The following is a 72,089-nucleotide window of genomic DNA, read 5'->3' on the forward strand; positions in this document are numbered from 1 at the left end:
TGTAGGATTAAGGATATCTTTTAAAATCGATTATCTCTCCCCTGCTCCGCTCGTGTTGTTCTCCTTGCCAGCCAAATTTGGTTCTAAAAAAAAGATTTAAAAGATTCTACTAGAACAGCTTTGGATACTCAGTCTAATACAGAACTTGAACTTGCAGTTCTAGTAAGGCCTATATTTTTATATATAAGAAACCAGCCAAGTGCGTGTTAAGTCACGCGCAGTGTATCAATCAATCAATTAATCAATTAATTTTTATTAATTAATTAATCAATAAATCAATTAATTTTTATTTTGCCAGAATATACATTTACATAAGTCTTTTATATTATATTTAAACACATATCCTGCCATTGTTGGCGTGCAAAACAGTAAACAAATATAACAAATGACAAATTTACAAATAATAAAAATAAAACAAAGTTCGAATTAATTAATGTTAATATAAATGTCAATATAAGTGTAGGGTACCGTAGATTAATTTAATTAAGTATAAATAATATTAATTGTCAACGGAAAGCTGCGTTATCAGCGGATAACATATACTATATTCCCGTTATTCCTACGGGTATGGAACTATGCAGCTGTGTACGAAGGCGAGACGTCCGCTAGTAACGCTATGAAGACGCAGGACTTGCATGTATAATATACCATTCTCCTTATGATAGCGGCAGCACGACGCTTGAACTCATACTATATTTGTTATGATGTAAGTTATTTATAACATAGCGCAATGAGCCTGCACCGGCCGCGTGTGCGTTATGTTGGTTAAATGAAAAGCACAATACATTAGCGTGATTGCGCCAATATTTGAGCCACCGAGAGAACGTCAACATGCGACAGCGGCTCGTGGGCGCTCGTGGGCGCTGGTGGGCGGGCGGCGTGGGCGCGTGGTCGCCTGGGCGGCGTAGCACTGATGTGATGTTTCATTTATGAGCAAACAACGTGGACAACATACGTATTGGATAAATCGAGTTGATTTGATGACTCTTTGCATTACGTACACCTACAACGGAATTTTTACAATTAAATAAAATAATAATTAAAATCTCTTTTTATCATTTATTAGCAGAACCTCGCTGTTTCATCCGCGTATAATTTTCATTCCTGTGGAATAAAGTACATCAAATGAGTTATGTTACTCTCTGATAATGAAGCTTTTTATTATAGAATCTATTTCAAATCAGTCTAGTAGTTTCAGAGCCCATTCAATTCAAACAAACAAACAATCTAATCGTTCGTCTTTATAATATTAGTATAAGATTTATTATTTGCTTACATCTCAGCGAGGAAGTATCACCTCTCTACGATTAAAATTAGAATTAGCAAATAATGGTGAATTATGAAGTACTTAATACACTAAAACGTAAATAAATGTAATTAAATTAAATTGGAATCAATACCACTCCAGCTCAGCACGCCTCGTGGATTGTATCAACACTTGGCGTCCGATAACATCACAGCTAAGCGCTAACTTGATTTGCTAATCGATATCTGAATTAGCTCCGTATAATGACGTGATTATGTTGTGTTTGCCGCCCGCGATGCGATTGGCTCGCGTTGAGCAAACAGCAGTATCACACCTGACGAGAATTTCTTTTCGGAGCATAAATTTCACGTTTCCGATCAAAAAAGGAAATACTGCAGTTTGCGTAAATCGGAAAGGCCTGTAAGTTATGACTTGTAATTTATTTATTTGGCCATTACTGAAAAATATTTTTGTGCTCGGCGCTATAAAAATAAGTTTAATATAAACTCATTTCTGTGTTTTAATGATTGATTGTAGGTATTGATGGTGATATATTTATTATCATCAACTGATGGACGTCTACCGCTGGACCTATGCCTTCCGTAAGGACTTCTAAAATAGTACGAGCTGCCAGCATCCAGCACTGTAACCGCTTGATGTCGTCAGTCAACCTTATGGGAGTCGACCAACACAGCGTTTTCTGATGCAGGGTCGCCATTCCAACACTTTGAGACTTTAACGTCCGTCGGCTCATTGTCACTTCAGCTGCGCGACTCGCTGAACTATGTCGCTGACCGTGTTTTAATGAAATATTACTCACTTGTTTCCTGTGTAACATCTTTCACATTGGTATTATTCGAATATACAATAAGTTTTACAAGCAATTTCGCGCTTAAATGAAAGATTTGGGTTTGTTTACATCTGACATCAATTCAGATCTGTTGAGATTTATCGGAGATACAACGTGGCTAACATTAGCTCGTAATATCAATAGTAAGGAAAAATACTGTCGTGATGAAAGTAGTGTAATTAATGTGTGGGGGAGATATCAATCACGTCGCCATTATGAGCTGGTCGCCGGCGGGCACGTCGATGAGCGAACCGATTCATTATGAAGGAAGCCAGAACTCGTTGAAAACATCATTTCTATGTATCCTTTTGATTTTCTACTGATTTATCGCTGTCAGAATGAATATGTTTATGTATGTCGACCCAGGACATAGCGATCCGTGACTATTTAATTATGATGAGACTTCATGATTCAAAGCCACGTAAGTTAACGAAGCAGTTAGTTAACTGCCTCGTTGGACCAAGGGTTAGTCTGGCCTAAGATTATATCAAATTAAGTTTGAAAGTGATATAAAATGAATTAATGTCCGCAGCTCTGCAGCGCACAATATCAGTCACAACAAATGAACACCGTCCGTCGAGCGCACTCGGCGTCCACTCGGCGCGTTTGTTGACTCATTGTCTCGATGGCGCCCGCACTTTGATGACGAAAATCATGAAATTCATATAAAATCGCGATGAATTTGACCGCGCAGACTGATTGCCGGCTCGCTGGTCGCGTTACACAGTACTTGAAGCATCAGAGAGCGCACTGGTTACTGCAGGTTTACCTATGAACATTATTCATGACTGACATATAATTTTGTGTATGTTTTTTAATAACTCAGCGTTCAATATAGCTGAAAACTTACTATTTTTAGACTTGAAATTATAGTATTGTTAAAGATTTCTTAAAAAAATTAAATAAATGTATGCATTTAGAGACAAAATGGTAATAGAGCCTAAGATTTTATACTATTAGATTTATTATGTACGTAAAAAATCACCGCAAAACGTGATCCGAATTTAGCTACACCACACGACGCACACATGCACTATTTTGTGTTTACTTACATTATATATTTATGTGTATATGGTTTTTACACTTCCTGAACGCAACTCGATATTGCAAACCATATTTAGGTATTATTTGTTTAAATAACTTTCGTTGTTTACTACGCCTGCAATTAGTAAGCAATTAGTCATATTTGTTTTGATACGCTAGTGACATAACTATAGTATCAAAACTTTGGGTACAGCTGTTAGAAGTGTTTTTATCATTGTATTCAATAGCACCGAAGCTTTTACAATTAAAATCCGCATAGACTGAGCAAATATGACTTAAGTCAGCTTTGCCATCTTGCCATCAACATTACATACTGGGGTATTTAAACTGCTCATTTATACTCAAAAATCAAAAGAGGTCGAAATTCTAGTTCGCCTAAAACATTGGAAAGTTTCCCTGACCGTATCTTCCATCGGAACAATAAAAGAACCCTTGAACTGTAGGGATCATTATTCAACGGCCTCCGGATAAGCCGGCGCAGGGGGGGGAGGAAATAAAAGAGTTCTCGACATGTGTTCCTGATGGCTTCTCAATTGGAATATTCCGGATTTAGCAGTTCGGCTTCGGCCGGCCGTAATAAGATAACATATTTCTGCAAGCTTTTGTCTTTTGATTCCGATTAGAGGTGATCACCACCGGGACGCGCCCGATCTTCATATGGAACATTCCCTTAATGGATTTGTATTCTAGAATATATTATATGCCCTTTAGATTTATTAATTTCTGAATATTATAAACTAGCGGACGCCCGCGACTTCATACGCGTGGAATTCAGTTTTTCACAAATACCGCGGGAATCATGGATCTTTCCGGGATGAAAAGTAAATGAAAAGTTAATCCAGGGTATTTATTATCTATCATTTCAGGCAAATCGGTTTAGTAGTTGCGGCGTTAAAGTGTAACAACCAAACAAACATCCATACATTCGCGTTATAATATTAGTAGGATATAGCTATTGAGAAGTCTTATCAAAAGCGTGACGTTAAAAGGAAACTACAATATATCAAGCATTAGTAATATTTGGAGGATTCCATCGGTTAAAGGTTTCATAAAATTCATCTCTCTCTTATCATTACACTACGATAACGGGATTATGTGCAAGTAATAGTCAATACATTTGTATTGACTATTTGGCTAATCAATACATAGCCTTTGTCTTCTAATCATGAACGTCCTATCACATCATTGCTCTTCAGAAGGCACGAATGTGACAGAGCAACAAAACTTTTGTAATAATCGCAGTTGACTGCGAGGTTTTCAAATTTAAATGAAGTCATAACTTTTCGCTTTCTACTTTTTATTGCCCTGATACACCTTACTCCTGTGACTGCACCGGGTAATGGCTATGCTCTCTACCCACCCCTACCCTCGCAGCCGAAGCTCCCGCATCGCCTGCATGAGCTGCAGCAGTGACGGGTGGGAGCCTCCTCGGCCGTGACCTGCGCATGATGGATGTGTGCGCCGCGCGATGCATGCCGTGCTCGATCCAGAATTGACGGCTGTGATTCTTGAAATACGTCGGATTTTGACAATGCTTTATTCTCTCCGTGTTAAGTCTCTCATTTTTTCTCCGCGTTGAAAATGCCCGGAAAGGTTTTAAGTTTGTTTTTAATAAGTTTATCCAATAAATATATGCCTACTCTATGCATATAAATAAAATTGAAGTGTCTGTCTTAGATGTCGAAATAACTATGTTTTTTCAAACGATACTGAAACACAATTTATCTTTTTAATGTTGCCTGTGTTTGGTTTTAATAGAATTTTCAGAGGAGATAAAGAAGGTAACTGAACAATACAATACAATATAGTATACAATCTAACTTTATCATGACACATTCGCTTAAAGAAAAAAGAATCATTTTCTTTTTTAAAAATATTGAAATGAATGTTCAAACAGATCAAATTAAGAATTTCACTCGTATTATTATTTTTTGTGAATGATTTTACAAACAAAGCCTCAGCTGGTTATTCAAAGCAAGCAATTACGGTAAAGTGACATATTATTCACCAAATCCCCGGGGCACTATTATAAAACCATTTAATAAATCCCGTTTTGATAAATTCAAAATCAGGAAGAAGTCCCTTCGATCGCGCGGCTTACAGCAAATCCACTTACACAGAGTAGCTTGTTTATAGCAACAGAGGCCGCACAACTTCAAAGGGCCTTCGTTACTCTGTAAGCCGATTTGAAGCAATATAATCAGACGCCTACTTGATTACTCCCCATTCTTCGTAGCTATAGATGAATGAGTGGAGCGGAGTGGTGGGTGTAAACCCTAAATCCTCTTCTGTGAGATAGGTTCTTTAATTTGGATCAAGTTCATTAATACGATGTGTCAACCTCGGCTTTGTCCAAGGAAATTTTGTCGGATTGTAAAAATAAATTTAACCATAAGCTTTCTCGTAGCAGAATTATGTTAATTGATTGTTTTTGTTTCATACAAGTCTAGATTATAACTGTAAATGAACTCAAAAAGTCTTCCCAGCCCGTATTAAATAATACTCGTATATTTTATTGTACTCGTACTTCTATTTTCGGAAACCAAGTACTCGTAAGGTGTGACAGGTGTAGGGGTGTGAAACTAACGGAGCGTTAGCAAAACAGAAAATGTTTTGTTTTTTTAAATACGATATTTCCAGGCTAATAGATAAATAAAAGGAACAAAAATTACTTTCTCAACAGATTTTAAAACGTACCACCTCACGTCCGATGTAGTCGCGTAAAGGTGGCAAAAGCTCGCTAATTGAAGGTAGCAGTAGAAACGTGCAATACCAACGTTTTGTTGGTCCGAGTTAATACTACGTAGTATGTTCCGCGCTGCGTGTAGCGCTTTTACAGCAATTAGTGTGGAATGAGTACAGTGTAGCGCGGTCTGCGCCGGATATTGCACGCCTCGCCTCCTCGCCTGGTAAACGACTAACTGACGCTGAGAAAAACTAGACAGTGTTTCATTTAGTACTCTACTTCATACCAGTCGGTAACGTAGGCGCTTCCTTCGTAGAATGTTCGTAGAACGCTAACACAAACGCTACGTAACCACAGACGGTTACGTAGAACCGATGGACGTTGGGGTCCCAAGGTGCTGGAATGATGACCCCGCTGGAAAGCGCAGTGTTGATCGACCAGGTGGACTGACGACATCAAGCGAGTCGCAGGGATTCGCTGGATGCAGGTGGCTCAGTATCGTGATGTTTGGAAGTCCTTACAAAAGGCCTGTCCTGCAATGGACGTTCTTTGGCTGATATGATGATGATGATAACATTGGATACGATTTATTAAAAGATAGCGTCATTGAAAAGAAAGCAGTTTATTTCAGATAGCAGTTAATAAGGATACGAATACATTTATGTTTTAATTGTACATAACTTAAACTGTAAACTGTGAAATACTTGGTAGCAATAAAGCCTGTTTACATTTATAAAAGACAAACAAACAAACAAACAAACAAACAGACTCTTCAGCTTTATAATAAATATTAGTATAGATATGTATTTAGGACAGATTACGAGTTCCCATATCGATAGTCATACATTATATTAGACTTTATTTTACAGCCAGTGAAAAATTTAAATAAAAAATCTGAAATATTATAGTTTATTAATAAGATCCACTTTACATTGAAGCTAGTTACTATTGATAAAGATGTACCGATAAAAATCAGTGTCCAATGTTGTACCCGTAGACTTAGCATAGGTTTTACTCCGATTTTTTATAGTTTAGAATATATCGTCTCTAAACACCACTTCAGAGGACAATTATTTAGCGATTGAAAAAAATCGATCCTTAATTATAAATACACGCGGTGAACCCGAGAAATCGAACCCGAGATCTCGTCAGCCAAGACAAGAAGTCATTATACCCGTTGTCCCATGCTCAGGCACTTTAGCAACACTAAACGTACAGCGTTTCCTGTAGACACCACACCCCGGGCCCTAGCGCTAAATAAACGACATTGTTCACATCGCACACTCGGCACAGTCGGCACACTCGGGCACAGTCGGCACACTCGGCACAGTCGGCACACTCGGCACACTCGGCACACTCGGCACAGCAAACAGAGGGCGCAGTGAACGCCGGCGCCGCGGGCTACACTTCGCTATTCATTGTGATACTCGACCAAACACTGCTCGCGCTACATTGTGTCTTTTTGTCATTCTACGACAAATTAGTTAATGACAGCGATCCACCTGACGATGCTGACAACTTCACACTATGTGATCTTGGAAACTTGTAGTTACTCGCAATTCTACCTCTGATTAGCTTCTACATACTCATTTTATTTTATTATATAATAGTAAGCCCAACTTATTACGTGAAAAATCATCACATAGAGAACACTTTGCGATAAGGAGGTGGTACTAATACGTGCTATTTTACGCCCGTCGACTTGAGTCGTCGGTGTTAAGTTACGTCTCACGTGCGTGTAATCGTATATCTTTTAAGCCGAAATGTAAAATAAGTATAACAACTGTAGCACTTTCACGAGCGAGTTCTGCCACAAAAAGCCACTGCCCCTCTACCACTACTACTCGCAGATAATCGTAGGAATTTAACAACCTTAATAGAAAATAACTCAAACAGTCTTCGTAGCTTACTATAAACGCACGTTTTTATAGTATTAGTCAAGAAGTTCTTATTTTTTGAAAGATTCCACTGAACCGTTAAGGTAATCGCTCCAGTCGAGCGTCAGTACGTCGCTCTCAAAGACGTACGATCCGGAGCTCAATTTATATTTCCTTACTTGTAAGTCGTACTCGTATTATGCTAAAGAACTTTATAGATTTGCAAAAAATCTTTAGTGAATTTTCATTTAAAATTAACCTTTAACCGATCTATTGCATAACAACAAAATACCATAAGTTTGTTTTATTTTCTTTTACTTGGAGCAGAAAGAAATAAGCGTTCATAATGAGCCACAGTTCTATGATTTATTACGCGTTGTCACGTTGAGTGACTCCTACTGGAGCCCGCTACAGAGTACAGACTACCGACGCACCGGCACTCTACATCTGGATACTACATATGGATGCGTCATTGTTGGTGTTTTGTAGACAATAAAATATAACAAGAATGATAACCTATTTGGGCCTTGATTTTGACATGTCCAAGAAGGACACAAACACAATTCTAAGTTGACAATATATTAATTTGTGGTGTAGTGCACAAATTTATTCAGATATTAAATATGAACGATGTAGTTACATAAAAAATGTATAATATGTTGTTTACAGTACTTGATAGCATTGCATTAACTTTTGAAACATATATATATACGAGTGATAGAGACTATTTTCCTTAGCTGCGCTGAGACGACGTTTTTCCATACACATCTTATCGTTGTATCATTGTCTGTTATGCGTTTTGTTACGTTCGAATGGAGTGGTGATATGATAAAGGAACTGTTCGCCCTTTCATCTTGTATGGCTTTTGATCGGATTACATCACCATACAGACTGTTATTGATTGTTACTTTGCAAGAATCTTGGCTAGGTGAATGCAATTCTTCTATTTATTAATCTAAGTCAACCACTATTAATTTGCAAAGACTGACTAACCTGAAACTCTGAAGATGCTTCGTAGCTGTTGATGTAAGATGTGTTACATATTTAAAATTTCATGTTGTTACTTATAAAAAAGTTAAATATTATACTTATATTTATCTCGTATTATATTAAAAATATTTAATATAATACTAGTAATTATACCTATTTAAATGGAACAATGAAGTCGTATTGTCTTTTACTGAAATCCAAAAGTAAATTTGTATTTATAATGTTTGCCTCGCAAAAATTACAAAAAGGAATTTCATAAATACTTTATTCACATATTCTAGAACACAATTAGATATAATTATACCTAATTAAAATATATTTTTATTATTTTATTATTATACCAGAACAGTTGCTTGGAATGGAATGAAAGCGTAAATGGGGAGGTCCCATGAAATGACATGTGACAGATAATGAAAAAGGCTGGCGTGGGAAACGTCGGGGAGGCGAGAAAATCGTCTGCGATAAGATCGGGTTACACGGACTACAGCTGAGATGAAATTAGATGTTGGATAACATGTCCAGTGTAATGGATAGTTTCACTTTTATTTAGTGGGTAGTTCCCCGTACTGACGGGAGGGGGTGTAATTAGATTACATCCCGGGCTCGTGATCGGCCGGGGCCGGCCCGGGCCGGGACTCGTAACTTACAAATTAATTCCGCAAGCTCCGTTATGAATTTGTAATGTTACCTGCCCCTGGCTGCTGAAGTCGCCGTAAGCTTTCTTCAAGTGTATGTGAAATGTCAAGGGTCATGACTTGTAAGGACGGTGCAAATTTATCTTAATATAGTTCTTATATATCTGAAATAGACTTCAAAATCGTTTGAATCATAGAAATTCACTTGTAAAGTATGTTTTAAATAAGTTTTCTAAAATAATTTAAATTTTCAAAGTAGTTTAGTAGTTAAGTAACTAACGATGTTTTATATAACTCACAAGTGCGAATTTGAGAATTCACTGCTATCTTTCTCATTCTTTAGTATCGTGATGGACAGAGAGAGATAGAGGTTATTTTGAAACTCGCACATACGAGTTATAAAAATATCGTTACAGAATAGCCTAGTGTTACTAAAACCCGAATAGGTACATAAAACACGCTACAAATCTTCTTACGAGTAGCATTCACTTGGTTTCACTGCTATTCTTAGTTTAGATCAATAACAACTGATTTCGATTCAGAACAGAATGAAAATTTTTTTTTCCACTGCTGATAATGAGAATATATTTACATTACAGTCAAAGACCACGAAGCTCACAAAACACAGTCATGTAATATAGAGAAGGATGCCTAAAAAACAAATTGAATTAATTAAGCGAAAAGTGGAACAAACTTTTATTGGATTTCATACCTTTTTTTAATTAACGTCTGTTATCTGCGATCTAAATGATGATGGATGGCATCTCGCGCGGCGAGTTATTGTTACATTTGTGCGAAGCTCTGCTCGCGGTCGGACGCTATCTTGTTGTTTGCGGAATTACGCAGACTTATGTGCTGCAGCTCCTAGCGCCCGCCGCGTCGTTTTATGTCCTTTTTAGCATAACTGGACTATTTGTAACTGACTCCCATAAAACAGAGATTCTTTATGTTCAAAGTATTGGTAGATTTATCTATCGTGCTATTTGCTAACTTTTGATTGGTAAATATAAACTTTAACATTTATTTATACATATCTAGCGCCAAATTAATTTCTGCTCTTATGTAATAAATCTTATGTAAAAAAAAATTGGAGCAGTTTTATAAACGACAACAATTATTTCGTATAATTGTTTGAAAGAGGTGATATTACTATTTCCCATAGATTTATAGATACAAGTAGTGTGTAGTCGCAGGATTCGTAAGCTGTTCTATGTGCCCCGAAATGGGAGCCCTTGACGCATCGCTACGCTACGCTAAACGCTTGTGTGCGTGTCGGCGAGTGTAATTAGCTTAGCTCTTACGCTCATAGTAACAGAAGTGACTTACGTTTGGAGTGAAAAACTGTTAGGTGCTGCGAGTCTATAGGTTATTAGTCCAAGCCGTTTCCATTGTTTTAATTTAGCAGGATTTAGCCCGTACTTGCAATGATGTACATCGCTGAGGTACGTACAGAAGATTTCGAAATGTATGTAGAGGCACTTTTCCTGTAGCGCGTAATACAATGGTAATGTGTATATAGATTGTCAAAAGGTGGTACAAGCAGCATCATGCTCAGCCTTTGATCATCAGCAGTCACACCCGAGACTCGAACCCAGAACCTCATAGACTAACCACTAGACCTACGAGGCAGTTATTAATAGTAAAGTTGATTTTGTCGATGTGTACGCATTGTCGGCGCGTCGCAAATTGTCTTCCGACACATAAGAACTTATGAGAAAAATGAAATGACGCTTAACATTAGGCATTAAGGTTCACAATCCCGTGGCCGAGGAGTTAATAACGAAAAGATTGGCGAAGTTTGTTGACACGCCCGACTTGACGCCTTATCCATTCCTCAAATATATATTTTATCGTTTCCCGATCAAACGCGGAATTATTGTCTCCTCTCTTTAATCTGCGGGTCCTGCGGAGTGGGGATGGCGCGCTGCGATTTGTTATTTCTTATCCCTCGCACATCGTGGAAATTCTCGCTAGTTTCCATTTATATTGCGGGAAAATACAAAACACACTTGTAATGTTTATTTTTCACAAATTAATGGTTTTTGTGTACAAGGATACCTATTACCTACCTTCCATTTTGGGTAGGTACATTAATAATGTTAAAGTAAAGCTGAAGAGTTTCAATAGTGTCCGTTGTTATTTTGAGATTATATTTTAACATTCTCGAATAATTTGCGAATGCTTCAGTTTGAAGTGAAAGTCTCTTTATGTTCGTTGTGCCATAAATGATCACTGTTCCGTCAACCCATGAGCAACAATCATTAAACAGATCTAAGAGCTTCAAACAAACTTTTATTTATACCCAAGTATTTCACAAACAAAATGAGTTTAAATAGCTTAGAAATAGGAGAGAAAAGTTCCAAGTTCCGAGATCTAATCGGATATCTCTCAAGAAGTCCTCCGCACACAATAGGCGCTCCGTCCAGGCCGGCGAGTACCTTATTCACGGAGAACTATCGGTAGCGACACTACCGGCAGATAAACACTTCGTCATGGGAACTGGATGTTGCGGACTCGACAGATTCCGCGGACAGATTTAGCTGATAGGTTTTTGATACGTTCTATTTTTATTACTTTTGGGTGTTAATTGCGAGCGCTGGGTTGAGTTATGAAAGTTTTGAATTTTCTAATTCTTATAGTATAAGCATAGTGTTGGGAAGTTGATAGATAAAATAGAAACTTGGGGTCAAGAGAGTAACTATCGGCCTCGAGTAAAGTCATTATCATCTGAATCATTACCCAAGCAGGATGGTAAGTCTGAGTGCATTAAATTACTTATAATTGGTGATAGGATATAAGCCTCTATAAATAGACTAACAATGAGAACGAGATTATGTAACCAATTTGATGGCATAATCCGTATGTCGGTGAATCACGGTGGAATATCTAACTATCTACGTAGATTAGAAGATGTAATAAGCAATTTGCGCGTTGTATATTTAAAAGTCGAGTCTCACAACACAACAGAGTCAACACTCGACGACGAGCGGCGAGGCTACGGCTACGGCTGCGGCTGCGGCTGCGGCTGCGGCTGCGGCTGCGGCTGCGGCTGCGGCTGCGGCTGCGGCTGCGGCTGCAACGGCGCTCCCCAGGCAGTGACAAATGCTCCACTCATGTGCTGGGGCACAGCTCGGTGCTCGCGTGTTCACGAACTGATCCGTCTTCGTTGAAACGACTGCAAGCTGTAACAGAGAAATAGAGCCATCAATCAATGTCGGATTTTTATTAAAATGTTAAAACCTAAATTATTCTTTTATATTTTTAAGCAATTAATGAAGAGAAGAAGGATATAATACATTTAATTAAATACATCCGGGGAAGTACTACCACCATGCTGATTTCTGCCGCCAAGCAGCACACCTCTGCCTCAGGTTGAGGGACACTTGCCAGCACATTGTGAGACGGCTTCAGGTCTGGGGATAGCAATAGTTTCTTTTTTATTAAACTATTAGAAAAATTATATCAAAAATTGTCTTGTTACAGGGGATACTACTAATTAATATATTGTAGGAAATAGTAATCTGAGACGGATATGACTTCGCTCGATCTCCTGTTGGCTTGTGCCGACGCTAGAGTAAAGAGTAGGGAGTTAGAGAGGGGTAGCGATGGATTGGCGTGGCGGGATCGACTTGCTATATAAAGCGCTCGTCGTACGGCTGGCTTTAGTATGCTCGTGGCGTTCGAGCCCTCTACATTTTTGGTTGTGTAATTCTTTATGGATTCCACTCAAGGTCATCCTCTGCCATTCTAGGGTCTTATTTTGGTTACAGTTTGATTATTGTCCTATTTTTTTACTACGATTTACAGAAAAAGTATGCGCAGCCCGGAAACAGAAAAGGTGCGAAAAGGTAATATTTGCAGCCTGGCGTGTGACGACAACTTGCTACGAGTTTAACGCACATAGTTAATCTGACGATAAACAGAGTAATACAATCAGATTTTATAATAATTTGAACATAAAACAAACCTTTTTTAACTAAAAAAACAGCTCAATTATGACCCACCGGGAGGGGGAGGGGCAGATACAACCAATTTTCAAGTAAAATAAGCCGTGTTGATCTTCCGTAGATTACTTTGTTATAAAATTTAAATGAGGCGTGTTCATTTTTATGCTTTTCTCATTTTCCGGGCGGCGCGGGTTTTTGTTGGAGTTTTCCCGACAGTGCTGCTCTCTTGTGTTGTAATTTCTTCATATTTTTCACTTCATTAATGGAGTAGCTGTGATAACACCACCGAAGACTCCCGACGCTGAAGTACGTACTGTCTACGTACGTCTGTTTTGAATAACCGATATTGTTGTTATTAGTAGAAAACAAGACTAATTAGTTATACTTGTGAAAAAGTCGCTAAGTATCTTACCGACAGACCAATCATCATCATCATCATTATCAGCCGATGGACGTCCACTGCAGCTGGACATAGGCCTCTTGCATGGACCTCCAAACACAAAGGTCTCGACTTCGAGCCGCCAGCAGCAAGAAGAGGATAGCAGTTTCTAAGATTTTCAAAAACTTTTAGAAGTAATTTAATAAAATTTTATAACAATAATATTTGGTATCATTATCATCAGCACCATTAACAACCCATATTCGGCTCACATTTGAGCACGAGTCTCCTTTAAGATTGAGAGGGGTTAGGCTAATAGTTCGCCACGCTGGCCCAATGCGGATTGGCAGACTTCACATACGCAGAGAGTTAAAAACATTCTCAGGTATGTAGATTATCTCACGACGTTTTTCCTTCACCGTTTGAGACACGTGAGAGAATCCAGTGGATATGACCTCTGCCTTCGATTCGAAAGGCGTAGGTTCGAATTCGGTCCGGGGCATGCACCTCCAATTATTTAGTTACAATTGGTATAATTTTATCTATATTTTTACAAATCTAATAATAGATGGTGCAACATCGAGGTGGATCTTTTATCTATACTAATATTATAATCTATACTAATATTATAAAGAGGTAAAGTTTGTAAGTTTGTAAGTTTGTCACATTTTTTAAATGGGGTAATCTTCGGAACTACTGGTCCGATTTCAAAAATTCTTTCACCAGTAGAATGCTACATTATCGGGGAGTGCTATAGGCTATATTTTATATTGGTATCATATATATTAGCCGAGTTATCACAGTTTTTGTCATACAGGTCGGACTAAAAACCTTTTAAACAGACTTACTCGCATGCGCTGCCTCAACCATTGTGTAAAATTGAAATTAATGTATGGAGGCTTTTTGTATCTTTAAAAGTTCTACAAAAAAGTCCGCGACGCCATATATCTATCTTCTATATATTAGCAGATATAGTACCTTTTGTGTTTTAAAAATTATTAATTTTATATACTTAGGTTTACGTCATTATTTATACAACTAAACTTTAATCCTTATTAAAATAAATTATTTAATAATCACAAGGATATTATGGAGATAAGATTTGCCCTTTACAGTATGTTAATTACTTAAATAGTTTCGGAGATAATACAAAATTTCTAAAAGACGCAGAAATTCCGCTATATGACGTCGGGCGCTTTCATTTACGTAGTTCCCGTTCCCGTGTGAATATGGGGATCAAACATAGCCTATGACACTCGCAAATAACGTAGCTTTCTATTGGTAAAACAATTTTCCAAATCGGTCCAGTAGATCCAGAGATTACCTACTACAACCACACGAACTTTACCTCTTTATATTATTAGCATAGAAGTCTCTATTTCTCTTGGTCATACCACCACTCTCGAAGGACTGGACCGATTTTGCTAAGGATAGGAGTAAGATAGAGTAGTTACAGGGTAGGGTAGGGTATGGGTAGGGAAGCGTAGGGGTAGGGAAGGTTTAGGGCCGGGTTTAGGGTAGTGGTAGGATAGAGGTAGAGGTAGGGTAGTGGTAGGGTAGAGGTACGGATAGGATAGGGAAGTGGTAGGGTAGGGGTAGGATAGACGTGAGATAGGGGTACGGGTGGGATAGGGGTAGGAAAGGGATAGGGTACGGGGAGGGTAGGGGTAGGATGGGGGTAGGGTGTAGGTAAGATATGGGTATGGTAGGGGTAGGTTTGGGGTAGGGTAGGGGTAGGGTGGGGGTAGGGGTAGGGTAGGGTAGGGTAGGGGTAGGGTAGATGTAGGGGTTGGGTAGGGTAGGGTTGGGGTAGTGGTAGGGTAGGGGTAGGGTAGGGGTAGTAGTAAAGTTGACATCGAAATTTACGCGGACGAAGTCGCGGGCGTCCGCTAGTATTAAGTAAGTGGCAAACCATCGTTCATACTTATGAGGGCACAGGCTCACTAGGAACTGCTGCTGTGCGCCTGTCAATCTGAGGTGTTCATTTTATGAGCCTGTAATATTGTCACCGGCAACCGTACCCTCAGAACGAAACTACAGTGCTACTTGGCGAGAAAAACAGTACTTCCTCTTGAGGAGCGTACCAATTAAAGAACTTTAACTTAAATTACATAATAATTCATTATCATGTATCCTATCAAAACTGTGTCTGAAACAATAAATATTTCAATTCTCAGTTATATTCAAAAGCAACAAGAAAAGAAAGATAATAATTATTATCAAATTGTTCATTACAATTCAAAAATTTCTATTCAATTCTATTCGCACGAATCGGTATTATCTTAAAGATGTTTTACGTTGAAATTTAATTCAGAATTAATCAGCGAATTCACATTAACGGAACACAAATTTGGCTGTCAAAATATGAAAGAGATGAATCCGAGCCATTAGAGATAAAAGCAACAATGCTGAGCGCGAGATTGATTACGACTGCTGATTACAACTGTAGCAGCAGCTGAGCTGCGGCGGCGGCGGCGGCGGCACAGTCGCAGCTAGAGACGCCAACTCGTGGCGGCCTTGCTGGTTGCGCGACCAAAGTTATTCTGAATTTTGTTATGAAGATCTTTTTACGTAATTCAACCTTTTGATAGGTGTCGGATCAGTTTTGTTTTACTTTATGCCAAGTAACAAAGACAAAACTTCCATCCGACACTCAGAAGGTAATGTAACCGGCACAATATGTTTCCAAAATATTCAAATCATAAAATGAAAACTGACGGTCGAGTGACATAATTTACGTATTACAGAATATAGAAATTTCTGAAGCAAATAAGCTGAAGTTTTATTAAGTTTACTATTTTTGGAAGTTTCAACTTAACGTTGAATTGTAGCAAGATATATTAAGCAATGTGTCAAGAACCATTTATTTAGTCGAGGTTACTACACCAATGATGAGTCAGTGGAAGCTGAGCCATTGGATCAGCTTCCACTTTCACACAGGAACTAAAACTATAAGAGATTGTAATGTTGTCATCAAATGTATGATTTTTTTAAAACAGCAACTGTTGAGTTTCTTGCCGGTATCTTTTCAGCAGAACCGGTGGTAGAATCTTTACAAACAGTCACTGACGTATCAAAAGTGCTTGTAAACTGAGCCTACTTGAAATAAAAGTTTTTTTTTTTTTTTTGCAAAAGAAATATTTGTAAGTATTTTTTCAGTAAAACATTGATAAAACTTACACTAGTGAATCAAACAAGATACAAATGTTTAAACAAATTACCCGTGAATACAAATGTTTAAGTTGTATTATAAGTTGTAGTAATATACAATGGACATAGAGTGCAAATGGCGGAAGAACAACTTAGAAATACAAATGGGCGTCTCAGTGTGCAGCGGAATTGTTGTAGCGACGACACCTGCGACGCGACAAATTAAACCCGGCCCGCGGCGTGGCAGTGGGACTCCGATAGATCAATATATTCAGAAGCAGTTCATCTTTAGCCACGAACTTTATTGAATAAGTAATTTATTTTTCTTTAAAAAAGCTGAAAAAAGTTATGGTTATTGAGTAATTTCATAATATTTTGTCTAACTGTGACAAACCGATGAACGGTTCTAGTCTCTTTCTATCTAGTGGCTGTGCTAAAGCCGATAATAATAAACTTAAACTACTTAAGCCGATAATAAATACTAAACTTTAATAATACACTTCCAAAAGAATGTAGCCAACAACATGATAACAACATTTTGAATCCTTCCGCTATTTCTAAACAAAACCTTCTCAGTTTGAAAATATTGCCTCAATCAGAAATATACAGAACAGCCATTTTTACTTGTTAAAACTACTAAAAATTGAAAAAAATACGCATCAAAGTGAAAACTGCTCCCTCATTTATTTAAATCACTTTAAATGGATTTCGCGAGGTATTTCAAAATCGCTGTGTCATGGTAAATTCTTCAGTTGATTTATTTAGACCGGGTTCCTCGCTCCCTCCTCGGTAAATAGCTGCACTACCTATCGTACCCCCTGAAACTATTACTTTATCGACTCCATAAACTTCACCCGATAGGGCCCGGCCCGACGCAAATCCTACTTAAGTCAAGCTTTTCATTCTGTGTCTAAATAAAGGTACGTGCGGCTGGTGCTGCTCGCACACCGGGCACTATGCACCGCACGCACCGCACTTCTGAAATGACTTTTATCCTAGTTAAAATATACAAAGAAGAGAAACTTATAGTTCTGAAAAATATACAAAGAAGAGAAACTTATAATTTTGATAGGTTAGACAGAAAATCATTCATGGACAGATAATAATTATTTACTTTTAGACCTTTCAAAGTGATAAGTCATTATATTTTAAATATAGATATAGATTATTGGTACAATTACATCTTATTCAAACTCTTAAACGCAATGCAAATACGATAGACAACGCTTGCTTAGAATATCTACTCATATTCCAGAGGATCCATGAATTAAAGATATATAAGTGGTGATAAAAAGGTGAAGCTTTTCGTATATTATGTATATATATGTGATAATAATTTACTATACACAAACTAAATACAATGGTTCGGTGTATACGTCGTCGTAAGCGATACGGACGGGTACACTGTGGGATATATCTCACTTATGTGCGGTCAGCTGAAGTGTGTAAGTATCTTAGGATCCTTCAAAAACGAATCCCCAAAGTTTAGGGGCACGCGGGGGCTTCTTCCTATAACGTTCACGTTTCGATTTACCTTTAACACAGTTTACGAAAGTCACTTGAGAATTCTCATGGAGAGGAGCAGCGGCACAAAGTTCGCTGTGTGAGCGAAGTTAGGCTGTGGAGGTACTTCGGGCACGCTCAGACAAGAATCATTTTGGGCAGTCGATATGTCGGTGGCCTTTAAGACAGTTTGATTAGTTGAAAAGTCCTCCCTTCAGGAATGCGGGAGGGTTGTGGGGGAGAGGGATAAATCTCGACAGGAGATATTGGGATAAAGCGCAGGGAGCGGCTGCAGCGAGGTGGCGAAGCATTTCTTTAATGTCACCGCGGCGATTCTCTTTGTACCTACTTGATTAAATTGCTCGCTCCAATATGGGATACAATACGGGAATTAATGCCTTCGCAGGCGCGATATTTCTTCCCGGACACGTACCGGTGATATCCTGGATCTCTTTGATATCTTTATTTGCGGTGAATGCACTTTTGCAATATTTCAATGATAAAGAATACACACTACTAACGTCGACTTCATCAAATGCAATGAAAGTTCTCGTAATATCGTCTACAAATCGTCTTTTTGTTGTGGGCTATTCTTTGAAACCCTCGTAACTTTAATGTTAAGTTTTGACTAATTATTATCGACATTATCTAAAATCTGACGTTTCAAGCCTAACTGAAATAAATGAATTTAGATTTTATTTGTTTTAAAAGCAGTTCCATACAAAATATACGAGGAATAATTTTTAACAGTTAATAATAATATTTTTAACAGTTATTCTACATTTTGGGGCAACGGCGAATCTAACAAATCAAAAATTATAAAAGTCGGTTCTCGAGTTGTAGGTAAATGGTGTAATCCCTTTGTTCTTATAGATGTGGAATTATTAACTTTAAGTTTATTTCTACTTAAAAAAAATTAAGCATGTTTTATGAAGCTACCACTGATGGAATACATACTCGTAGTAGGCTCGGAGCGGAAGTGAGTAGTCCCGAGCGCCTGACCCTAGGGAGTACCGGGTATTTAGTACCCGGAAGTGTTTCAGCAGTGCGTTGTGTGATATAGACCAACGTGCTGAGTAAAAGCCTAGAAATATATAAGTATTGTATACTTATAATACAATTATGAAATCTGAGTGAGTTAATATTATAATTGCAAATATGAATTTGTTTGTTCGTTACGCTTACAAGCTCAAAGCATTTAACCGAATCTGATTTTTTTAACAATAGTATTTTTTTAAGAAAAGAAAGTTATTTAACATAGACATTACATATTTGCCATATTAGAAGCCATTACTTACATTTACATTAATGTCTACCTATTTCTTTTAGTCATTGAAAAAAATCTTATTCACAGACGAAGTCTTAACTTTATTGGTGCTAGAATATCAAACTTGTATTTTGGAGTTATAATATATAGTCTAACTTCTTTTTAAGAAGAAGAAGAAGAAGAAGAAGACCATAGTTTATTTTTAAAATAAAGTTTAAACCTTTAAATCACCAATATTATACATACGAGTACATAAGTTAATAAGTATGTTTTTCTAACAACGGAAAACATAACAATTGTACTTACTAACGATTTAAACTTTAACTCGACATTTCTTAATAAAATAAATAACTTACTTAACTTTTTCCTTAGACTTTGCCTCATAAAGCCGAGCGCACACCACCGCGGCCGGAGCCAGCGCTCGCTCCGATGGACTCCGCGCGTCCGGCGACCGCTCCTCGTGACAGTTAGATTGCTCGTGTGTTCCTCCGCCGGACAGCCGGACACCTATTATTACCTATTCCAGAACGTATTTCAGTTAGCTTTAGTGCACTGGGGTGTTTAGTCCGGGTACTGGAAATGAAATGAAATTTCTTTAGTGAGAAATTGAATGTGTAACCGCGAGACTAAAGACAACACTTTAATGTGAGTTGTGCAAGTCCTACGGCTTAGAATGTGGTCCCTAGAATGTAGTCTCCAATTAAGATATTTGTAATTTTCCCAATAATATCAGGCATTTTCCTATATAAGGCATCACTATATACAATAAATAAATACTTTTATTACCTAGATATTCAGAGGCACAAATATCTACCCACTTTAATATACTCGCGTTATATTAAAGTGGGCGGATAATTGTGCCTCTGAGTATAAAACTTAAAGTTAATTTTAATTCTTATTCTTCATTTAATTTTAAAACATAATATATTTTTTGTAACTTGATAAATTTATTGCAAGTGAGACAATCACTGTCTTATCTATCTGTTTTATAAGTACGGCTTTAATTATTTTGATATGTAAATGTAAGCATTGAGGGTTTCACACAGTATCGGTTATTATCATTAATATTCTGTCAGTGAACGTCACTGTCATCCTAAGCCCGTCAACTCACGTTGAAGTAGCGTGGTGAGTTTTAGCTTCAAATTTCTTCTTCAAGAAAAGTTCAGTCGTGCATGCATTTAAAATAGGATGTTAGGAGAAATGGGCGAACTCAGGGTAAGAAATATTTTAAACTAGGGGACGCCCGTCCTAGACCTCCTTAATCCGGCCCTCTCGTACAACCTGTTCATATCGGACGTCTATTAACTATGAACTATGTCCCCGCCAACTTTCAACTTTGTGTGTACATCAAGCGGTTTTTTATTAGATTAATCATTAAAGAACTTAAAATCGAATAAATCGCTAAACAAAATATAAGCAGTTATATGATATCATATGAGTTATATGAGATGATAGTTAGGGCTTTATTCAATTCAATTTATTTTCAGTCATGAAACAAGTCGTCGGATAAATCTGCTAGTGTAGTACAAGATCCGGCATCAGAAATATATACCCTCCTCTGTTATTTCATTGGGATAACAATTAAATGATAGACAATATTCACAATGCCACATTGCCACATAGGTTAAATGCAGATAGTATTAAATTATATATATTTTTTTAATTTATTCAATCCCCTTCCCTTATTGGGTAATTAAGAAAAATGTAACACTAATTTATAGAATATACCCAAAATAATTGAAAAAAAAGTAAAGATTGTCTGCTTTCACACTGCAACTTTGGGGCTGCCAGATCTAAACAGTTAAGTAATGTTATTTATGGAACCTTATCAGTTATTTAATTTGTCAAATGAAAGCTTATTTAATGCTTAACTTAACTGAATTAGGTTGCCTTTTATCCAGTTCGTGGTTTCATAGATTTTGTATGAAAAGTGTGTTTGGTCGCAATTTAAGTAGGCAACGTATTTGCAATGTGTCACTATAATCATTATCTAAACCTATTCCTACCCGATTCATTGCTAATGTATAACAGATGAGGATATAACTTTCTAATCCGGATCTTAGACCATACTGGATGGTTATAGTCATACGTGTACGAGTAGAGAACCGCAGAGAGTCAAAACTATAACTCCACTCACCGCGCACCCACCGTATGGGCTGAGTTTAACTCCAACAAAACACAGAGTAACTTTACACAAAGAGCGAAGTTTGCGCACTGCTCTTCTTGATGAGAATTCGCAATAAACTTTCCTAAACTGTGTTCAAGGTAAACCGAAACATCGGACGCGGCGAACAACTGCGCGCCGGACGGTTTACTTTGGAAGTCATGCGTCTTACTGCGGTGAAGTTTATTTGTGGGTTCGATTCCCGCTTGAGTTTGACTGTATACCGATATACGGGTGTGTTTAACTTCGCGCTGTCTGTTCGCACCGGGCTTACTGCAGGGCGTTTTTAGTATTACAAGTTTCGTGTTCGATACTTAGAAGTTGAAACTTTTTCCCATCATTGTTCACACTTTAATTTTAATCTTTTTTTTTATTTAGGTACATTCATAGTTTTGAAGCCTTGCTTCCTGTGGCAGTACTGATCTTGTTACAGAACACTTTTACGTACAAGACACAACATTACACACACACACACATTACACAACACTATACAACAATGTCAATGTCAAAACCGCAGTCATCTGAAATCTACAATAAAACCGCTGATGGGCCGCGCCGTGACGCGCTTCGTCGGCCGTACGCACTGGCTGTACAAAACGCACGGTTAACAAGCCATTTTCACAAACAAGCAAGTTCACAAGGTAAGGCCGAATGTTGTATACCTACTATGCTGACAGAAATTAAACTTCATACATTTTAGTAACTGTATCAGTCAGCATTGCAGTAATATTTTATAATTTAATTAATTATTTGAAATTTTCTCTATTTATTATATAGATTCTTTAAATATTTTGGCTGTTTGTTTGGATTCTCTCCATATTTTTTTCTTAAAACAATTCTAATTATCTATTAGGGCTAACAAACAAAAATATATTGAAATTGGTCAAGCAAACAAAAGAAAAAATATATCTCAAGTCATGTTTTAGTTTCAATTGAACTTTTCTTTTAATACTCACTAAACAACAGTTTAATGTCATAGTTATGTGATGCGCTGTAACAAGCCAGTGCGTGAGCCGCATGGATGTACACGCGAGCGAACCGCGCGGCTGCAACAACACGATAGCCGCTCAGCGCATTAGCATGGCGGCGCGGCGCGGCGGCGGTCACGGTATGTTTTTTGCTGTTATCTGAATATAATTCCATTGAAAGTCCATATTTTTAACCCCCGATGCAAAAAGAGGGGTGTTGTCGGTTTGACGTGTCTGTCTGTGGCACTATAGCTCCCGAACGGATAAAGCGATTTCAATTTAGTTTATTTTTTATGAAAGTTGACGTATTTGCGAGTGTTCTTAGACATAATTGATAAAAATCGGTTGAGCCATTTAAAAGTTCTGAGGGGTAAAAGTGAGAAAGAATAACCGAATGTCTGCAAATATACTCGAGTGCTGTCTCAAATGAAAGCCCACTGAAAGAGAATATTGAGGAGTTGATCGAGAGTGTAATTAATAATTTCATGACCTTCGGGGGTTTTTCAAAATTTTCAACTATATTTGGGTACATGAAACCTCTTCAAAACTACATTTGGTTATAGTTATTCCGTTACAATATTACTTACTATCAGTGTTTGACCTTATACGAGGAAATATAGTCACATACAAAAATATGACTGCGGTTAGGTATCTATTATTACCAAAAAATTGAAAAGCATTTCAATTTCAAATAGGTCTTCTTTGTTATACGAACTTCCTTGACTATACTTATTTATTACTTCGCCTTTATAACTTAATTAAAAAACTATATTTACTCCGTTTGTGCGTCAGTGTGTCAGCACACAACGCGCGTACCTAAAGTCCGCCGCACACAGGCGCGCAGCGACAACAAACCTAATTAAGATCGTCTCGCTTATCCCCAAATACCTGCAGAACGCGCTCCATCAAAACGGAATTATGCGCAAGCTCTCCGCAATGATTTAATTGCGTCCCCCCGCCCCCCGCCGGTACAACCCCTCTCATTATCTCGCGGATCACTTAGCCGGGATTTTTCGGATGTCTTCCGCTCACCCACTTGATAAATCTTTAACTTTTAATTAAGAAAAATGAGTGTTTTACCGTTGACAGTTTTTTGTATTTTTATCGCTGTTTGCGCTGTTGCTTGGTGAACTGTTTTGACGTCATCTTGTCTTTGAGCGAGGATGAATCAAAATTAACCTGCAGGTAAATAAGGTATAATACTCTAAATATAACTAAATAGTACCTAATGGATGAAGGTGATTCATGTGAAAATCTGTTTGTTTCAGAAAACTGTTTTTCTTATATATCAATGAAAGAAAATCTGAAAAGTTTGTAAAGTTGTTTGTTTGAAAGATGAAAAGTGAAACAGTTTAAATTTATTAAGAGAACATTGAAATATGAGTACGAGTAGGTTCAGAAGAAATGTGATGTGATGTAATGATATTTATGTTTGTGTTTTTTCGTGAAGACAAGTAAGTTATTTAACTTTATGAACAACATGGCAACGCTCCGCGGTTTCAACCGCGTAGTTTTCTTTCCCTTAAAAATACAGGGATAAAATATAGCCTACGACACTTACAAATAACGTGGCTTTATAGTGGTAAAAGATTTTTTAAAATCAGTAGATCCAGACATTACCCCCTACAATACCACAAACTTTATTTACCTCTTTTAAATATATAGACTACTAAATTTAGTTAGTACATATCTTCCTTCGAAGACCTACTTTATAAAAAATATTTACATATCATAAAACAGTACGTGCGATATGTTCTGTTATGGCAATATACATTAATAATAAAAAGTATAGCATTATCATAATTACGACGCCAGTAAATCAGCTCTCATTCCCGTGTAATGTCCTTGTTCGCGCGACGCGGCGCCGCCTGTAGCGAGGCGAATCTATAAGACGTTTGTCGGCGCTAAGTGTAATATTATTGCTAGTAATAAATAGTTTGCCGGAAAAAATGGCGCCGCGCCAGACTCTCTCACGTCGCATAAATACGTAACATAATACTTGCGATACGGTACAACATTTGTACTGAGAATTTGACTGTAGTCATTGCAGATTGCACTTTGTCATCAATCATCATCATCATTATCAGCCAATAGATTTCCACTGCTTCTTGTATAGTTTTCTAAAGTCACTGTACTAACGAGTACAGGTACCTACCGTGGGAAGTTGTGGATATATTATAATTAACCTGCATTAACAATCGATTGTAGGATTTATTACCTATTTTATAAATAGCTGTAGCTGTATTTCGAAATATTTAACATTAAAAATAAGCTGATGATGAGTTCATAATATTTTCCTGTCATGTACTGTGCACAGCCTGCGTACCGCGGCGCACGAAAGATGACAAATAGTCCTTCCAAGGAATTAAATGAAATATTGCGCTTTTATAAAACATTCCGGTGCCTTTGTTTCCGTCGCCTGCGAATGGTGAATATGTATGGCTTGCAGTACCCGCGCCCGCCGCCTCGGCCTCGCCGGCGTCTCCGAGATGCATCATTTCGCCGTTAAATTTGTTGTACCGCTTTGATATTATGAATTTTCATAACCGTTAGGTTCGGTGCACACCGCCAGATTAATGCCAATTTTTATCCTAGGAAGTAACTTGTGACTTTTGATTATTGGTTTGGTTGCGAGTTTTGTTGCCGATAATTCAACAATAACCATACCATTTGTTCATCTGATCAAAGTAGTACTGAAGTCACAATATTATCAGTGAAATTAATAATCTGGCATTTAAAGTTATGTGCTTGAATACTGGTATAAACGATTGGTAAAATATAAAACAAAAATTTCAAAGATTTTAACCCTCTGGGATTAAATAGGGGTTGATGTTTTTAATGAAAATCTGTCATATTTCAAGTTATGCTCACGGTAATAGAAAAGGTCATTGACTATCGTTAGAAACTGAAATGCAATGGGGATACAAAATTTAACCCCAAAGGTTAATTTGTGTTAACATTAGGCAATTTTCAAGTTATGTTTTTGACAAACGTTTTATAAAAATGGAATATATCTTTTGGTTAAATATAGATCGATAATTTCGAAAATTTCACGAGTTTTCGAATCTTTTTTTTGTGAATATTTATCGATTACTCGACCTCGAAAATTTTTTGCATACAACCAAAGTTTGACAGCAGTAACACAAGTGTCTAGCTGAGTCTTACAACGTGTGAGTTTTTTGACTATAGAAGTTTTCTTTAATCAATCGCATTTCCTTGTGCAAATTCTGTTAAGTAACTTGGTAAATTTTTTTATCAAATTTTACACAATAAAAGCGGGCAGATATAAAGTCGTGCAGCCAACCCCGCGGTGTGCGGCGACGCTAAGGCAAATTTGTTGTAGCGCTCCGATATTATGAATTTTCATAAGTCGGTGATTCGAGGAAACTTTAAAATATTATTAATGGACGGCATTTTTAGCGCGGCTCTATTTTGCGATTTTTCCTTTACCTAGTTCCGCGGGGGATTTCTCTTTGAGAACTCTGTATAAAGTGCGAAAGGAAATTTTAAGTCTATTTCGTAATTGGTCAAAGTGTTTGGAGCATTGCTGGAGGGGCGCGTTTGAAACGTTCGGAAAGTTTTAGTTAAATATCGGCTTTGTATCACGCAATATTGGTTGTTACTTTTATTAAGCCTGTGATGTATATAATTTATACTAACAGACGCGACTTCGCCCACAGCTAACTCATATATAAAAGCGCAATATACCACAGTGTATTGTTTTGCTATTATATATCTACATTACAAAGAGCTTTATCCATTAAATCACGCGTTAGTATAATAAATCTTATATTATTACAAAAATAATAAAATTCGCTGGTAACATTGCAAACGTAGAGAATGCAATCCATGCAAGAGATCAACATTGGACGAGCATATACCTCGTACGAGTAAAACAAGCTGACCGTAGACACGTCACCCGTTGTGGCGCGGAAATTACATTAAATGTATTAAATAGTGTAAGTTATTGAATAATGCGTAATGAGTGACTGCAGCGCCGCTAACGATGTTATTGCGCCGGTATACGCTGGTCTGCGTCGGTCTGCGTCGGTCTGCGCTGGTCTGCGCTCGGCAGCGCAAATGGCGCGGAAATTCGCCAACCCGCGGTAATTACGAATGCAAATATGTTAACGAGTGCAAGATATATTATTGGCCGCGCTCACCGATACAACACGTTCAATAATTAGCAACAAATAAACTCATTCATTGTGTGACGTAATTATATATTTAAACGGACGTACGTACCATGGCAAACAATAAAATATTATATTATGTGTTTCTATGTAGGTAGGTGGTGCAATGTTTCTAATATAATCTGTTTTTAATTTATATTGTTTAGAATTTTCCTGTTATTTATTATAGGTTTTAGAAATAAAATAACAAACCTAGAGCTAGATCTAACCCAACACGTCATGTTGGGACTATTATAATAAAGACAAACAATTATAAAAATTAACCTAGTAGAAAGAGTTACATACGAACAGATTTATAAAATAAAGATTATTTGCAAAATGCCTGTATATTTGCCTAGGTAGGTAGGTGGCCTAACCCCATAATGTACCTACTTGGGTACTTAAACCAAACCAATAGTTAACTAGAGGTTTTATTTATATCTGTTTCCATTTTATCAGTTCTTTAATGGACAAAGAGTGCCGGTTAAAGTGTGAATGAAATATAATAATTATTGGTATCGACCTACAGATCCATTAAAATATTATGTAAATCATCACTTACCAGCAGGTGAGATTGTAGTCAAGGTTGCTTGACTAATTAAAATAATATCACCGGAAATTACGTAATTACGATAGAGAAGAAACAATTGATAAACTTGGATAATTAATTGAAAGTTGGATAACTGACATCTATTCATGATCTTCTGTGCAAATAGATCGTATAATTACAGTCTAAAAATGGCTTTCAGAAAAAGAGAAATGAACATTAATCATTGTAATGAAACGAGGATAACATATAATAGTCATTTCGTTATTGAATAAGCGCCGAATGAGATATAAAAGCTCGGAGTAAGTCGGTATAATTTCACAAATCTAATAATACAGCCGCCGAGAGCTGCGTAGGCGGTTATGCGACATCCAGGCCGCTACTACCGGTTTCCGAAATAAAAAAAACAAATATTTATAGTAGTTTTTTCTAATTTCTAAACTATTTCTAATAGTATTTTATTTCTTATTGTTTAACTGAAAGTAGATGTTAGTAAAACACTTAATAAGTACTTACATCTACTTTTAGTTGAAAAATAAGAAATACTACTACTACGATCTCTTTAAAGGTTAAAATACTTTTTATATGTTTTTAGATTTTGATTATATTTATGATTTTCGGATATCTTAAGGAGACAGTTGAGACTGAGTGATTAATAATTATGATCTACTTTCACATGTAAACTTTTGGTTTTGGTTTATTTTACTAAATTCTAACTTCTGTATTAATTTAATAATTTATATTATAATTATGAAATCATACTAATTATTTATTTTTAATGGAAATCTATCTAAATTATAGAATTTGAACCGAGCAACACTTGTGTCCATCGTAGAGCTTAGAACAAAGACAGCTAGCACTAATATTTAAACAATCTATAGCAGCCAATAAAATGCTGTTAAAATTGTTTTTTCTTAAAAGGACATTTTTTTAGTTATAAATAAAAATGCAGTTATTAAATGATTTTCGAGTTATCTCTAGAGAGAGTACTCGTAGTAGGCACCCCTTGCTACGAAGCAACTCATTCCCAGGAATATGTGACTCAACATCTTATACACCTTTGAAAACCTACATTTCATATAAATGACTCCTTGCATTACTCTTCGCGTTTATATCAATTGCATAAAGTCGAGTTTTGCGCCGCATAACAGCAATATTACTGTTGTAATGCTATATGACCCACTTTAAAACGAAGCGAGTCGAAAACATGCAAAGTCGAGCTGTTCGCAAATAAAACACAAATACACGAAGCGACGAGATCACTAATCTCTCTCGGGGATATTTGCTTTGAAATTATCTATGAGCGCCTACTCTCGCTAACTTCTAAGCTGAATTATATGATGTATTCGTAATTTGTACCTACTGTGTTAAACATTAACATTTCCGTAGTATATTATTATTTTTGCCCCTTTATTGGGCTTGAGCTTATATCGAAGTTTTGAGGGTAGAATGCAAAACAAGCAGCTGCATCGCAGTGTGTATAAAAGGTGTAAACAACATGCTAATTGAAATTGTGTCTGTGTACTGGGTTCAAGTCTTGGGTTGAGTGTGTAATATGAGATTTTTCATTATTCATCGAAATGCGTGTTGGTATTGCCATATCCGCTTGTCTCAATGAAGACGTAAAGGCGCCAGTTCTCGTCGGGATCATTAACAACTGATAGTGATAGTACAAAATCAAATATTATCATCGAAACCCCACCAATCAACACTGGAACAGTGTGTTGGATCTAAGCTTTCCCTTAGCTTTAAGGAACGAGTTTTGCGTCCTGCAGGAGAAGGACATTGAAATAGTGAGGATTTTCCATGACAAATTATATTTATACCTAAGTTAGTAAAACAGAAAAACGTTTAATCGTAACAAACATCATACAAATTCATAAATGTATAAAAGGAAACACTTTTCTCCTTAATTCCTATAATCGAGTAATATCGTATTCATTAAGCTATCCAGCCCAAGTTGCCACAACCGCTAAATGATTTAGCACCGCACGGCGACTGCCAAGTTTTCACTTCATTTTCCGCAAACTTTTGCGGTAAAAAATATGAGATCAATCGTTTACGGCGATCGGAATAATTGGAGTAAGTTCCCCATTAGTGGCCGGCGGCCGGCGCACGGGAGTAAGCTTTATGCTCGGTAATGTGATTTTAAAAGCGCTCTGTGTGAGTCTATCGGAAGTTGCTCAATTGATTTGGTTCGACCTCGCGCCGGTGCTGCAGTTATGTTAGCAACTGTAGCTCCGATTTATTATACTAAACTCTAGTCTGATATTATAAATTAAGTTTTAGTTTGCTTGTTAAGATTTCACTCAAAACTACTAGACCAATTAAAAAAATCATAATTACAAATATCCGAGTAACAAAGGCTAACACTTGATCCCCGTATTCCCACAGGACTAGGAGTTTTGTGGATGAAACCGCAGGAATCAAGAAAGTAATTAATTAATAGTAAATCTAACCATTGCAAAATCTTTATTTTTAAAAGGTTATGCGACAGGTATTTGATATCACAAAACGTTCCTATATTTTCGACGCGGCAGTAAGGTTAGCAATTCTCAAAATATGTGCACAACGTAAAAGATCCGTAGAGCGAAAGATTCCGCAGTAAACAAGTTCGTAACAGAAATGTATAAATGCTAAAGCCGCCGGTTATCTGGCTCATTCCGCCGCGCTGGCTGCGCTGGCTGTAAATCTCTGAGTCGTCTTGAGCAAAGTTGTAAGCCACATTGACTTTACAAAAATATTTTTGAGTTACTGTCGCAGGATGTTTCCACGAAGAACATCGCGGCTTTAATACTCTCGTCACCGAATTCTGTACAAACCATATAAACTAAACTTACATGAAAGTTAAAAGTCATAAAAGTTAAAATAAAACTGTGTGACAAAATTACTTACCTGGCTAAGTTTGTCTTGGGTTTCTTATTAAGGCCCCCGCACACGGGCCACCAGCCACAACCACAAAACGCCGTTACCGGCATACTTCATGTACTTTTCACACATTTTATATGAACTCGCCGCACACAGTTGATGTCGGTGGCCGCCACACGCTACAATCGTCGCTGCTCACTTCTTGTGGCCCGCACCGGCCACTAAACGCCGCCACACACACACACACACACACGCCACTTGCGCGATTCTGCACCCCTCTCTCCTTTATCTCAGTAAACCTGTTAGAGTCGAAAAGTAGCAGCCACCGACCGCAAGCGTCGACCACCGGTCACAAGTCGCGTGCTTTAGATACTTTTGTGGCCCCTTCTTGCTTCTTGTGGCTACGTTTGTGGTTGTCGCGTGTGGCCCGTGTGCGGCGACACTAAAACTGTTGACACTAAGAAGAGGTGCGAGCTAAATCTGCCTTCGTACATATTATATTCTGTGCACCGTCATACTTGTTTTGAGTGTACTTTACTTTTCACAAAAGGAAAACTTAGTACTTCACAGTCAGTCAGTCAGTTCACTCGAACCAAAAAACGATACTAAGCTACTACTATCCCAACGAAGCTACCATTATTGCTTTAAAATAATATGTTTATAACCATTTAAAGTTAATTTTAACGTTATTATCGATTAAAAAATAAAAAAAAAGATTTTGATTTGATTGAAAGCTAGCTATATAGTTTTACTCGAATGGGGTTGGGAATTTTTGAAAGCCGTTCGCGTTCCTCATTCATGAGTTCGTCATTGTCCTGTGATGCAGCAAATGGAACTGGCTCCGGCTCTGGCTCCAATTGCGCCCAAACTAATCAAGCTTACTCTGACGAATTCAATTTTATTGTAAAAAGATTTTTGAATTCGGGACCAAAAGTTTTTATACTAAACTAACGACCACCCCTTTACTGGGGTAGCAGAACGTAGGTATAGGTATATGACTGATTTGTTTTCAAAGAAATGGTTGATTGGTTGATTGAAGGTTCCTACCACGCACTCCATTAGATATTTATTTGAAGAACCGTGATGACCTCTGCCTCCAATTCCGAAAGGTTGTAAGTTCGAATCTGGTCCGGGGCATGCCCCTTTAACTTTTCAGTTATGTGCATTTTAGAGAAATTAAATAACATGTGTCTCTAACGGTGAAGGATAAACATCGTCAGGAAAATGGACTATTCGACCTAACCCCTCTCATTCTGAGAGGAGACTCGAGCTCAGCAGTGAGCCGAATATGGGTTGATAAGACGCACTTTTAATCATAAATAATAATCATAAATCATTTATTGCCAGAATGTGGTCATATACAGATATTGTTACATTTTAATGTTCATACACAATCTGCCTCATAGGCGTGCAAGCCGAGTACATTATTATAATTTTTATTTACTAATATTAGAACTGTCAATCATTTATAATATCATTTCATAAATTAAAGTCATATAACAAAAATAATAAAATTAAATTAAACGAAAGTAATACTGTCAAAACATTAAGTATACATTTACATTTTATTGATATAAAATAATTTGTCATTAAGGAACTCTGCTACTGTGTAATATCCTTTATGTAAGAGTATTTTGACCATTCCTCCTTTGAATTGCATAGCATCTAACCCTTTTTAAACTCTCTGGAATATGATTGTATATGCGTATGGCCATACAATATGTGTTATTTTTAAATATATTTACTCTCTGCCTTGGCACTACAAGTTTATTTTTGTATCTGTTAGAACGTGCCATAATGTCTTCCATATTAAAGAAATTATTTCTATGTTTATGGACAAAGACAGAGAGCTCCAGAATATAAAGGCATGGCAAAGGAAGAATCTTCTCACTTTTAAACAATGGTTTACATGACTGTAGAGGATCTGCTCCACATATACACCGTATACATTTTTTCTGGATTCTAAAGACTTTTATGAAATCAACCGAATTGCCCCATAAGATAAGTCCGTAGCGTAAGAGAGAGGAGACATATCCATGGTAAGCATTGAGTGCTGCCTCTTTTGAAGTAACCCTTTTAAGTTTATAGAGAACATACACAAATCTGTCCAATTTATTACATAAGTAGTTAATGTGCTGTTTCCAGTTACAAAATTTATCTAATACTACTCCTAGAAATATAGTGTGATCTACCTGTTCAATACTCATATTGTTGCATTTGATATTAATGTTTATGGGTGAACTATTATATGTCAGAAATTGCATGTATTTAGTCTTACTAATGTTTAATGATAAGTTATTTTGACTCAACCAATCAACAATATTTTTTAAACTGTCATTGACTTCCTGTTCAAATTATCTTTATTCTTGCATTGTATTATTAGAGTTGTATCATCCGCAAACTGAACAAGTTTACATCCCACTGCGTCAGATAAATCATTAACATATAATAGAAATAACAGTAGGTTTTACAACATATACTGTTTACATCATACAACACCTTTATATTAATATAAATACCTTTATACTTTTAGCTTTATACCTTTAGCTTTAGCCTTCCTTTCTTTCCTTATTTTATATGTATAACCACCGTCTGAAAATTTGATTCCTGTTTATCATGTTTAGACAGACTTACAAAACACCCTGATTATGACCTGATCGCCCTCATCAAAATCTGATCAATTGGTTTTCGCGTGAAAAAGTAAAATATAATCCTCATTTTGCAAGTGCATAATATTTACTAATAAAGCCGGAAATATGTTAAAATAAATCACTTAACCCATTTCCGCATTCATATTATAAGTGTAATGGTATCGAATTCAAATCAAATTAATTTATATCTTGATAATTAAATTATGCTACGAGGAAACATTAACAAACTTTGTTGTAAATCAAAACAACAAAATCAGAAAGCTCAATAGTACGTAAGTACGCGTTTGATATTGTGCACAGACTAAATTTCAATCTCAGAATAGAACCTCCGCCTCTTTTGGAGGTCTATTAAAAAGTTGACGTAGGTGGTTTCAATTGGAGTTTAAATCTCCCAGCATCCTCAGTCGAGATGAAGTCATAACAACATCACAGTGAAGTTATCGCGCGCCGGCGGGGGAGGCGGCGGCAGGAGAGGGGCGGGGGGTTCAGCGAACTGATTTATGCATGAGCTTGTAGTTGTAACCGGGTTAGTGAACCGACTCGCAAAAACTCTCAAGTGATATCAACTCGCTCCCACATGACGTTTCGCCCCAATTATACAACACAGATTGAATAAACAACCTCTTTTTCCGCGTGCCCGGAAAATTTATTAAAGAAAACATATATGATATGCGAGGGAAACCTCTTCATGTAACAATTGGGTAAAAATAACAGAACGATCGTCAGCTCGTTTCAGCACTTTAACATTTTACACAATAAATACAAATTGATGAAAAGTTTCATAGTATAGATGTTATAGAAATATAAATTTAATAAATGTTTTAAAAGCCGAAATTATTTTAGGTTCAGCCTATATATTATTATTTTCAATATAACAATTGAAGTTTTTATTAATTATTATTTGAAACCTATGTTTATTTTAATCGTCGTTAACATTTATAAATGAATTCGTGGGACATTTCGTAAAGCATGCATCTTCTATAATGTAGAGCCGCGTCGAGTACCGTGGTATCGTCGCCACTCCGCATTATGCGAAAACTTTAAATGAATGCATAAAAAATTCTATTTAAATTAATTTAAGATATCCGCAGTATGATTTAAAATAAAAAGCTATAATTTTATCGAACGAAAGCGTAGAGATGAGCGAAAATTATTTATCGATAATTTTACAGTTATTCAATTCTTTTATGGATTCGAAAATTAAATAAAAACTTTTTAATTTTCTGTTATGACATTTTAATATTCATGAAATTTTTATACCTTTTAAACATTTATTAAGAAGCAGTAAAATAATAATTAAGTGATTGTCGTATTAGTAGTAACCTACAATGGAAACATTTCTAAATTTAATGGTTGTCCAATTAACATCAAAACCATTAAAACCTAATAAATCAACACTTTGAGCTTCCGAAAGTACGTAGTTTTTATAATGAAACAGCCGATAAGCTTACAAGGCTTTAAACAAATTACATTGAAGTCAATGCAATCTCGCGGCTGTCCGCTAGTTCACAATATCGATATTATATCGATGTCAGTACGATCGCATCCCTAGCACTCGGACAGGCGCGGCTCGGTGTAGAGAGGCACAGTTGGAGAGGTATCAAGATGCGTTGATGTTTAATTAAAAAAATGCGCTTCAGTTGCAGCGGGGCGGGGGCGGGGGCGGGGGTCACAGTCGCTTGCTACTTCGCATTTTAATCATTTTAAAGGATTCAGTTTGTCATGTCGAACATTACTTGCTCATCGGAGTCGGGTATTGAACGTTTTTTATTATACTTCTTATAAAAAACTTCTCATAAAAAAATCGAAACAGTTCGCCTGAACAGTACTTTCGGACTAATTAAATTTTTTTATTACATTACAAATTAATCAATCATTCGTCTTTAAAAAAACAGTGCAACCATTAAAGGTAATAATGGGATTTTTCGGCCGTGGCTAGCGAAAACGACGTACCGCCAAGAGATTTAGCGTTCCGATGCGATGTCGTGTCGAAAGGGTTGTGGATTTTTATCCTAGGTACTCCTTACAAGTTAGCCCGCTTCCATATTAGATTGCATCATCGCTTACCATCGGGTGAGATAGTAGTCAAATTCTAACTTGTACAGAATAAAAAAAAGATTAAAAATTCGTTACCATAAGTAAGTACAACTACATTACACGAGCAAGCACGATGATACGCTTAAATTTTATATAGATAAATGCTATTCTAACAAATAATTGTACCTTTTACCGGTATTACCGGTATTGTAGTACTAGTGCTAAAAATATATATATACGGTCGAATTGAGAAACCTCCTTCTTTTTTTGAAGTCGTATAACAAAGTACAAGCATCCCAGGTGTCGCACTCGCACTGAGCGCCGAGCCACGGCCGAGCAGTGCGAGCAGCGCCGAGTGGAATAATTACAGATCAAAGTACCTCATTAAAGTTTCTTAAAAGCAATCTTCCGAGAAGCATCTTTTGCGAATAATTTCTACAAATTCCCGAGTAGTTTGAGTAATAAAAACTCCTTTCAAAAATGTTCTCCCAAGCCCGCGCGGAGTAGGTAAATATTTTTCCAAGTATAAATTTTGCCGGACACGAAAGATTGTTGAAAGGATGATACTGAAATACAAATATTCAAATGTGAGGGTTTTTTGGCTTTTCAAAAAAGTAATATGAAAATTTTGAATTCATGTCACAACTTGTTGGGTTAGAACAAAATTACAACCTTATTAATTAGGTTTGATTTACAAAATATAGTCAGTAGTACACTATTTATGGTACACGTCTTAAAGTTGTTTCCGCATCAATAAAAATCACATTTCGAATGAGGAATATAGTCGTACGATCTGAATTTATCGGATCGCATTGGAAATTAGGTATCCATTTATATTTTATTTATTTATATATATTTATATTTATTTATTTTGACTGTAGCTTTAGGTTTGCAAATATAAGTATCCTATTTAAGTAGTTAATCTGTTTTTGATATTTAGCGAAAATAACAAATAGAAATCGTGTTTTTATTGAAATTTGGCAAAGACGTACCGCCAATGTGTAGAAATGGGCTACTTGTCGTTGAATAAAAATTAATAGAAATAAAACAAAATTTGCATATGTTAAGAGTATTAATATTAATATTTAAATAATGAACAGTTTGATTCATCGATTGCAAATGGCGGCGTCTGCAAGGCACTCAGCATTCACCGCCGCAGCGCAGCGTGAGCCCGCGGATAATCCGCCATTACTTACAATAGCAACAATGCGGCGGTATTCCGCACTATTCCGCGTTATTCCGCTAATTGTGTTAGTAATTCCGCGTCTGAACATAATGAATACAGCGCGCGGGCGCCACTGTGTGCGATCAGTGGCGCTGTTCTTGTTATCTCCGTTAATTATCACAATGAGATTCGCCCTGATTCTCTATTAGCGTGTTCACTATTGTCTACCTTTTTCCATTCTCTGGTCGACATTGTACGATTGCAATGTTTTCAATTGTCGAGTCAACATACTCTGATGCTGGAGATTGTGTGGGACGTAACTTTGAAGGATTTTTTCGTGTGACGTTATTATGCCGATTTTTTTTTATTTAAAAAAAATATGCACTACAATTTTAAATTCTGAATAGTTCCACAATAAATAATAAAGCCGGGCTGAACACCGAAAAGTCACGGGTTCGATCTCCACCCGCTAGATATTGTCGTGCCCTAACACAGTAGGTATTTCCCACTGGGATTGAAATTGATATGGGAGTAGTAACAGGATATTATCTATATAAGGATACGACAATGTTTTTCTCAAAAATACACTGTTTTTTTGTCTCTATATAAAATAATCATCATAATCATCATAATCAAAATCATGACACACTCATTTGTTTTCTCGTGAACGAACAATAGAACAAGACTTCATTAAAATGTAACAATCAGATGCTGTAACATGAAATGTTTAATTGGGTGTCTATGATCGTGGATATTGTACATCCACCGCGCGACGGGTGAAAGCGCTGGGTGCAGGGTGCAGGGTGTGACTGAGCGCTCACTCGGCACTAATGGCGCTTGAGCTGACAGACTGTTGTCTTGAGTGAATGCATTTACTTGCACTACTGTATTAACGCTACGAGCAAAGCAATGCTGAGTAATATATTTGGTTGTATTTAATATTGATGTACTCTATAGGTACGTAATCGTATGAAACTGCCTGGTTGGTTTAGTAGTTAATTTGATCAGCTGCTAATTTTAAATTTACCTGGATACGATCGGTGGTGTTACAAAATTGCCGGGACTTTCTCCTTTTAATGAGACGCTTTGTTTAAAGTATGGCGTTAACCTTCGATTCCATTCGTTACGATTCTCATCTAATATTGATTGTAATGTACATGATTAATATCACCCTAAGCCCGCCAATAATAATAATAATAATAATAATAATCGCCGTGTGGCACCGGCAGATTAGAATGTTGCCACCCCTATCTTTCCCGAGGGTGTCGTAAGAGGCGACTAAGGGACATCGGAGAACCGTTTGGTATCTTTTGGTTCTCCGAAATCAAGCTAGCTGGCTTAAAAAAACAGCCTCCTCGGGGACCTGAGTGGACCCCGGGTGATGTAACCTCCACTCACCCCCCCCTAAAAAATATGATGATGGAACAACAGAGAGCGCGATTAGGGCCGCTACCTGGGGGCCGCCAGGGCGCGTCTGGGGCTGGCGCTGGACGTGGCAGCATGCGAGCCGCCAGCCAACATAGTCGACCGGCACTACCACCTGACCGGTCGACACTTCCATCATCCCCATCAGAGGGCTTGGCTTCGACAGGGTCCCCTAGGGCCCAATCTTCGGAGCCCGCCGCTGGTGGCGTACGGCGCATGAAATGGACATGCGACATGAATAAAAATGTCATGCGCGCGTACTACAGGGCTACAGGGGGAGAAACCGGACGGACTGGCTACCGAGCAGCAATGTACCGCGAGTTCTTGCTGCTTGAGCCGCACTTAACTGTCACGGAACAGAACCTAGCAGATCGAGCTCGGTTTATTCAGCGTTCTAACATCTTCAACGCGACCGAGCTCGAACGATTACGACGTGAGGCTGTTCCCGAAGTGCCAACCTCTTCTGCAGAGCAAATCGTCTCACCGGCGGCGCCTGTCCGCGAAGAGACTGAACCTATGTCCCAAGATTTGCATGCAGAGGAGGAGGACACTGAGGGAACCGTCTCCCTTGATTTAGAGCGGATGAGAAGGATCCTAGAAGAGACGATTGCTGAAATCCGTAATGCTCCTCTAGAGAATCGTCCGCGGCTCTCCCGTATTGCGCTAAATATAGCGACGCGGGATGTCATTGAGGCTGTCAACAAAATGCTGCCCCAACTTCTGGCGGGCAGCACTGGTCTGGATGATACGGCTTCTATCCTTTTCGGGGCAGCCCTAACCGTCCACCGTTTCATTGGTATCAAAACCAAGGAACCTGGACGCCCGGGGCGTTCTGTTAATAACATCAGAGCAGAACCAGCCTGGAAGAGAAGGATAGAACGCCGTATCACCCTTGCCAGAGGCCTCATTGGCAGACTGCTATGCTTCAGGTTGGGCAATAGAAGGCCAAGGATTGTGCGCTCCGTCAGAATAGCCTTTAACGGGCTCGGGGTTAGGCTGGATCAGCCGGACATAACCCTAAAACTGACGGAGCGCATCGACGACCTGAAGCAGAAAATCGCTGCATGGGGGAACCGCATACGACGATACTCGGAAAGAGTTGAGCGATTTCAGCAAAATCGTCTTTTCTCGAGTGATCAGAAAAGGTTCTACAACAGATTGGAGTGTCCTGCAGTCTGTTCTACCTCTCCACAGCCGAATCCGGCTGACCTTATCGCTTTTTGGCGAAACATATGGTCAAGAGAGGTAGAGCACGATGAGGGTACTTGGATTTCGGCGATAGAGGAGACATGTGCCGCAATCAGGCCGATGAACCCAGTCGCCATCTCTACGGAGGATGTAGTTGGTGCAGTAAGGCGGGCCGCGAACTGGAAAAGTCCGGGGCCCGACGGACTGCATCACTACTGGCTGAAGGCGTTCTCGACTTGCCATGTCACCTTGGCTCGCCAATTCCAAGAGGCTCTCGAGCAAGGGACACTCCCGAACCTTTTCACCACCGGGATCACTCATTTAGCTCCAAAGACCACCGACACCGTAGATCCCTCAAAATACCGCCCCATCACGTGTCTTACTACCATCTATAAGACACTGACATCCGTTCTGAGCTCTAAGATAACTCGTCATGTAGACGATAATAACATCATGTCTGGGGCTCAGAACGGATGTCGGGGTGGTAGTCGTGGTACCAAGGAGCTCCTTCTCATCGACTCCGTCGCGGGCCAATTGGTCAAGCGCAACCGCCGGAATTTTGCCGCAGCCTGGATTGACTATAAAAAGGCATTCGACTCGGTGCCTCATTCGTGGCTCTTGAGGGTCCTTGAGCTGTACAAAATCGATTGTACAGTTCAAGACTTCCTCCGGTCATGTATGGGGCAATGGAGCACGATCCTTTGTCTCCATGGCGAGCGGTTGGCGGCTGCCGATGACCGGATTAGGATACGCCGGGGTATCTTCCAGGGTGACTGTCTGAGTCCACTATGGTTTTGCTTGGCCTTGAATCCTCTCAGTACATTACTAGAGGGTTCGGGAACAGGCTTTCAGTTTCGGAGAGGAGGGACAAAAGTGCCTCACCTTCTCTACATGGACGACCTCAAACTGCTAGCGCCCAATGCTACCCGACTGCAGGAATTACTGAATCTCACCACGGGATTCAGCAATTCCATCAGAATGGAGCTGGGACTAGACAAGTGTGCGGTCTTGCATGTGGAGAGGGGTCAGGTCACTCATACGGTCGGGATCAATCCTGACCTGCTTAACATCAAGACCCTTTCTGAAACTGAATCTTACCGGTATCTGGGCATGTCACAATCTATAGGGGTGCAAGAGGCGGACATGAAACAGTCAGTTTGCGAGGGTTTTTATCGACGTCTGACAAAGATCTGTAAAAGTTATTTGTCGGGCGCCAATAAGATTCGAGCTTATAACGGCTGGGTCATGCCTGTTCTCATGTACACCTTTGGCGTGCTCAGATGGACTCAGACCGAATTAGACGTCCTGGATAGAAGGGTCCGCACGACTATGACTCTCTATCGTATGCATCACCCAAAATCGTCTGTCATGAGATTGTATGTCCCCCGAAAGTGTGGTGGTCGAGGCCTACTTAGCGCCAAGACCATGCACAATCGGGAGATATGCAGCCTCAGGACCTACTTCGAGACGAAAAGGGAGTCCCCGATGCATACAGAAGTCATAGCATGTGATAAAGGACTCACCCCGCTATCCTTGGCCAACAGCGAATGGCAAAAACCAGTGGTACAGAGCATCTCTGACCGGGAGACCGTATGGAAGGGGAAGGAGCTGCACGGACGCTTTTTTAAGGCTCTTCATGAGCCCCATGTCAGTAAAAAAGCGTCTGTGCAGTGGCTGCGCTTCGGTGACCTCTTTGGGGAAACCGAAGGGTTTGTCTTTGCGATACAAGATCAGGTGGTAAAGACGCGGAACTACCGAAAGTACATTCTGAAGGATGGCACTCACGACATCTGTCGAGCCTGTCGCCATCCCGGCGAGTCACTCAGACATGTCCTTTCGGGTTGTTCAGCTCTTGCCAACACTGAGTATCTGCACAGACACAACCAAGCAGCCAAAATCCTTCACCAAGAGCTTGCTCTGACGTACGGTCTCCTGGACCAGAGGTTGCCTTATTACAAGTACACACCGGTGCCAGTGCTTGAACGCGACGGAGTCCGGCTCTATTGGGACCGGTCCATTATCACGGACAGGACTATTCTTGCGAATAAGCCTGACATCGTGGTGTTGGACCGGGCACAGTCGAGGGTGTTTTTAGTGGACATCACAATTCCATATGACGAGAACCTTGTGAGAGCTGAGACAGAGAAAAAACGTAAATATCTAGATCTGGCTCACGAGGTTACCGCCATGTGGCATGTGGAGTCCACTGAAATCATCCCCATCGTCATATCTGCCAACGGTTTGATCCCAGTCAGCCTCGCTCACCATCTGAGGCGGCTGGGGTTCTGTGGCAGTTCGCTCGCAGGCAAGATGCAAAAAGCGGTCTTGCTGGACTCGGCTAGGATAGTCCGCCGGTTTCTCCACCTGTCGCCCTGACCCCCGGCCGTTTGGTCTCCCTGCCGGGGTGAATCCTCCGCCCGGTGCATATATGTATTTATGTAATATATATTTAAGTTTATTTATTTTGTGTATTTAAGTAAGTTTATTTATTTTCCCTTTGGCTTTTATATATATTTATTTTGTACCGGGCGTGAGAGTAGAATGCATGTATAATAATAATAGTATCAATGAGTAAAGGAAAAACATCGTGAGGAAACACGCATACCTGAGATTTTTTTTAATTTTCTACAAAATTGCTAAAAAAATCTAAGCCCTCTCATTCTTAGAGGAAACTCGTGTTCAACAGTAAGCTGAATATGTGTTATTAAGGTGGTATAATAAAAATAAATGTGTAATAGCTGTAATAAATTTAAGTTCATCTATCACTAGAGGAACTTGCATTAATTATAGCTACAAAATATTCACATAGTTTTTCACATGCAGCTGTGCAAAATTGTAATTATAAGAAAATAGCAAGTGAAAATGTGCAGCAAAGTTGCATAATTATAATCTTAGTGCCGTATCTGAGAGAGAGCCGTCTGTCTGTCCACTTAAGAGGCCATTAGCACTGAACGCGTGGCGCATTAAAATTCATTTCAGTCGAGGCGGCGCGGAGCACTGTCCCTCCGCCCTCCGCACACAAGACGAGACGTCACAGATGTAATGTACGTATGACAGATGTGAAGTATGGAAATAACAGGTGATTCGCTTACATGTGTAAGGAAAAACAAGGCTATATTATTGAGATTTATTACACTCACTGATGTATGAAATATTGAGTTTTCTTCCTGCAAAGATAATCCCAGTAGCCGCTCAACGGTATGTGGCGGTATGTGGCCGTATGTGGCGGTATGTGGTTGTATGTGGCGGTATGTGGCGGCACTATGCGTCTGTACGTCATTCGGATCTGATCATAATCATTAGCTGATTGTGTGTTACAAGATCAACTTTAATTAATACTAGTGTCAGTTTTTGCAAAAGAGTTGAGAGAATTTTAGACACAACTCGGTTAAAGGTACCTTTTTACAACAATTTATAGTTTTCAATGTTTTTATAACAAATGCAGCGGCGATTAAAAATTCAAATAATAATGATATTATCTAATCGTGCAAGCTAAAGCAATAGCAAAATATTTATAAATTGCTGACAATATATTACCGCTTTATCTATGTCTACAATACATTCAATAAGTTTGCTCTAACCACTTGTATTATTCAGAACACTTGTTCTATTCTATTCTTTATTAAATATATTATATGTACCTAATTCAAGGATTAATCGACCTTATTCTTTTTTAATTCAATTGCCAATTATATTTGTCGGTAATAATATAATAATCATAACAAGCAATTATTGTCAGGCAACAGAACTGTATAACAATGCAGTGATAAGCTAATGGGATGTCAAACACAAACTAATACGCTTTTACTGCGAACAAACAGCTACAGTCTAATGAAACTATCGACCGCAATCCTGATAATTAATAAAATAATTAATTACCGATACCGACGTTCGGCGCGACTGTACTTCGTTTATACTCTTTGCGTCTAACGACCATTGTGCAGTGTTTATAAAGCTTCACTTTATAGTAAGCAGTTGCTATGTATAATAGAACCATAAAATCATTTTAGCTATCTCAACCTATCTATTAATACTAATATGATAAAGAGGAAAGATTTGATTGTTTGTTTGTTTGCATCGAATGGACTCTGAAACTTCTGAACTGATTTGAAAAATTCGTTTACTATTGGGAAGCTACACTAACCCCGAGTGCTGTAGGCAATATTCCCGTATTCCTACGAAAACGGGAACCACGTGGATGTAACTGCGAGGGTTTCCCCTATTAATTTACTAATACGTATTGGTACAAGCCACTTTCAGTCAGCAATCTGACCCAGAAACACTAAAAGGTACTCGAAAAAAGTGTTTCAATCAATTTCCAACTTACAAAAAAGCTCTTAATAATCGCGAACACAACTAGGTCGTGGCCTCAACCTAAAATAAGTTGCGTTTAACTCTTAACCCGTATATTTAACCCATAACCGTGTTCCCCATTACCCAGTAGAATGGCACAAACGACGCCTGGATATTGTACATAGTTATAAAAAGGACAAAATAGGTTTAAAAACATTCAGTTTTGTACATCCGTTTGCGTTGCTTTAACCTAGTATAAGTTAAATGAACGCAAACGAATGTAGAAACATAATAAATACGCGTATTGATTGTATCTACCATGCTGATAGTGATTCAGATATATGTAGTTTAAAGTTACATATTAACGGTGCCATTTCCAGTGATACATTAGAATACTTGTTATTGTAACTTTTAGAAAATTAAAGTCAAAATCACTTTTTTTAAGTAGATGACAAGATAGTGCTACTGCAACATCACTCGTTTTCTTTAATGCATATCATTAGCATCAGTTGAAAGTGATTTTATTAGCTTTTTAAGAAAATATGTTAGTTAGAGAAAATGAATCTAAGACAGTTGGACATGTTAAAAATGATTTATAGGTTATGATTGTTAGATTAAAAAAATTTAATACTAGCAAATATCACGCCTTTTATCCGATCTACAGTTTATTGCAAACTCTCTGAGCGGTCCAAACGAGTAACTTGTGACAAGAATTAATACTGTCCGTAATTGGATAAACTGTTGGTTAAACTGCTTTCGGAAGCATATTTACACGCTAAAATTATATCTATTGTGATAATAATACGGGTGAATATTGAATGAAGAATATACGTTGTGTTTATTTATTTATGACATTTTGTGCTTGAATGATTAACTTAGAATAAAGGTAAAGCTACTCATGTCACATTGTACGAGTAGGTAGTAACTTGACTCTTTGCGAAGAAACACTTACTTGAGATATTAGTCAGCATTTTACGATGTAGATATTCTCAAGTAGGTGTTACTTACTTAGCATCAAGTAAACATTGTAAATAAGTTTTTGTCATAAGTTAACGTTTAAGTATATAAGTTAGTTTATAAGTAACTAACACATTCTATTTTTACTAACATAATTATGAACCTTTTGAAGCTTGAAATAAAGTATTATTATTATTATTATAAGTGTGATCTTTTTAGACATACTATTATGACAATATGATATATTCCATATTATTCTAAAGGAGTGCTAAAACCAGGCACTAAAATATAAATGTTTATTTCAAAATCGTTTAGTTAATGAATAGAGGAATGAGGACGCGTCAAAATCGTCGAAATACTCGTACCTTCTTGTTTCGAATAGGATACAATGCGCGACTACGTCGTAGCCACAGCCAGCGTAGACCTGTCTACGTCGTAGGCAGTACTACGAGTACGTCTTTATGCCAGGACCAAGACACTGGCTTTTCTTAGCAAGCGTTTTATGGCCAAGACATAATATTAGAGTGTTTGTCTATTATATCGACAACTGTGACCCGTTTTAATAATTTCGATATTATGCTGGATATAATAATGTTTCAAAGTTTGTAAATAAATATACGAGGGCAAATTCGTCCGAAAAATATTAATTCCAGGTGAACTAAGTGGCGGGTGGCAGTTACATACTATTTATTAAGTCATAAACAAATATATCTAGTAATTATATCTGTAACTTATAGAATAACAATTGTATTAAAATAAAAACGATATTACGCGAGTGTGCTGATATATTGAACCACAAATTCGACAAAGGCATTCTCTCCGCACGCCGTAAAGTGCGCCCGATATATCACCGACCACTTTAAACCGACGCACGTAACGGGAAAACAACACTTTTTTACACATCTTCATCGCAATTTATTTCCCTTGGTTTAGGGACTCGATTTATTTGTTGACGAATAGCCGGTCGCAGGTGTGCGCCGCGCCTAAATTCAACAAGAACCTCTAATATTACATCTTATTACTTAGAAAATAAGGTTGATTTTCACTTGATGCTACATTTCTAGCGTGGGTTGTAACAAGTTGATGTAGGCCGATTGACGCGAGTATGTGGCGAAGGGTGAAGGCGGGAAATTTTCTACGTAAACGTTGATACGTGGGTCAAATGTATCAATAGAGATTTTCTCCTAAACATTTCCGTTTTTCTCCATTTCAGCAATACGAGAAATTTACGAAAAAAGAGTGAAGTAATTTACGCTGAACTATTTTCTTTTCTTTAATATGACTACTAGTGGCCGCTGTAATAAAACCATAATTTATAACAACACTAGCTGACGCCACGCGGTTTCACCCGCATGGTTCCCATTCCCGTAGGAATATGGGGATAATATATATAGCCTATAGCCTTTCTCGATTAATAGGCTATCTAACACAGAAATAATTTTTCAAATCGACCTGTACCAAATAGTTCCTGAGATTAGCGCGTTCAATCAAACAGACAAAGAAACAAACTTCTCTTCAGTCTTCAGCTTTATAATATTAGTATAGGTTTAATACCCATATTTGTTTTAAAAAGTGGTGGTTTTCGCTTAACGTAGAAACAAAAGACTACAGATTATAAGTATTATATAGAAGTATAACTGACCGTATTAGTGATATATCATTCGTTTCATCATCACCATCATTCGCATTCATCACATAAAAGCGACTGCGGCTATTAGAATTTTACTCTTAAATTTATAAAGGGAGAGAAAGTTCGTATGATAATACTTTAACGCAAATGAAATCGCAGGTATTTCCTAGCGGTTAGCTGGCCTTTCCTTAGAAAAGGTCAAATTCCAAAACCTATATTTTAAGCGGTCCAAGAGTCCATTTTAGGACAACTTACGTACTCTGATCAGTTTGTGACGTCACCAACCAACGGAGCCTTCCCAGCACATGTCAGTGTGTTCTCTGAATCTCTACAACGTTATCTTTATTCGGTGCTGAGCTTCCTCTGGCTAAGTGGTCCTTAATTTACAAGCGATCAGCGTTGTATTTTTATTATATTTTTATATTGAACGTGAAGAGAAAACTTTGTGTATATTTTTAGAAATATTACGCAATCTGAAGGTAGTAAAATTTGACACAGTTAAATTTTTGGCAACAGAACCTTCTATTCGTCGTCATCAACTCATATTCGGCTCACTGCTGAGCTCAAGTCTCCTCTCAGAATGAGAGGGGTAAGGCCAATAGTCCACCACGCTGGCCCAATGCGGATTGGCAGACTTCACACACGCAGAGAAATAAGATCTCTCTCTGGTATGCAGGTTTCCTCACGATGTTTTCCTTCACCGTTTGAGACACGTGATATTTAATTTCTTAAAATGCACACAACTGTAAAGTTGGAGGTGCATGCCCCGGACCGGATTCGAACCCACACCCTCCGGAATCGGAGGCAGAGGTCATATCCACTGGGCTATCACGGCCATTACCTTCTATTCATAAAGGTTGAAATATATTAAAGACATAATATAAATATAGAAAGACAATTTTTCAACTTCCGTATAAGTTTAAGTTATTTTTTTTTAAGTAATATACATCAATAACTCCACGATTAAGGGATCGGGCTCAACACCGAGTCCTGAGTTCGATCCCAGCCCACTAAATTATTAAAATGTTCTCTCCAAGCACTAGCTGCTAACTTAGAACTATAGAGAATAACAGAATATTAACCATGTTTAAAAGACATTTATTAAATAATCATTTTAACATGAAAATGGAACCGACTTCAAAGACATATTTCAGTTATTTTGATTTTAAGACAAAACTATTTAACAGATTTTTATGAAAACAAAATGGGACCAATCAGGAATTATATTCTTTCAAACAAAAAAAGAATTTACAAAATTGCGTAACAAATGACGAAGTTATGAGGTAACAAACATTAAAAAAAAAACATGCGCGTCGTATTTAGAACCTCCTTCTTTTTTTTGGAGTCGGTTAAAAACTAAATCAATAATTAAAAAATTGTCAGTTGCACATCAAAAGTGAAAGCTACTTATGAGCACGCAAGCCCCACTCTAAGAGTGTTCAGCGTACTGAAGACTTTTAGGACTTATTTTTTAAATGTTTATTTCAAACGTTACAAAAAAATGTTGTAATATAAAGGCTTCTCGTCTCATGGTTTGCACCACAGGCGGAGGCGGGTCGCTGCGGAGGGAATTTATGGCGGTTACCTACGCACTGTGGGGATTTATGTCGCGGCCCGTCGCCGGCACTCGCCAACTTACAGTTTTTGTGATAGACCGCCTGATTGAGCGCCCGCCCGCCCCCGCCCGCCGCCCGCGCCTGCCGCTAACTGCGCCCGCATAATACCGCCATGAGACCTGTATAATATAATAATTGTCACGCGCTGGATATCTGTACGCGATGAGCGATGACGTCGTTCCAAAATATTACGAGGCGTTGTTTCGTGCCAAAAAATCCAAACATAACTCTTAAATTACGAAGCCGAGAGCTGTAGATAATGTAACGCATAATAGGAGTTTTATGAGCAAGTTGTTTGCCAGTTCATAATATATTTTATCTGGTCTCGGGCACACTTTATATCTTCTTCTACTTCTAAACTAAGAAAAACAACTAGGTGCTAAAAAACTCAAAGGTTTCTATCAAAACTGAAATTTTAAATTTTAAATAATTTATCGCGCACACCAACTATCAAAACTTGCATGGACCAATAAAGAATTAAGAGTTCCTTTTACTTTAACGACAAATAAGCAGTGAAACTTTTCCGATAACCTTGTATCCACAATTCCACTGCCCTATATACAGAATTATGAGATTATAGGATATAAGAGTTATAAAAATAAAATTGTTGAAAATAATGTGGTATTTTGAATTAAAATTATCCCTCGCTTTAACAGAATGAAATTATATTTAAGCCGAATAAATTTTTTAGTGTATAAAAATAGCTTCAATATAATTTACTTTTAAATCAACTGAGATTGACCCGAGTGCCACAAAATAACGTCATCCTTTGTAACCCGGCGCACTTGGACCCAAAATTCGAAAGCTTTTACCCATTAACCTATTAAAAATGAAAACTCACTTATCCCAATTCCACGTTTTACTTACACCCGCCGGCGACTCGACAAAGAGACTCGGCGATGTTTTGTTGAATATTTCATATCTTTCGGCTTCCATATTTAAAACTAGTCGCTTAGTTGCAAAGCTCAAATTATTGCAGGAACATGCACTTTGTTGTTGGGGAGAATTCCCGATCAGTGTTCGACTTTGTCAATTGTTAGGAACATTTAAGTATATGACATGCTTTTATGGGGAAGTACTACCGCCTATTATGTACTACTGTGATTAAGCAGCATTGTTTTATTTCGTGCTGAATAGTATGTTTGATGCATAGGTTAAGCACTATGTCTCAGTGATAGACGCGGTTCATTTCTCGAGTAGGATACGGTCTTCGCAGGCCCCGCAAAATGTTGCTTTAGAGGCCACAGCAATGATTATTTTATACTATAGATAGGTTTCACGCATACAAAATCACCGCAAAAAGTGATCCGAATTTAGCGACTCCACTGAGCGCACAAATCCACAGTTTTGTGTTTACTTACATTATATATTTATGTATATTTAGTTTTTACACTTCCTAAACCCACAACTCGTCATTGTAGACGATATTTAGGTATTATGTGTTTAAATAACTTACGTTGTTTAAAAAGCGACTAAATTAAATGAAGACAATTATGATAATTAATTATATATTATTATTAAACATTTGTCCGCCTCAGTTTTGATGCGCTAGTGCCCTATCTCTAGTAGGTATAAATTAAAAAAAGCGAGTACGTAGCAGATTATTTCCGTCCAATTTAGTAGTTTAAGTTTGTGTTGTTAAAGTTGGTTCGGCAATAGTCTATACTACGGGGACCAAACCTATGACATTCTAGTGCTGAGTCCGAGCCTTTACCGTCGAGCAATTGAAGCTTATGAATATGGACTACTTTGCAGAGTTTGAACTCCGTGTAAAACCGAATTCAACGATAAAATTAAAATATAAATGCTTCGTACAATTAAAACTTCGGTAAAACATTAAACGTAAACATTTCGTTAATTTACAATTTTATTTCATAACACAATAACGGTTAAAGTTTACCCACTTGATTTCATTAACATTACAATAATTGTCCGCGCGCAATTACTGCAATTACTGCGAAACAATCGTCGCGTTATCGTCGGCCGGACGATGCACTCGCGACACAACGGACGGATGCGGATCATCCGCCGGTAAGCTGCGGATTGTCGCGCGTTGCGCAATAAGCCGTGTGTTGTACCATTTCATTGTGACCATTTCATTTGATTGTCTTTATGTAATTACTAGCGAACGCCCGCGACTTCGTCCGCGTGAAACTCGATGTAAACTTTCAACTACTCCTATCCTACCCCTACCCCTACCCTACCTCTAGCCTACCCCTACCCCTACCCTACTCCTACCTACCCCTATCTTACTTTTCTGGTTGGTTTTTAACACGTTGTGTCCGAAAAACCTAAATATCTTACGGAACCCTATTTTTTCCAAAATAAAATTTAGCCTATGTTACTTGTGGATAATGTAGCTTTCGAATGGTGAAAGTATTTTTAAAATCGGTCCAGTAGTTTTTGAGCCTATTCCTTACAAACAAACATACAAACAAAGTTTTTCTCTTTATAATATTAGTATAGACTAGCTGACGCCGCGCGGTATCACCCGTGCAGTTCCCGTTCCCGTAGGAATACGGAGATTATATATAGCCTATAGCCTTCCTTGAGAAATGGGCTATCTAACGGTGAAACAATTTTTCAAATCGAACCGTAGTTCATGAGATTAGTTTATTTTATCGTAATGAAAAAGATTAAGTAAAACGTGTGATTATTTTTTTAACCAATCATGGTAAAATGGTGCAACACTGTCAGTCATAACATAAAGAATGCCAATGAATGTTCAAAGGCCTTTTTGTAAGCATTTCTCAGTACTAGGCCGCTGACATCCAGCTTCTTGAAATTAACGTTGCAGTCCACCTAGTGGGATATATGTGTTTTACCATGCGAGGTCGTCATTCCAGCACTTTGAGACCCTAAAGACTACTAAAGACTAGTCTGGCAAGTTCGCTGATAACACTCCCATGACATGCGGGCGACGGGGGGAAAGACTGCGCGGGTATGAAATCGTACGTGTGGGGAAGTGAGGTGCATCAGTCGCGGGTTAATTCATCGCTACTCGCCCCGCGGCCCGCGCCGACCATCGGGAGTGTTACGAACGAAGTGGCGAAGCTATAGAGTACGAAGTTGCCATTTAAACAAATTATATCATCCGTCGGCAATTCGAACTGAGTTTTCGCACAAAGACATCAGTTTCCAGTATCTTATTATAGCTAGATAGATATGGTACAACTACAAACAGCATGGTTCAAAGTTCATAATAATTTGAAGCTTGCCGTGACGGCGGCGGCGCGGGGCGGCGCGGGGCGGGGGGCCCGCGGTGGCGGAATATTTAATTAAAGCTATTAATTAGAACGGATCAAAGATAACCGCGTCGTTAATATTTCAGCTTCCGTCTTGCGCCGTGGCGGAGGATGTACTCCACAACAATGTACCTGTTAGCTACAGGACTGGCTGAGTGGCTGACTATTCGCTAGCTGTATGTTGGCTTGTATAAAAGCTTATCGTGTTGCATCTATACTAATCTATACTAATATATAAATCTGAAGAGTTTGTTTGATTGATTGAACGCGCTAATCTCAAGAACTAGTGATCCGATTTAAAAAATTCTTTCAGTGTTAGATAGCCCATTTATCGAGGAAGGGTATAGACTATAATTATAATATCCCCGTTTTCCTACGGGAACGGGAACCACGCGGGTAAAACCGCGCGGCTTCAACTAGTGTCATATAAAATTTCCTTTGTCTCAATATTATTAAACTGTATGTACTTAAAGTAACAAACTAACTATGAGCCTCATCAAAAACCTCACTCAGCGGCTGATGTAGCAGGCTATTTTCACAGTCAATCTGCGTGATCCAAAAAATGAGACCCATAGTACCCAAAATAACCGAATTGTACCTAAAGTAACCCGCTGAATGCTAGCTAGCGGCTCAAGACTATTCTGTTTGAACGTCCTTTTCTAGATGTCTATGTCCAGCAGTAGACATCCACCGGCTGATTATGATGATGATGACTTTAAACACGGCTAAGTGGTTTAGCGTATCAATGATATACCGCGTTACTATGACATGATTAAAGCACATAAACCACATAAGTTTATATGTAAAATTTCTCAAAACGAAGAAAATCACAATATTCACACAGTTTACTTAAAATATGAATGCGGGACCTCAAAGTCTAAAGCCACACGGGCTGACCAATAGGACAACACGTATTTAAGGCTAGGAAATCTATGACAGCTTCTATTGCTAGATTTCTCTAAAACATAACCCACCAACCACCATATATCGCGCGTGATGGAAATGTACGTCGCGGGTGCGACAAAAAGACACTAATGCGCGCGACACACGACACAAGGAACTGATTTATGTCGCGGAAGCGGGTATGTCGCGACTCGCGCATTTGTCATAACACACAAAAAACGTATCTTGTGTTTTGTTGTTGAACGTCCCATTTTGTCGGCGTATTGTTATGGCCGCCATGTATCACACTAATATCGTAAATGAGAAAGTTTGTGAATCTGTTTGTCACTTCTTCGCGCTGGGATGTATCGAATAAATTCCAGGATGGAGACAGTTATATTTTATTAATCTTCTTTTTCTTGTCTTACTTTTTTACCATGTACCTATATTCTGTATATCGTTATAAGATATCTGTAGCATTATAACTTCCAAATGGATAAACCGCGTTGTTTTTCTTTCTTAATAGAAACATTATAATTTATTATCATTATCATTAAATCTGATAGTGATAGTTACAAATTAAATATTATCAGGCTAAGCTTGCCAACCCACATTAGACCAGTTTGGTGGGTCTCTATCAACCTCTCTCCTGTAATAGATAGGTATCGACACGAAAGATTCCCTTTTTCCCGCTTAAGAACCGTGTCGCAGAACTACCGTCATTCTCGGCGGCTCTAATGGCGCGCGGTAATGTCTCAATCCGGCTGATTTATAGTCGCGCGACTAAACTCGTGACGTCACTGTCGCGTGCGCTCCGCCGCGACACTTGAGATGTGTCGCAGTGTCACGCGAGCTTGAGCAATAGTCTTGCTCGCTTATAAATGTTTATAATGTTAGAGCAGGTTTAATGCAACCAAGATTTGAATGAATGAAGCACTTTCTCATTGATCCAATAGCTACTCATACTTATTTAGGCTTCGGATCACGAGAACCAGGGTTCGAGTTCCAAGCTAGTCTATAAAATATTGAGGTTTTCTGTCATTGGCATTATCTCATAACATTACCTGACGATTAAATTTGCTTATAGACTAAGTCCAATTGAAATAAATCAATTTTGGTTTTACCTTTTTCGACATCGATCAAATAAGTGTTTAACTTTATTTGCGTGTCAAGCTTGACTTTTTCATTTAGTAATGTTTGACAAATTTTCCAAACAAAGCCGCAAATTATCAAGTTATTTGACAAACACTTTGATCATTATTAAGGCGGTGTAAAAATTTTCCACCCCTGCGTCTCGTCACGTTAATAGCAGTATGGTTTCATCTTATATTTTATACAATTTTTAGCAAATAACCAAAATACTTAAAAAGAAATATCGCAGCCGACGTGCAAATTACAGGAAATACGTAAATATGACGACAATGACAATTACCCCATAGTTGTAATTGTGCGGAGCGCTTAATTACAGCGCGCTCCAAGAGCCCGCTCTCATATAAATAACAAGGCACGGGGGAGCCTCCACCGGCGCGGAGTATGTTAAGGCGTACACACACACCTGTCAGTCGCGAAATATTAAATTGGCAGAAAATCACTGTCTGAGAGTCATAATGTATTTTGTTACACGAATACACGTTAAACGGGTTTATTTTATAAAAAGACATAATGGCAAAGGATCGGCTTTCATCTTCACATAAGAAGCTCTACTTATTAATAGTAAAATAATAGTAAATAATGTAAAGAATGATGATTTTTAAAGGTCAACTTGAGTTGAGTATCTTTCCCTGATTAGAGTCTCTACAAATACTTTCAAAAGTGCTTGTAAACAAGGCTTACTAAAATGCACTCATAATTTTTTATTTGACACTCTGTTAAAAACGTAAATTTTTTCGTCAATTAACATGATTGTAATATTGTACTTAAAGAATATTGAATGAAATGAATCTGGTACCAAAAAAACAACACTTAAAACAGAAAGAAGTAAAACTTAAAAAAAAACTACGTAGCTCGTACGTGGACTTATAATTAAACTAGTTCCAAAAGTTAACACTCGTTAATCCACAACAGAGTGAACACTCGCAGTTAATTAAATTCGAGGGATCAAAAATAAATGTAACTACTGAGAGTTCGACAGCGAGGCGGTGACTAAACTGTCACGAGTGACGCGGGTGACGCGAGTGACGAGGATGACGCGGGTGGCGTCAAACGTCACGCGTCACGTCACAGTGAATTTATCATCCGCGTATCGACGGGCCCGGGGCGAGGGGTCCCAGCGGATACTGGATCCTTTGTCATCCGAATGGTATATAATGGTACAGGATTTCAAGAGTGGGCTCTTTGCAAGGAAGCTTGTTTCGGTAACTATTGCCATTTGCCGATATGCTTACCTATAATATATTTTTTGGTTAGCTTTGCTACTTGGCGGCAGAACAATCAGCATAGCTGTATGTATTTCACGTATTAAGACACTCAATCACTATTTCGATATCAAGTGCCAAACTATTATATTATTATTAACTTACTTATGTTTTAAGTCACGGTATGGAACAATTTTTTATAGATTAGATTTCCATCATACAATTATTAATTGAGATTATTAATTAAATCTACAACACTTTACGCCTAAATACCTCCACAATAAACAATCAAACATTTTATTCTTAAAGGTATGGTGGTGAGTGAATAAAAATCATAGTTCTTTTTGATAATAAGGCAAAAAAGGCTTGACTGGCAAGTGTCAGATGCATGGGTAAAATTCGGACTTTGTCGGATGTTCTAAGTATCTGAATCCTTGACATCGTATACTTTATCTAAATACAATACATTCAACTTATTTAGTCACGGATACAATAGGCGAATGTCATTAGTAATTTGCCATGTTATTTAAGCACAAGTATGGGCAATATTCTCAATCCCCTCTAACTATTCGGAAAAAACTGTGTTAGGACTTAGGAGTGAGTACGACAACATCCTAGCGGGTGAGGATCGAACTACGAGCCCTCGGTGATGAGTCCATTCCCTTTCCTTTAGCTATTGAGGCTCCTTGCAGACATTTACTCTCTCATTACTGCAACCAGTCGACGTTGATACGCGACGTTGACGTTGTACAATTGATACAATTATAGCAGATTTTGATAAAACATTCAACACAAAACATGTTTCATCATCAAAATTTTATTGTATACACGAATAAACTGAAATGCTAAGAAGAAGTGTTGTAATTCGGGCGTGTAGTACGAAAAAGCATATCTAACGAAAACAATGTAGCGACAGACGGGTGCGGGACAAGACATTACCACTTGAAGCTTTTGATCTCAAATTTATATTCAAATTATTAAAGTTGTACGAAGAAAAGAACTTTGAGAGGCTTTTACTCAAAGCCTTTCATGAAGCTAATAAAAATATGTACTTTACTTTGAACACATCACAGATCTGCTCCCGTTGTTTGATTTTGTTATGCGATAACAAAGTAGCTCATAATATTATTCTTAACAATATTATATCAGATTCTTTAGTAGCTTGCTTTTGAAGTGGATAACAAATCATGCTTCTTAATATCTTTGATTGATTGTATGTTTGTTATACTTTTACGCCTAAGCCAACTTACCGATTTTAAAAACTATTTCGCCAAAGCTACATTCTCAGCGAGTGAAGTAGGCTTTATTTTTATCCCCGTATTTCCACTGAAACGGAAACTACTCGAGTGAATCTGTGAGTCGTTCGGTAGCTGCACAAAATAATATTTAGTGTGCAAAAGTACATCCTTTACTTGTAACAGGAACATTAACAAAGGCCAATAGTCTACCACGCTGGCCGAATGCGGATTGACAGACTTCACACACGTAGGGAATTGAGAAAGCAGGTTTCCTTCTGGTATGTTTTTCCTTCACCGTTGAGACACGTGATATTTAATTTACAATGCACACAACTGTTGTGTGCATTTTAAGAAAGTTGTGTGCATTTTAAGTAAATGTGTGCAAAAAAAGTTAGAGGTGCTTGTCCCGGACCGGATTCGAACACACACCCACCGGAATCGGAGGCAGAGATCATGTCTACTGGGCTATCATAGCTATTCAGATATTTAGCATTATCTTTTGATATGATACACCATATCAAAAAATAATGCAAAATCTATGTTCAGTCAATCAAACAATCACTAAATGAAATTGTGCCATAGATTAGAAACATAGCCTACTTTTACTCTGAAAGGGATTCTGCGCAAGTTAAACCACGAGTTATAACTAGTATAACTATAAAAACTCAGTTTAAACGCGTGAAACTGCAAAATATGTTTTACACCGGTCACGAAGTCAAATTGAGCGAACAGCTAAACGGGCACATTTAGTCGCGCGCCTCGTTCAGCGCTCCGTCCACACAAAAGCTCGTCCAACATTCACACGGACACTGACCGCGGCGCCGCTAAATTAAAAGATAAAACTGGACCCGCTCGTATGTCACGGGTAAACAGGGAAACTGAAACGACTTCATTTACTATTTCACAATTTGTGTAACTAGAAAACAGACGTAGTACTTAATTAAGGCATTCTAAATGACTTGAAAGTATTATTGCTTGAATTTGTGAGATAATTATATTTTTAAGTTGAATACAGATGCAATGTGTAATGTAAAGTTTCATGTCTGTTGAAATGCTGAAAAACAGTAGAAGACTAGCGGACGCCCGTGACTTCGTCCGCGTGGAATTTGGTTTTTCAGATATCGCTCGAGAACCATGGATATTTCTGGGATAAAAAGTAAAAAACCTATGTATTAATCCAGAGTAAAATTTATTTCCATCCAAATTTCAGCCAAATCGATTCAGTAGTAGCGGCTTTAAAGAGTAACAAACATACATCTATACAAACTTTCGCGGTTTTTTATATTAGTAGAAAGTAGAATTGTCTTCTAATAAGAGAGAGAGAGAGAATTGTCTTCAACTTTGTCAAGCTTAAGTCATTTAAATATTCACCAGCACTGAGAAAGCAATAAGCGATTTGACACATACGAAGATACTAAAAGGCTAATAAAATTAAAAGTTGTCAAACGTTACCCAAAATAACGAAACATCCAGAGGTCACGCTCAGTGTCGGCCGTCTGCTAGTGTACAATAGTGCGATCATCATTAACGTCAGCAGAGAACGCCATATTGTGAGCAGCCACTTACGGCGCGGAGGCCGGGGCCGGGGGCCGGGGGCCTAAAAATGAATTTTAATGGTCACTTAGGGGAGGTAATGAAGACAACGCCGCCTGGCCGCCGCCGGCGCCCGGCCTTGGTAACGATGCCGCTTATTTTCTCTTTGGCTGAGGGTTTTTGAGGTACAGCGTTCAAAGCCACCCTTTCATTTGTCTGTCCGTCGGTACTCGTGTGTAATAACAGCTCACTGGGGACGGCTGATTAGTAATTTACTTTGTTTGCGACCACTGGACTTTTGTTTTTAGGTGCGGTGTTCGTTTCGGACCGAGGACCGGCTCTTTGAACAGCAGTATTTAGAGGCGTCGGCTACATGAATATTTATTAGTTTTTGTTCGAATTAGCCGCGCTAATAACAGTTTATTTACTGAAAATGTATTCATAGATACTGAAAATAATTAAATTGTTATATATTAAGTTAATATTTGTAACGAACTTGACAGTTATGGGCACTACCAACTAATGATACAATAGGCAAATGAATGAATCGAATTGTTATTAAGTAATCAAAAGTAAATCGCATTAGGGAATAAAGTTATCTTATCAAAACTTAATGTGAAAATTCTATACCACAGATATTGTGTCGTTATGGATTAAGCCAACGAAAAAAAAAAGAGGGCAAATTCAATAGATGATAGAACTTAGAATACATTGAAGCTCAAAATTTAGCTTGTTGGAAGTGAAATCTTGAGCTTTAATGTTGGTATTCATAGTTTTCGGATTTTTTCGCTTTATACCAAATTTCAACTGTCTAGGTCATCTTGAAGTGGGTAAACATTTTGGTCTACTGTATATATACATCATACATTTTAAAATGTACGATTTTTAGATGTTATTATCTCATCAACTATTTTAGCTGTAGTTATGAAATTTTGGTATTCTAGATAAGCTTACGGAACATAATTTGTAAACCAAATGTCAAGATTTCACTTTAAATAGTGGCGTCAAATGGTTCGTGTAAAGATACCTTGTCGCTTGTCAGCCGTTCTCTCTATTTGGCTGACACACTACCGTGCGTCTCAATTCATAGACTACATAGCTATATCACTAATCCTACTAAAATAATTTTGTAAGCATCCTTATCAGTTCAACTAAACGAAGCCAGAAATTGAAAATAAACAATCTACTGCTGCCCCTTGAAACTCGATGCAGACTAAAAAAGTTCAGTTATTTGTTTTGTGGTTATTGTGGTTTCATAAAATATTTCAAAAGGGGATGTTTTACAATATGCTTTAACAATTAAAACTTTTTCGGACAATGTGGTTTTTTTATAAGAAACAATAGCTCAATATTTTTATGCCCAGCCCAGGACTCTCCGGAAATGGTCCAAAGCCATATAGCTTACCCATCAGATCAACTTTCATACTTTAAATACGTTTAGTTGTTTTTTTTTATTCTTTACAAGTTAAACCTTGACTGACAATTTCATCTGATGGTAAGTGATGATGCAATCTAAGATAAAGCGGGCAAACTTGTTAGGAGGAGGATGAAAATCCATACCCTTTCGGTGTCTACATGCTTGGCGATACGTCTTTGTCGGTAGGGTGGTAACTAGCCACGGCTGAAGCCTCCCACCAGCCAGACCTGGACCAATAAAACCTCAATCGGCTCAATCGGGTTTAAATCGAACCCAGGACCTCCGCTTTGTAAATCCACCGCGCATACCACTGAGCCACGGAGGCCGTCAAAATTTGGTAATTCGTTGACGACATAGGTAATTACAGTGTCGCAAACAACTCCACTACACGCACCGGCGCAGTGCAACAACACAGGCAACAATATCGCCGACCCATTCCCAACTATAATAAAAACTTAGATTTATATTTGCGCGTTGGAAAAGTTTTCCGCTTTAATACGTTGCGCTCGTTCATGCAGTTCCGGAACTTCTGAATGGCTGCCACCGCACCCGCACGCATCCGCGCGCCGCACGTCCGCACGCCGCACGTCCGCACGCCGCACGCACCGCAACGAGATAAAAGCTCTATTTATGAAATAGAAAAAGTTCGCCGACTAGCGACTTTTTTGCTTTTCAAATTGCATATTTGTTTTTTAATATAGCGGCGTTAGCTGGCTTAGTGTTGTTTGTAGGTGCTTTGTTAATTCTTTTCCACGAATTTTACATAATATTTTAATAGATTACAAACGACCGAACTCTCTTGAAGTGTTTTATTGATTAACTAGCGGGCTTCGTCCGCGTGAAATTCAGTTTTTCACAAATCCCGTGAGAACCGTGGATTTCATCGGGATGAAAAGTAGCCTATGTGTTAATCCAGAGTAAAATCTATTTTCTATTTCCAAATTTCAGCCAAATCGCCGCAAAATTGACAAAGTTTCATACAAATTTCATCCCCCATTTTATCCTCTTGGGGGTAGAATTGATCCAAATCCTTTCTTAGCGGATGCCTACGTCATAACATCAGCTACCTACATGCCAAATTTCAGCCTGATCCGCCCACTGGTTTGGACTGTGCCTTGATAGATCACTATGTGATATTTGAGTGATATATATTTAGATTTTGTTTAACATAAAAAACCTAGTAAAGAGGGCATTCTATTTGCATTGCCAACATCTCGACGTTTCGCAATTCAATGTCGTAGCCAACACTATAGCACGTTGGCGATGGTCGCAAACGTTGTGGTACGCAAATCGCCGCCGCCGGCAATCCGAATTGAAAAGTCATGGGATTAGTTCCGGGGCTGAGGCGCTTCATCGCTCCGTTCGATTATCCCGGCATTCCGAACACGTTTATTCAATTAGACTTCCAAGTATTTAGCGGCGGGCGCGCGACGTAATAGGGAAAACATGGTGGCTCTTTAAAAATTCAGAGCTTGGAAACCGATTCATTGTTCCTCGCGATTTCACAAGTTTGCGGCGGACTTGTGTGACGGTATTGTTTTCTGTATTTCAAAAAATGAGAAATTATTAAATTGTATACTTTAGTTGAGCTTTTAAGTAGGCAAGATACTCGAAAAACCGTAATTAAACTTTTTCATATTAAGTATGCAATAATACTTTTGACGGGTTGCGAACTTACTCGTTTTTATTTTTAGGTATTTATTTTAACAATTAAATGGACTAAGCGGGTAGTCCACCTCATGGTATATCGGAAACTATCGCCAGGACAGAAGACGATGACGCACAAGGGCCTGCAAGACCTACGAAGCGCCGCCCTGTGACCATCAAACCTGAGGTACTAAAGTTCATGTGCCTGTGCAATTATATCGATGTATTTGTATACATCGGTGTCTATACATTACTGTGCCCTTCCGACAGTTATGGCGTGAAGTTAATTCAGTGACTTAAATATAAATAAATGGCGATATTTGTCTGTGTCTCTAGTGTTGTCTGTTCTGTGATAGTCTCGTAATTAAAATAGTTGAAGGAGAGAAAAGTCTCTACAATAATACTGTTGAAGTCGCTAATCTTCACTTCTGCGTAATTATACCTTCTCTTGCCACAATATTTTTGCTTAGTTGGATAAGATAGGGGAATATTAAAATTAAAATAGGCTATGGTTAATATCTATAGTACATAGTACTATTAAAGCTTCTTAACCAGCCGATATACAGCCGAAGTTAGATAGTTATGTTGACATCTATGGTAAAAATAGTTTTATGTAAGCCTCTTATACCAGCCGATATAGTCGTATGGCCGAAATTAGATAGTCACGAAATGAAATGAATCGCTCCGTTAATAATTCGTTTTTGATTAAACCCGCTCACTAAATACACACCTCCCGCACTCCGCTATTAATTGCGAACATAAATCGGAGCGCATTACACTAAATAAATAATTAAAACGCCGCACGCACCGTTCGCGAGCGGTTTGTAAGCGATTATCACATATTTACACTTAAATACGCGAAACCGCTTAACACGACTTCGCTCGTAAGCGCCACTATTACGGCCGACAATTGTTTTAATTACACGGCGTTTCTATTATAATAACATTTAGTCAAATTCGGAATGCTTTTGGCAGAGCACTCCCTTTTATTGAAAACTGTGCCGCACACGAAAAACAACCGTACTTCTATTACAATAAAATTGAAAATAATTTATATAATACATGGACATAGGCGTTGTTTTAATTTGAACTGCAACGTTGAGGTACGAAGGTAGAGTTTCGCTCGTTAACAGTTGAAGAGGATAATCAAAGCGGTTGTATTAAGACGCTTATTATATCTGAAGCTGCGCTTTGCGGGCTCGTAACTTCAATATTGTGTTTTCTCATCGCCGGCCGCTCAGCAAATAATTAAGACGATCGATCTAATAGTTTGAGATCTCGATAGTGCAATATTGCAGCTTTGCCTCAACTTGCGGCGACTTTAATACTTTAACAAGAAGGTTACGTTGTTATACTGCCAGCAAATGGATGGATCTTGGGTTGAAAAAATACGAATCAAATATAATGTCTACAGATTATAGCAATACATACCTACAGCAGATTTTACAATATAGATGATTGCTAGATTAACTCGCGATTATATGAACAAAAAAAACAACATTATAAATCCATAACCAACAGGTATAAATAGGTAATTTTTCTTTATTTGTACCTTTTTCATTATAATCAGTAAGCGCACTAGAGTTAAAACAAACTCTTATTCTAACTTCTATTGTTAGCAACAAATATATGAATATTAAAAGATAATAAAACAAAGTACCTCAAATAATTTAAATCAAACCCCACTACGATTTGGCAAATAATATTTCTGAGTTATAGCTAATACATTATAGCTAATAATCAGAGCCATTGATCGACGAATGTCTCGATTAATATCATCAGCATATCAAAGCTTGTTACTGAAGAACGTGGTCATTGAATAAGAATACGAAAAGTGAATAACAATGTCATTACTTTTACTGTACTATCTTTAAAATGTCAAACAAAGATAGAAAAGAAACCATCGATAAAACTTCGATGCTTTGAAAGGCAAACACAATCGCAAAAGTTTTCGGAATCAACAAGCTGGCAACGGACAACAGTGCCTTATGCCAGCACTAAAAGAGCAATTCCCAAAAACCGAACGCGCCAACTCCAACAATTTGTTTTCGTTTAATTTTTCAATTTGCGGGTAGTCGGTTGTTGTTCCGAGTTGCTCAACTCCGCAGCGAGATTAATTACAAAGTGCGCTTCATATTGAGACGCTGCGGCGGCGGCGCGGGTAATGAATAATTTGCATTCCTTGATAGGAAATTGACTCATTAAGGCGCGGCGCATAGCACTAATTTGCTAGTGCTAATCATAACAGGCTTAGATTAGATTAGCTTCATTTGACACTATGTAAGCTAAACTGGAAAAAATGGGTTTTGGCTGTGTTATGGACATGGCCGCATTGTTGTACGAGAATACAAAACAAGTACCTATAGATGATTGAAATCACCAGCCAAAGCCCGGGTAGGCAAGGTCACGACTAGAGGACAGTTATGTGCGCGGCTTGAGAGCGCGCATGGTTACGGTTAGCCACTCCGGAGGGTAGTTACGCGCGCGGCCGGAGGATATATTTACTACAGGGCCTCTTTCTTGATAAGAGAGGAGATATTATGGAGCTTAGATCACGCTGCTCTAATGTGGAACGATAGCTTTAGGCTTAGGCATATTTATAGGCTATCAATGGTGTAATTATATTTTGGATAGATATGATAGTTAAGTAGATACAATAGAAAACTGTATCTGCCGATTTTCTACATTCATTTGTTTGGAATGACACCCCATTAAGGAAGCAATTTTAAAGACGTCAATATTACATATTATTGAAATACCAATGTACGTATGTATTTAAAATATATCAAATAACATACAACACTATCGAGATGAGAACATTTTCGTGTCGAGATCGAAAAAGAAACGCGTCCAATAGTAAGTGTCCCTGCACACCATCGTCATCAACCCATATTCGGCTCACTGCTGAGCTCGAGTCTCCTCTCAGAATGAGAGGGGTTAGGCCAATAGTCCACCACGCTGGTCCAATGCGTATTGGCAGACTTCACACACGCAGAGAATGAAGATAATTCTCTGGTATGCAGGTTTCCTCACGATGTTTTCCTTCACCGATTGAGACACGTGATATTTAATTTCTTAAAATGCACACAACTGAAAAGTTGGAGGTGCATGCCCCGGACGGGATTCGAACCCACACCCTCCGGATTCGGAGGCAGAGGTCATATCCACTGGGCTATCACTGCTCTTTGCACACCATACCTAAACCCAAAGGTACGATGCACATACAAGGGAGTCTCAGGAACAATTTCATTTAATCTCGAACGCTATTAAAAGCATTAGAAGCAATGAACGTTAACGTTAACGACGGCGAAGGAAGCCGGGAAGGCTTAAATATTAGGAGAACTGCCTCAGATAGGCTAAAAGTGTTTATTTATTCTAATTCCCTCGAGACTTACATATTAGGCCTACTGCTTGGGTGAAAGGGCTTCATCGTAATCTTTATTATCACTTAAAGAAATAAATATTAACAGTTTTAGTAAATTGTGTAGTCAAGAAGACACCGAAATCTAAAATAATTTACTTTGATAAGAAATAATACCAAGATACAAATAAGAATAAGACTGTTTTGACATTTTATTTAAAACTCTCTACCTACTTAGAATTTTTATCAATACCTAAATAGGCATAAATAAAATTGAAGTGCGGAATACAAAACAATTACTTTTCCCAAGAGGTTACAGTTACACGATAGGTACTAAAACAATCATTTTTGTTTTTGTGTGTTTAAACACACATTTTTTTCTGTCTGTTTTTCCGGTAATGGAAATTCCATTGGAAGATAATACCGGCAAAAAATGATGATTTGTAAAAAACTCAATGTCACCCAGATAAAGTCGCGGGTGGCCGCTAGTCCTACTAAAATTATAAAAGTTTGTATGGATGTTTGTTACTCTTTTACGCCGCCATTACAGAAGTTTAGCTGAAATTTAGAATGAAAATGGATTTTACTCTGGATCAACACATAGGCTACTTTTTATCCCGGAAAAATCCATGGTTCCCGCGGGATTTGTTAAAAAAACTGAGTCCCAAGCTGACGAAGCCGCAGGCGTCCGCTAGTTGTAGTAGTAGTTGTAAATAAATGTAAACATATAAAAACACGCAGTCATCGGCAATCCGCAGCGCGCGAGTGGCGGCGCCGTAAATGAAATGAACTCCCGATATAGCGGCGTTCGAACAAACACTATAGTATGCGCATTATCATCTGAGTCGTCCGGTCATAAAAGTCAAAAAAGATAGGAATGTGCAGCGCGCCTACCTGCGCACCCTAATTATCGATAAACGGCTACCTGCGCACGTGCTAATGATGAGTCAATAATGATTTGGACGATTCTGATTGGTCGGTTTCTAATGTAATTGCATTGCGTATTTTTTTTGCTATAAATGTGTTTACTGCAATTAAATAAATACATTCATGTGTTACTCGTTGCGCACTATGGATACTAATATATAATAAATTTGGCAGAAGACGAAGATTCTGATGATGAAGACTCAGATGAAGATTAATTTTATTTAGTTAATAATTATATAATATGAAATATGTATTATATTAAATCAAATATTGTTAATTTTTTTAATTTTGTGAACAAGATACGATAATAAACTTTACTTATCGATAATATGTCTTTCATTGTTACACCCTTCACTAGACGGCTCCATAAGACCCATAAGTGCAAGCGAGATAGATATAGAGAAATGATTTATGGCCCTAAGACTCAGTTGTTAATGCTATTAGTATACACTTCGCGACACGGGGACCACTTGCCGGCTGGTGCAACTCACAACGTGAAGCGATATTAATTATTATGTACTAGCAACCACACCTCGGTTGTACGAGTATTCAGAATTCATCACTATTTGTAAAGATTCTACCACCGGTTCGGAAGGCTGGTTCTGCTGAGAAGTTACCGGCAAGAAACTCAACAGTTGCAGAATAAGTGTATAACATAGTATAACCTATGCTAGTTAATGATAATGCTTGGTATATTGTTAAAGAATATTTACAGCCAGTTCAGTGGTTTAGGCGAGAAAGCAGCAAACACATAAATTCACATTATCAATAAAATATTAGTTAGGATTACATAAGATTATTATTTAAAACGAGCAACGGCACAGTTTACGATAGAGTTTGCTCATACTAGCGCCATGCCATAAAATTTTATGAATTGCATCTGAATTTATTTACTTTGTAGGTACAAGAAAGAAATTCAACAAATGTATAGTAATACAATTAGGGGTTGAATACCTATTTATACATATATCGCAATTAAAAATTACGCGACATTTAATTGGGAACCCGCTGTCCGTCTATCGTCTACACCACACGACTTTAGAAAACACATAAACAAAACTGCAAGGGTAAAATAACGAGGCGTCGGCTCAACAAAGGTGTGAAACTTTCATCATTTCTCTAGATCGTATTTTGAAAATCACTCCCTGGATACACCAATTTAAAAAGGAAGTACAAAAGCTAAGGTAAACAACGTAAAAAAGATTTCTATCTAGCGGCGTCGAGTTTTACTCATAGAATAGGGCGATAATTAGGTAATGGCAGTATTTTGTGGTAGTTTAATAATATGCTTGTTTTCATAGAACAGAAGCTTGCGGACAAATCGCAATGAGTATAAAATGTAATTTTTGGATATTTTTTTTCCGGGATATCATAAACAATCATGTTTTCAATCACCACCTTAACTTCATGCATAGCCTTTTCTAGAGACCCTTAAATATTTTATTTTTACCAGCTTTAGTTTTCGAAAAACTCTATTTATGATCAAATGCGTAAACGGGATAAAATCTTTCTTAGTTCCTTCATTTATACCTCTCAAATAGTACGGGCAAAGTAAATGATAGATTTAATACTTGTTAACATTTAATACTTGTATAAAGAACAAGTTCAACAGCAAACTTTCAAATGAAATTCTCAAAAGAAAGCAGCGGAACTAATCAAGTTTGAACGAGCTCGAAATCCGTGGAGTTGTTGAAACTCATTTTATTCTTGTTTCGTAACGCAATAGTAGATGCTTAACGAACTGCCGCTGGGCGGGGGCTGTACAACTTTACTATAATTTAATCCATGATAAATATTTATTTCTGTTACGAACACTCGAATGTATTTTAGTACTAGACGATGCCTGCAACATCGTCCGTTCGGTTAGTCGTTGTTTAGTTTTTCACAAATAGCGCGGGAACCATGGGTTTTTTCACTTTTTCCTGATTAATATCTCAAACATACAAAACTTTTGCGTTATGTATCCTTTGAATTATCGGGAAAGGGTCGGACGATTTTCATAAAATTTTATTGTTCTAAATCACAAATCCCCTTTTCTATAAGTAGGAGACTTGGCCTGTAAGTAAAGCCATTCAAAATAGACTGAAATTAACAATAAATTATTTAAAGAGTTACATCTCAAGCTACGGTATACTCCCGCCCGCCCCCGCCGCCCGCCGCCCGCGGCGCGCAACTCAAACAGCGGCAGTAGACAAAGAGACAACTGAAGATCGTTTGTGTAGTCTCCTGACCCTGCGCGTGTTTACTGTGACACCACCTTGTACCTACCTACAGCGCAATATATGTGTTTTATTTGTGTATGTTTACGAATTGATTTAATTCTATCCATTAAAACAAAAATATATCGTTATAAAAATTAAATAAAATTGATTTTATTTCAATAAATATATTTTTTATATGTGCAGCTAAATCATCCAATCTTTCAAACCTCCTTTTTCTAAATTAGTTTTTAATTAACTGAACACCCCAGTTTTGAAATTGTGGACTTGTAATGATTTTTAAAAAACCTCATGCAGTGATATCCAAGACTCAGTTTCCAACACAAAAAACCTCTGCAGCGGAACAAGAAACAACGCAATCGAGTTACCGTTCGTTAGCGAGAGCGCGCTGCCAACGGCTTGCGGCTGCAGACGACGGCCAATACATGTAGGCGTTCACATACACAGAGGACCGGCCCGATGGCACGCGATGCTGGATCATATAGTCTACCTTTCAATGAGGGTGAACCGTGTATGACGTCAAACGGGTTGCAGAAAGCCACTGGATGGTTGGACGCTGGTGGCACAAGACTAATACGTTAGCTTATGTCCACTGCATCGGTTGAAAGATGATACAGATAGTTCGTACATCATGATCTTGTTACGTTAGGTTCATACATTAAGCTTTAAGTCTACGAGCAGCCTACGTGCAACGACACTCGTTTGATAACGCCGGACACTACGTTATTCGATGATTGCCATTCCAGCACCTTGAGACGACGCCTTTCAATTCTTTGAAGTTACATTCTATAGCCAATTCAGCTTCACGACACGTTGAGCTTTTTCAGCAGTTTCAATTTTTAGGGGCATTTTATCTCTTATTCAATAACACAGATAGATCTTTCTTCACCAGCTGAGTAAGCTTTCATTCATTAATATACTAATATAATTTTCAATGACACATTTACCGTAATAACGACAACATCACCTCCCTAATTTTAACTAGGTATCTCAATTTCAACCGAAGCAATCTAAGACGCGCCACTAAATCTTCCCTTGTTTAATTTTCACACAGCATGCGGCCCGCTAACGAGCGCGCTACCCCACGCTACCCCATGCTACCCCATAACATAACATATCTATAAATTAAAATGATACCGCCCCTCATGTAAATTCCCGCTCAGCGTCGAACGTCTAATAGACCCTTGTTTTATTTTGCTTTAGAATCGCTCAATTTTTAGGGTTCTGCACCCCGGCCGCGTTTAAAAAAACACACAGTATTTGATGAATAGGTCTCTGTTAAAATACGATAGCTGTAAACGATAAATAGTTTCTTCCAATATTGTTTTATTATTTAAAAACTCAAATGAGATTTTTTAGAGACATTTACTATTGGATCAATGTTTTAAACGCAACATTTTGTGATGAACAAACGAACTACTAAAATGCTAAACCAATATTGGTACACTTTCAGAAAGTTTAGGTTAATTGAAATGTGAATGTGCATTGAAATTAAAAGAAATATTATAACTAACACATACCAAAGCTTGTAAAATGTATTTTGTTTCCGTGGGGAACGGCTCGTATTTTACTCATTTATTGACAAATACAATAAAGAAAATAAAATATTAATAAGATTATTAATAGATATCACTAATAACATTATGTAAAATCATTAATTTAAATTATTTTTAAATGGGTATTTTTATTTTGAGTATTTTTTTCATTAACCTTAGAGGTGACAGTTAGTAATCCTTTCTTGGTGTCCTGCCCAAGATCGATTATAATATTTTCAAAGCACTGCTCTAAGTATCAAACAAACATAAATACGGAACCAAAAAAATAAGCGATTATTCATGATTAAGATTTTATGTCCTAAATGCTGTTATCTACCCCTCACACGGAAATCGCTAGTTAGGCGAGATATTGATAAGGAAACCGGGGGGGCGAGGCGCTCTTATGGGAAAGTTTTTCTGATAAGGGAATGCGTTTACACGTGATTTGTTTCGGAGATAATAGCCTGTGACAAACACACATGCTGACGACGGAATTTGTAAGTTTGATCGCTTTCTGTGTAGTATTTGTTTGCGCGTTTTGCCTTTTAACTGTATAGCGTAGTTTTGTAAACTTGTTTTGTGTTTTGTGCTTGTCGAAGACTTCGTATTGTGTCGATGAAAATTATTACTTAATTACATCACCCAAGCAATTTACAAGTATCTAAAAGATTAAGGTATGAATGGATTAACTTTTTAGTTAGCGCTCTGCCAACTTAGACCCTAGTTTTACTTAGCATCGTGAGATTGTATTCACTAACTTGTCTTTAAACAAAAAAATTACAATTTGTACAAGGCATCGAATAGCTTCACAGAAAAAATGTTTTTATTTGTTGGCCGCCCGCCGGCGCCCGGAGAGTCGGAGACTTTCAATTGCATGTGTCGGCTGCCAAGTCGCCTCGTTCTGCGCGAGTTGGCTCGTCTGTGAGCAGCCTAACGAGTCGAGCCGTGTTGAATACGTGTTGCGTATTATCTTGTACTAATGCGTATTTTGCGCAGTGTACTAAAATTGACGGACGGCCGCGGATTCTTCCGCCATCCGACTCATACATCAATTAAGTACTCATAGTCTACATTGCGCGATTGCTCAGAAAATGCGTAGTAACTCTTATACTAACGGACGCCCGCGACTTCGCCTGGAATACAGTTTTTCTCAAATGCCGCAGGAACCATAAACCTTTCCGGTATAAAAAGTAAATGTATGTGTTAATGCAGAGTAAAATCTATTTTCATTCCAAATTTCAGCCAAATCGCTTCAGTAACCGCAACGCAATGGAGGAACAAACATACACACTTACATACAAACTTTCGCATTTATAATATTAGTGTGACACTACACTTTTATATATTTTTCTGATTATAAACAGTTCACTCTTTCATATTAGCGCTATTTTGTACTTTGGACTTGGAATCATGATGATTTTTTCATCCACGCTTTTCTTTCAGGAGTAATTTCTTCTTCAACTGAACCTTGACATGTTGGAAAACGAGCGATCTTTAACAGTCAAAATGTCTTACAAATGGCGTGGTAAATTATCTCGTTCTGACGCTCAAGAAATTTTTGTAAATTTAAAAAAGTTGAGCGTCAGATCAAAATGAAACTACTCACGGAAAATTAATTTGATAGTAATCAATTGTAAAAATGTTCCATTGATCCTGGGCTGAAACGTTTAATGTCTATGAATATAATAATTAATAACACATTATAATAACAAACATATTACAATAACAAATCAACATTTAAGTTATTCCTAACAATTTTTCATTATATTTCAATTAAATAATACACCCTTTGAAGTCAGAACACAATTATTTCAAAACCTATCTATCTCATTTGAGATCAAAGAAGACCCTTTGTTCGCCCTCGATAACGCATCTAGCCAATTAGAGGGATGGGGATGATAATTGCCCTTAAAATATTCTTATCGCTTTGAGTTTGCACAACTTTGTTTCCTTCGGTTTCTCTTTGACGTCGCAGTGAAGAGCCGACGACGACCGATTACACTTCGGAAATCGTTTGTCAACACAAAATCACATAAAGATGCTCGCAAATCTCATCGTCACGTGAAACTATCTTGACGTGACGTTGTTGACTTGTGTCATTATTTTGGTGAATTCTGAAAATAAACATTACTCAAATCAAGAGCACGTACAAGATATCAGTGTTAAGTTCCTCACCATTCAACTAAATATTTCTATTGTGATCTTAAATAGCTTCATTATTCAATATTTTAATATAGAAATTATATTAAAGGTGCTCAAATTCATCTTTAAATATTGAGGAACTTCTATTAATAGTTTGTCTAAAGCTAAGTTAAGTAAGCTAGCAGCTTTGGGTAATATTAAACGCTGAACAATTGTTATAAGTACGATTCCTAAATACATTTCAATTACGCGACAGTAAGTGTGCGACCAGCCTTGAAATAAAACAATACAGATATTAAACAGAGCGCAAAAAATGGGAACGTTATAAATCCCACGCATCTCTTATTCATTATATTTTCTAACCTCATTTCGTAGCCTCGTAAAATATTTTCATTTGAACCTCGGCGTCTCTTTGATAAGCATGTAACGGTATAATTTCACTTGTCCTAATTTCGTATTCATTATATGAAAAGAACAAAGATAACATTTAATTTCGTGGCGTATTTTAATTCTGCAGCGGTCCGGGTCCGGGTCCAGGTCCAGGCACGCGGTCCGGGTCCGGGCCCGGGCACGCAGCGGGCGGAGGTTGCGCAGGCCCCGCGGCCAAACCGCTAATTTAGCTACTTTCTTATCAACAGTAGAAAAATATTACGAGCATTTACAAATTTATTTTACAAGGCTATGGCTAGCGGCTCCAACGCGCAAATCGGGTCAAGCAAGATAATATTGGTTATTTAAACAAATGGTTTCATGTTAATATAACTATTATGACATACTAAAGCAATGTTTGTATGTTGAAATGTATACATCGCGCTGTCTGTTAACTATCTACTGTCAAACGCTTGTCTGTTCCTCACCACTACATTCAAAGCTTAACGAACTTCCAAAAATAGACAAAGTATACCTAACCATTGAAATAAAGTCTCTGAGCCTCAATAACTCAACGGTAAAGCGGTCGGACTCATCACCGAGGGTGTATCACCGGCTATTTGTCATACCCACTCTTAATACAGTCTTTCTCTACTACTTAGACGGAAATACAAATATTGGTAATATTTAAATATGGCAAATGTTCTTTTAAAGAAAAAAACAGCTTACTAGCCTACAAATATATTTGATATATTAATTAAACAAATTACATTATGCGCATTACATACATTTTGATATACTCCCTTGTCTGTAACAAAACTTACTAAAAGTACATTTGAATGCAGTTTCAGTAAATCCACCGCCATTCAAATACAGAAAATGTGTATGACTCAACTAAAGTAATTATAGGATAACATACACACAGAAGGATTGCAGCTAGCTTGCAACAAAGTAAACATAACATCAAGTAAACACAGACTCCACATCTGTGTCGTTCGTCGTTGTGAGACATAAGAATTATTCAAAAAGCTCTGCAAAATAATTTGGAACCGCACTCATACAGTCAGACAGATAAGTGTTTCACAGTGAAACGCTCAAAAACTTCTGAGTTCGTGCGGTTTTTTGCGAAGGAACTAAAAGGGAAGTTCAGAGTTTCAGCACAAGCGTCGGCAGGAGCCAGAGCATCTGTCAAACGAAGACGAACGATTATACTCCACTCGATGCGATATATTTCTCTACAAAAACTTTTTGACGGTACAGTTAGCAACAACGATTGTGCAATATAAGTATATTCAATTATACTCGTACATTAGTATTGGTAAATAAATTATATTTATTCCCAGACTTCTTTACACCAATAATTATGTCGTATTCAACAGATTTATTAGCTAATAGAATACTTACATTGTCACACTTCTACCGATGAAAATTTCTAGTCATTCACCGTCAAAAGTGAAAAACAAATGAAAAAATATGTTCCGATGTTATACTTGAATTCTTACATCTAGCAAATACATCCCATACCATAAACATCAAGAATTTAGTCTCGATAAGACATTCGCAGGATTTGTATGTTCAAGCTCCAAACATACACATTGTCCGGGATTTCCGGAATGTACGTTTGGCTCGATCACCAGTCGATGTGTCGCAGTAACGCTGGAGCAGACTTGGCACGGCCGCGAGCAGGCCATTACTGTAATCTTGATGCTTCCACAGTACTACCATTACTAACAAGAGCTGAAATGATAATATCACGAACACTCGAGCATACTGCTTAAAAAAATCCCTTACTTGTGGAATTTTTTCCTTACGAGATTTCTTTATTAACAGACACAATTCTCGCTGGAAAGCTGTGCTTTTACGGTCTGCATTTTAGCAGATAGCAGCAAAGCCGTGCCAGTTTCGTAGGTGCATGCGACGGCGTCCCTAGATTCAAACACGGATGAGACGTGAAGCTCTAGGGAA

The 72,089-nt window shown here is 37.9% G+C and overlaps 1 protein-coding gene across 1 annotated transcript; it reads left to right on the forward strand.

The window, feature by feature from the left end:
* The first annotated feature begins 37,559 nt into the window (after positions 1 to 37,559).
* On the forward strand, positions 37,560 to 47,360 carry LOC128199184 (uncharacterized). The gene is made up of 2 exons (XM_052887569.1): positions 37,560 to 40,443; positions 47,185 to 47,360. Exons 1-2 carry the CDS (start codon positions 37,560 to 37,562, stop codon positions 47,358 to 47,360), a joined length of 3,060 nt encoding a protein of 1,019 aa, XP_052743529.1.
* Positions 47,361 to 72,089: the final 24,729 nt, after the last annotated feature.

The sequence above is a fragment of the Bicyclus anynana genome, chromosome 19 (assembly GCF_947172395.1).
Source record: "Bicyclus anynana chromosome 19, ilBicAnyn1.1, whole genome shotgun sequence".
In the NCBI taxonomy this organism is placed as follows: domain Eukaryota; kingdom Metazoa; phylum Arthropoda; class Insecta; order Lepidoptera; family Nymphalidae; genus Bicyclus; species Bicyclus anynana.

Coding starts and splice junctions, on each gene's coding strand:
- LOC128199184 (XM_052887569.1), top strand. CDS start 37,560: ATGATGATGGAACAACAGAGAGCGCGATTAGGGCCGCTACCTGGGGGC. Junction 40,444..47,184: donor TGTGCAGTGGCTGCGCTTCG/GTGACCTCTTTG, acceptor TTTGCACCACAG/GCGGAGGCGGGTCGCTGCGG.